This window comes from Bidens hawaiensis, unplaced genomic scaffold (genome assembly GCF_021521415.1).
Source record: "Bidens hawaiensis isolate Kalapana, Puna unplaced genomic scaffold, B.hawaiensis_p1.1 tig00015877_1, whole genome shotgun sequence".
Lineage (NCBI taxonomy): Eukaryota > Viridiplantae > Streptophyta > Magnoliopsida > Asterales > Asteraceae > Bidens > Bidens hawaiensis.
Genome location: NW_027492422.1, coordinates 447,969 through 520,057, shown reverse-complemented (window position 1 = coordinate 520,057; position 72,089 = coordinate 447,969). Strand labels below are relative to the sequence as shown.

General features: G+C 38.1%; 2 protein-coding genes and 1 non-coding gene across 4 annotated transcripts; 1 reads left to right on the top strand and 2 right to left on the bottom strand.

Moving 5' to 3' along the window:
- Positions 1 to 21,489: 21,489 nt before the first annotated feature.
- Positions 21,490 to 21,572, bottom strand: TRNAL-UAA (transfer RNA leucine (anticodon UAA)). Its single transcript has one exon. It is a non-coding gene; the product is annotated as a tRNA-Leu (tRNA).
- A 140-nt stretch (positions 21,573 to 21,712) lies between these two features.
- Positions 21,713 to 24,737, top strand: LOC143549978 (splicing factor U2af small subunit B-like). Of its 2 annotated transcripts, none has more exons than XM_077040737.1 (6): positions 21,713 to 21,985; positions 22,533 to 22,619; positions 22,707 to 22,788; positions 22,933 to 23,059; positions 23,460 to 23,934; positions 24,345 to 24,737. In XM_077040737.1, the coding sequence occupies exons 1-5, from the start codon at positions 21,749 to 21,751 to the stop codon at positions 23,914 to 23,916; spliced, it is 990 nt and encodes a 329-aa protein (XP_076896852.1). In that variant the 5' UTR covers positions 21,713 to 21,748; the 3' UTR covers positions 23,917 to 23,934; positions 24,345 to 24,737. The 2 variants fall into 2 exon arrangements, with proteins under 2 accessions (XP_076896852.1, XP_076896851.1); XM_077040736.1 differs by having other exon boundaries at positions 24,342 to 24,737.
- A 12,600-nt stretch (positions 24,738 to 37,337) lies between these two features.
- On the bottom strand, positions 37,338 to 47,230 carry LOC143549976 (serine/threonine-protein kinase CTR1-like). Its single transcript, XM_077040735.1, has 15 exons — positions 46,652 to 47,230; positions 45,973 to 46,274; positions 45,453 to 45,597; positions 45,098 to 45,201; positions 43,723 to 43,931; positions 42,913 to 43,269; positions 42,182 to 42,222; positions 41,986 to 42,054; positions 41,792 to 41,892; positions 41,388 to 41,472; positions 40,562 to 40,660; positions 38,547 to 38,615; positions 38,341 to 38,472; positions 37,615 to 37,709; positions 37,338 to 37,504 (listed from the first exon to the last, which is right to left on the bottom strand). The coding sequence occupies exons 1-15, from the start codon at positions 47,228 to 47,230 to the stop codon at positions 37,396 to 37,398; spliced, it is 2,496 nt and encodes an 831-aa protein (XP_076896850.1). The 3' UTR covers positions 37,338 to 37,395.
- Positions 47,231 to 72,089: the final 24,859 nt, after the last annotated feature.

Below are 72,089 nucleotides of genomic sequence, written 5' to 3'. Positions count from 1 at the left end.
TCCATTTCAACAAAATAAAAAGATAAAAAATAAGTTGAAGTTGCATAAAATCTTAACCCTCAATTCGGATAATCCCGTATTATCGCACGGAGAAAGTCCAAGATTTTATACGAAACACCAAGAAAATAAAGCAGAATACTCAAATATTAACCCTCAGGTCGGATAATCTTATCGCGCAGGAGAGGATCCAATATTTGAATAAAAATAAAGAAAAAATAAAGTTGAATTTCTTTTGCAAAGATAAAATAAAAACAAAGCAAAATTTTCTTCAAAAAAATGAAAGCATGCACACACACAGTAATCATTTTGACTTTTGACTTTTCTATAAATCAGATATAGTATCAATCTTTCAAGATGTAATTCCACTAAGTTCGGCATTCATTATCTTTATATCTTATCAGTTCCTATATAGTCTGTCAAGCCTATCTTCGCATATCATATTGCTAGCTTTACGGTAATTTTTAATCTAGTTTATCCATGTACTAGATCAATCCCGTCAATGTACTATCATTTTCCCTTTTTGCTTCAAAACTCATTTTGAGGAGCATTTTTCATTGTTTTTGAAATTTTTCAATATTTGTATGTTTTTGGAGTTTTTAATTTTTTTCTGCACAAACTGAAAACACAATAGTTTTGAATTTTATATTTTTCTCCCCCTGAAAACAACAAAAATCGAAACAAAACAAGAAATAAAATGATTTAACCAAGCTTTTGAATCTCTTTTAAAGTTTTTAAACCATTTATACCCAATAAATATTGAAAACGTGTTTTGTCAAACGCTTTGGTATAAAGGCCAGCCTTTTGAAAATCCGTATGAATTTTATTAATTGCGATTAATTTCTTTTCAAAACAATCACGTATGAAGTGATAACGGATTTCAATATGTTTGGTTTTCGAATGGTGAACCAGATTTTTGGTGATTGAGATTGTAGCAGAATTATCAATATAAATGGGAGTAGTAAGAAACTTCAAACCGTAATCCCGCAAGTGTTGCTGGATCCAGAGAACCTGTGAACAGCAACCCGAGGCCGCCACATACTCCGCTTCGGCTGTTGAAGTTGAGACCGTTGTCTGCTTCTTACACTGCCAGGAAACATGCCGGTTTCCTAGGACATCCCGCTGATGTAGACTTGAAGTTGATTTTGCATCCTCCGTAGTCCGAATCAGTAAAAGCGGTGAGATCGAACTTATCGTCTTTGGGGTACCATAACCCGATGTCTGGATTTCCCCTCAGATAACGTAAGATGCGCTTTACTGCCGCCAGGTGAGTCACTCGGGGACTCGATTGGTACCTAGCACACAAACAAACAACAAACATAATATCAGGTCGCGATGTAGTCAAATACATGAGAGAACCAATCATAGCACGATATAGGGTTGGATCAACGATATCATCCAATTTATCCGGTGATAAATTGTGACCCACGGGAAGAGGTGTTGAGGGAATTTTGCCGTCGGATATCTTGAATCGGCTCAAGACATCGTTCACATCTTTTGTCTGATGGATAAAGATCCCGGTGTCAGACTGGTGAACTTGCAAACCCAAAAAGAAACTCATCTCTCCCATCGAACTCATCTCAAACTTTGTCTGCATCGTCTTCTCAAAATCTTTACATCAGTTGTCATTTGTTGAACCGAAAATAATATCATCCACGTAGATTTGGACGAGGAGCAGATCATCATCCATGTTCTTATAGAATAATGTACAATCCACAATCCCTCTCTTGAACCCACTTTCAATCAGATGGTCAGCCAACGTGCTGTACTAGGCTCTCGGGGCCTGATGTAAACCATAAAGGGTCTTGTTTAATCGATAAACACGATCGGGAAAGTCTGGATCCTCGAAACCTGGAGGCTGCTTCACGTATACTTTTTCATGAATAGCTCCGTTTAAAAACGCCGATTTCACATCCATTTGATAAACCTTAAAATTCTTATAGGCTGCATAGGCAAGAAAGATACGTATAGCCTCCAGTCGTGCTACCGGAGCATATACTTCAGTGTAGTCTATGCCTTCTTGTTGATTATATCCAAGTACGACCAATCGTGCCTTGTTTCTCACGATTACCCCGCGGTCGTCCTTTTTGCACTTAAAGACCCATTTAGTTGGAATCGCCTTCTTTACGCGATCGAGTTTATCTATTAAGTCCCATACACCCAGTCGTATGAACTGTTGCAGCTCCTCCTGCATAGCTTCAACCCAAGACGGTTCGTTGAGTGCCATTGCGACACTTGTCGGTTCTATATGTGATAGGAAGCAGGTGTATTGTGCGATACTGAGGATACCCGAAGAGTGCAAATCTGCATAAGCACAAACTATCGAATCCTCGGTAGGAGATACATTACGATCAACTTGATCATCACATACACTGGCCAATTGGTGTCTTGTGCGAACCCCATCGTTCACATCACCAATTATTTGTTCCTGTGGATGCGTTGTATGAATCCTTAAGGTAGGATTTGCAGGAACAAATACGTTATCACCCAAATTGGTGATATTTTCCTCCGCTGTGTCTAAAGAGACAGTCGGTGAATCATCACTGATTAGAATTGGCTCGTTAGTCTCTGGAGCTTCATCTACCATTACATACGATGAATCCACAAAATCAGCATCATCGGAAGATTCAGAAACTTTATTTGTCTTTTCTGATACGTTAGGTGAGTCATTTACATCAACTAAAGAACACCTTGGATTCGGAAGACATTGTTCCTCCAAATAAGATCTAATGAGATCTTCAGGGACTTCTTCAGCTATTGAAGTAAACGAATTAAATAATTCATCGTAATCGAACATCCAGTCGGGACTAGTACCAGTTGGTGGAGTAGTATAACTTTGGCAATCAACGTGATACCATTCTTCCACACAACCTGAAGAAATATTGAATATCCGCTTCTTAGGAGAGTTGTATCCCAAGAAATAACCCTCAAAAGCTTTCTCATCGAACTTTCCAACATCTCTCTTCAAAACAGTACACGGACACCCGAATGGCTCCAAATACATTAAGTTCGGCTTACGATTATTCAGAAGCTCGTAACTCATCCTTTTGAGCTTCTTTACAGTTAGTACGCGATTCAGTGTGTAGCATGCGGTATTCACAGCTTCGTTCCAGAATTGAACAGGTAGCTTAGAATCAGCGAGCATCGTTCTTGCAGCTTCAATCAACGTACGATTCTTTCTTTCAGATAAACCATTCTGTTGAGGAACATAAGGTGCACTGAATTCCCGATGAATTCCTTTCTGAATGCAAAAGAAATCCAATACATTATTCCTGAATTCAGTTCCGTTGTCACTACGAATTCGTCTCACTTTCAGTTTGTAAAGTGATTCGATCTTTGTGATAAGATTCTGAATTAAGACAGGAGTGTGATCCTTTGATCCCATAAATAACACCCATGAGTAATGTGAGAAATCATCCGTTACTACTAAACAGTAAAAATCTCCAGCAATACTGGCATGGTTCACCGAACCGAAGAGATCCATATGAAGTCGTTCCAGAGGAGTAACAATCGTGTTTAGTGACTTGCTTGGATGTGATTTCTTCTTTTGTTTCCCCTTCTTTCACGTGACGCAGTGATCATTGAACTTGAAATTATTGAGGGACACACCATCCACTAAATCGTTTGACATAAGAAAGTTCATCTTCGTAAGTGAATGTTTCCCATGCGTCGATGCCAAAGAATAGAATCCTTTTCAGTAGCTTTTGATACGAAGCAAGTAGCTGAGGGTGAAACCGGTACATCATAACTCATGTCAAGTATATAAATATCATTTGATCGAGGTGATCGCATGACAACCATGTCTTCAAGAATCATGTATCCCAGTTGAAGGATGACACATTCCTTGTCGGTGAAAATAGTGGTAAATTTCTTATCACAAATCTGTGACACGCTCAACAGATTATGATCCACCTTTTCACAAGAATTAACTTTTTCAAACGTCACTTTCCCGTTTGAAACTTCTCCCTCCTTCGTAATCATTCCACCATGGTTACCAGCAAATGCAACATAACCCCCTTGAATATCTTTGACGTTATTCAGAAGATCCAGGTTGCCGGTGATATGCCGAGAACATCCACTATCCAATATCCATTTGTAATTAGACACGGACCTAGATGTACTCTGCATAAACAAGTAAAATGATTAGTTCAAAAAGGCAGCCCAAGCCTCAGTCTTGGGCTCTCCCTTTGATACTTTCGGAGAATATGATAACTTAACACTTGTATTCGGTACTTGAGAATAAGTGACAAGTTTCTTGTTTTTCTTCTTTAAGTATCCATCACATATTCTACCCGAATCAGTGTTTTAACAAATAGGTTGAGCACGGTCAACACATTTGTTTGATACATTAAATGATTCAATCCTAACAATTTCCTAGGACTGACTTCAGAATACATTATGACACTTTCATCAACTTGTTCTTCTTTTGTTCTGAAATTCATATCAGTGTTACTATTTAATGACACTTTGATCTCATTAACCTTTGCTTTACAATTTTTAGAAACGTGTCCCGATTCTCCACATTTAAAACATAAACACGAGTCTAAAGTCTTATGTAGTGATCTACTTGTTTGACTTTCAAGTACGGGTTGAGATTTAGAATCTTCAAAAGACACTTTCTTAGTACCAGCAGATGTAAATCCCTTTTTATTTTGGAAAAATTATAGGTTGGTAGAATTGGATGAATTCTCTATCCTAGATGATTTGACAAATTTTATGGGTTTAATTGTGGTGCTTTTTGTCTTTTCTTGAACATGTTTATACTTGCTTTTGTTAAATTGTTGTTCAAGTTCAGTAACTTTTGAAGTATCATCTTGAAAGACATTTTCTATCATTTCCGGATTTAGAAGATTCAAAGGAACTTCTTTATTCGAAAAAACTTTTGAAAGACCTTTTAATTTAAAAATCTTTCCACTTGAAGATTTCGGTATAGGATTAATAAATCTCATCAACTCCTCATCAGACACCGAAGGCTTTTCTGATTGAGATACATTAGATGTTACCTTAGAAATTACCTTAGGAATTTCTGAAGTGTTTGATGAAACACCCGAAGGCTTTGAACTACTTGTTCAAAATCTTCGGGTTCACACATAATGTGATTGTCAACTGGTATATCTTTGTTTTTGACAATCTCATCTGGTTCAGACAACTCCTCGATTGAACCATCCAAGTCATTTTTGGTAAAAACATTTTTACTTTCGATATGAATCGGTTCACGAGTAGTTTCAATTGTATCAACATTTTCAGATTTAACAGTAGGCATATATGAACATTTTTCTACATCGGGAATGCTACTGTAATCATGCTTAAAAGGAGGTGGAATTTCGACATATCCCAAACCTTGTTTTCTATTTTTCTTATGTGAATGGTTAACTTTGATTATTTCATTTAAAAGAAATGAAGAATCTCTTAATTTTCCAAGCTTATTTTTAAGTTCCATTACTTCATTTTCGAGATTGGAAATACAGGTTCGGAGTCGAAGAATTTCCTTAAAATGTTGATCAACTTCGATGATCTTACACTGAACCTTAGCTTTAAGATCATGATTGCTTTCAGACAATTTTTGAATTTTAAGAGTTGATTGCTCTAATAATTTTGTTTTCTGTTTGTAGCATTCATTGATCATAAAGTGATCTTTTGTGAGAGTATTGTTCTGATTTAATGTTGTTTCAAGTTTGACTTTTAATACAACACACTCAGCACAATCAATTACTTCAAATGAAGGTTCAGATACATTAGTTTGAGGTTGAAAACATACCTCATCAATCTTAGCCATGCATGCATAAGATTCAACTTGATCAGGGATTGATTCAGTTTGAGAAGACAGGCTTTTATCAGTATCTGTCTCAGAATCAGATGAATCAGTTCCCTCAGATACATTATCACTGCTAGCATCTTCGAATTTATCTACTGGTTCAACAATTGCCATATTTGCTTGATTTCCCAACAGACGTTGAGACCAATCAACAACTTCATTAACCACCAGAGCTTGAGTGGCAGGAGACTTATCTTGTTCACCACCAGATACAGTCGTTTTACTCTTATCCCCTCCAGATGAATTCTTCCCTAAAGATCTTTCTGAATTGCGTGGCCCAGAATATTATTTTCTTGGCTTATCACATTCTTTGGCAAAATGACTAAAGTCCCCGCAATTGTAACATTTCACCTTCAGTTTATCAAATCCGATCCTTTTATTCAAAGCAGGAAGATCTTTCCCAGTACGCTGCATGAATCTCTTTACCTTTCTAACGATCATAGCCGTGTTCCACTTGAGATCCATTAATTCAAGATCATCCGGGTCAATTTGATCATAATCTTCATCTGTTAATTCACTTGTGGCAATCTTGCTTCCAGCAAGCTGTTCATATGAAGTTATGAAAGCACACAAGAATGCAAACTGTTGTTCAGCCTCTTGCAGATTTACTTTAGGCAAGCATGATGATGGAGCACTTGTGTTTGCATTAGCTCCATTTGCCAGAAAGCATACATTAGGAGAACATTTTACATTATTAATTTCTTCTTGAGATTGAGCAAAGAAAGCATTGATTGGTACAGAACTTGAAGAATGATTTGCTGGCAAGGCACCCCCATAGAGTGAAGGGTTTTGAGTTGAAGATTGTTGATTTTGATTTTCTTTCAACGAGTTTTGACATTTAATATCAAATTCCCTTTCTTCAATCTTGTTGATGAATTGCACAACTGTGAGCTCGGTGTTTCGAAGGAAACCGTTTTCTGTCAATACAAACAAAAAAGTTGAATATGAAGGAGGTAAAGCATTCTTCAATGTATCAATCTTATCTGTTTCAGTTGGCTCAAGATTGACACTTGACATCTCCACAATCAAATGACTAAATCGGTTAATCATCTCTTCAACTATCTCGTTTTTCATCAAAATAAAATTTCTAAATTGAAATTTTACGAAAGTCTTCTTACTCTCAAGTGTGTTCCCCAAACTTCTTGTTTTCAAAGTTGTGAACAAAGAAGCACAAATCTTAATTGTACTGTATTGATGAATAATTTGTTCCGGTAATGCCATAGTGAGAGTTGAGTAGGCTTTAGTTTCACTTTCAAAATCTTTCAATTCTTGAGTTTCATAATCTTTGAATTCCTTTGGTGTCCATCCCATGTTGTCACTGCCTACCAAAGGTGCCGCATACACGTCGTCTAGAAAACGCACATTATTGGATGCACGGATCCCAAGTGAGCACGGAACCTCGGTTCCCAGCGAGCAAAGTCTGACAATTTCAACAATTTGGGACATTTGTTGTGACTTCCAATTTCATTATCCATGGTTAGCATCTGTTGCAGTAATACGTTCTGAGAGGCTAATGCATAGTAAGACATGTTTTGCAAAGCCATGATGAAACACTGGTTAAACTTCAAGGATTAAACTTGTAAAACTGTAAACTTAGACTTACTGTTCACACGAATGTGATCACAGTAACGAATGAGATGATTAACGAATGAACAGATATTCGGTAATACCTTACACGAATGAACTGAGTAACAAATGGATGATTAACGAAAGACTTAGATTCGTTAAATGAGAGTTACTTTAACGAATGAGTGATATTCATTAACGAGTTTTCACGAATAAAAGGCTTAACAAAAGGATCAACAATATTCGTTTAACGAATGAGTTTGGCGACTCTGTTTGAACGAATGTGATTTGACTAGCGAATGGCTAACGAATTGTTTTTAGCGAATGGGCAGTTAGGTTTAATGAATGAGCAGTTTGGTTTAATGAATGAGCAGTTTTATCTTAACGAATCAGTCTTCATCGTGACGAATGAGTATTCAAATGTTCATCAAGTCTAAAATCCAGTTCAAGCTTCAAATCCGTCCAAATCAAACTTAAATCACTTTCAACCTAGATCAAAACGTTCCTTAACCAAATCCGAACCTCACTGAACTAGTCCGAACTCACAAACAACCATCAAACCATTCAACTAAACTCTCTGTATTTACCAAACCACTCCGAACTCAAAACATACTATCAATACCTCAATTAAACCTCAATTTAATATCTAATCAATCACAAACCTCCATTACTCAGTGACTTATACCTTAATAATGATTCAATTACACTTAGAACAGTTCAATTATCTGTGAAATACCAATCTCTGTTTCAATTAGAATCGTTAAGCTTCAAATTCGATCAATTCTTCATGATATTAATCCAATACATGACGAATTAAACGAATTAATCAACGAAAAACAATGAAGATCAGATCCGGTAGCTCTGATACCACTTGAGAGAGCTTATTATGGATCTAGATCTTGTGATTACATCGATGCTAATGTTGACTAAGTATACGGTTATGCTCGAGATATGTTAGTGTGTGTGATGTGTAGGTTGAGAGAACAATCGGCAGAGTAACGAGAGGATTCAAGGAATAATCAGAACTGTTACTATTAGAATAGATTACATGGGTATATATAGGAAGATGACCCCATTCGTTAAACTAAACTTAACGAATAGGTCATTTGTTACAAATACCTTAACGAATAAACATGTTTATTCGTTAATACTTTAAGTGATAGCGAATGTCCCTCATTCGTTAAACAGGGTTAACAAATGAGCTTACAATTAGACGAATGTGTTACATTCGTTACTCCGTAACGAATGTAACTTACAATAGAGCGAATGGCCTTTTTACCATAATTACATTATAACCCCTATAATTTAAACTATACATTAATAACCCTGATAAAGATCGAGACGTACAAAACATGTATTAACACTTTTATTAAAGTTATTATTTTAATCTTTTTTAATATCATATCGTATTATTTACAAATAATATTTGCTATACACACATTCAAGTTGTATTATTATTATTATTATTAAATTTCAAGTTTCTTTTATAAACAGATTATCATGAACCACTTAATCCATTTCAAATATTTTTATAATTTAACACTCGTTATATCATCAATATCACAAAAAAAAACTTTATGTCATCAAATAAACTTAGAAATTTCCAAACACATAACTATAGTCCATATAATAAATATTTATTACGTTACATGTAGATTGACGAGTACAAGCTAGAGTTTTCTTTTAGAAAAACAGTTATCTACCAAGAAGGTGAGTTTTCATGATAAATCTCCCTTTTAAATTATTTCTTTTTGGGGTGGATACATGCTATAAATGCTTATCAAGTTTGAATATTTTTGAAGTGTATCTTGTTGAAAGTAAACACATGCTAACCATTAAGTTTCTTAACTCGGGGCATATATACGTATAGTTGTCGGGATCGTTACTATATTTAAAAAGAAATACATTCTTGCGTAGAATATGGTGTAGGAGGTATGGTGTGTTCATTGATGTTGTGAACTAAAAGTATATATATTAGCAAATATTCTTGCGGGAATAAGAATTGATTTATCGGCATGTTATGTTTATACTTTATAAGATGATGCACTTAAAACTTATTATTGTTTTATACTCTCATGAACTCACCAACTTTATGTTGACACAAGTATTTTTGAGAATGTATTTCAGGGAACTAAAAATTGTGGGGAAATAAGAAGTTTCGTGAAGGAATATTATGTATGAATAAAAGTTTCATGGAGTTAACATGTTGTTTAAAATTTTATGTTTGTATTAAAGTTTCCTTTTAAAACACTCATGTATAAAAGAATGTTTGTAAGATAAATAAAATTGTCATTTTCGATGTTAAGTTGATATCAATTGGTCACGTTTATAGCCCCCGTCTGGGTGGGGCGTGACGTTATCCATTTCCCATCTTAGGTTTTTCATCATATAGTCCACCTCCGATCCCTCCACATCCTTCCACAACCAAACAACTGGCATGTCTTTCATTTCCAAACCTGCCAACAAACTTTTATAAGTGCCCAGCTTATTTTTTGCTAGAGCAGCCCTAACCGGCCTAGCCCACCCGTCAAATCCATGTAATTTCAGCTCCTTCCTTCATGTAGCACTCCTTTACTGTCACACCCCAACCTAAGGCGGAAATGCCGGGGCGTGATCCGATTGCTCACAGCTCAAAGATACTATCATACATAAAATGTGACAATATCTAATTAATTATTTTATTGGGAATAAATACACACAATATCCAAATAGAACAAACAAATTAAATACATGAATGTAGACTCAAATAATAAATATTTTGTTTATATCCTAAGGTCTTGTCTAAGTCCAACTTCAATCTTCAATACAAAGCATCCTGCATATGCGTAGAAAATGGAGTTTGTCAACGACACATGTTGAGTAAGATGATCACCAATTTTGACACAACAAATAGTTATGTAATAAATAAATAATAAATGATAAATATTCAATACGCGAACAAACACATGTGATAGTAATAAATCAAATCATAACAAACATATATCAACCATAAACGTGCTAGTGTGCCATTAAATCGCTGCCAAGCGAATCGGGCATTGATTACAATGACTGAGATTGTCGGTTTACCTTTGCCAAGCGAATAGGGCTTGGGTTACTACGACGGTCGTATGATCATATTAATGAGAACCCTATACAAGGGGATATGTTGGACCTCTCCGAATGTTGTCAAGTAAACAATTAAACATGTAGCAATTAGCAAATAGCATTCAACTGATATTCACACAATGATTATGTTTGCGAGTTTGTGTATATATATAGGATAGAAATATGAGTAAGTATGCATATGTCCCCAAAACATTTAAAAACAGTGTATAAAAAGGGGAATGATCAAACTCACCTGATCGAATAAGCCAAACGGGAATGAAACGGCAAGAAAGCGATAATCACACTCTTCGGGAATAACCGACAAGAATCCTAATTACAACAATTACGGGAATAAATATGAATCCAACAACGAACCTTAAACTAGATAGAGACTCGAGAATTGATGATCGAGTGTATTCTTGCGAAAGTTAAATATTACTTAGACTTATTATCAATTTTATTACTTTTATTTATCAGTTTTATAATAAATAACATATCTTTAATAAACTTTATAATTCTAAACAAAATACTTAAATAACTAAGTATTTGCCATTTTCCATAGGTTATATAAAAAGATTAGTTTTAAATAATTATTTTAAAACAAAAATACATTTAATGTATTTATATATATTTTCACCATTAGAAGAGATTTCTTTTTAAATAAATATTGTAAATAACAAAGGATAATTAATAAATAAAAATATTCATTTAAAATATGATCTTTTATAAAATACCTAAACTCATGCTTTCAATATATATTTTAGATCAAACCTTATTAAAAATCAATTTTTTTATACTTAATACATATTCTTACATACATTCATATAGAGTTTTTAACAAAGATTCGGAAAACAACTAAATGTTGGAGTTGTAACAATATCAAGTAAATAGTGTATTTAAAATATTGTAATATAGGTTAAATCATTAAGAAAAATAAAGAGTTATTAACAAAAATCTGACCAAAAATCAGGCTGGGTGGGACTCGAACCCACGCCCCCAGCCCCAACAGTTTTAACACGCACACCCCTAGCCACTGGGCTAGGGGGTTTAGTTAGTTATTAGCTCGAACAGAATACTTATAAACAACAACCAGATTACAACCAAGAACCCTAGATCATCAATCGATCAATCCGTTAAACGTTTGATAAATTAATGTTAGGGCTATTGTGCAACACATCAAGACAAACTTATACATATAAATTACTACCTAATTCGATGCTTAAACACGAGTCTAATTGATTCCACAGCCTTAGCCAAAGATGATGACGAACGAAGTATGAACAGATGATCCGATTAACCAAATGGTTTTAGTTGGCGCTGGTTCTAGCGGTGTGCAGACGCGAGGAATTGAGTTATGATTCATCTTAAGTTATATAATTGATTTAGGTTAAGTCGGTTTATCAAAATATATCAATACACGTTATATTTGACCTTGTTTCCTAATTAATTTAGTCGGTTAGGCCGATAATAATAAGAAAAATTAGAAACATGATTCAATTCCTAGTTTAGAACGACAATTGTGGCTCAAGCAAGCTAAACGGGTCACGGTTACGGGTAAACGGATCTTGAACCATTGGTTAATGGGTAAGGGACTAAGGAGTAATAAAAATAATATGCAGAAATTTCGGTTTAGTCCTTGGAGGTTGGAGGTGGAAACAATAGAGGATTTAAGTTTATATTTGAGTTAAAAGTGTACATTTTCCAAAGTTAAATATATATTAAATAAATATAATAAACAAATAAAAAATTATATAGTAATTACTCGATAAACGTGATACTTTTCAGTGTTAAAATTTTTCGAATATAAAATGGATCGGGTCACAGGTATAAATTAGTACGTGGAAAAACCGAGTTGTTACATTTACGATCATGTATTTTTTTCGCTCCCTCCCGAATAGTAAGGGGAGCGTATCTTTTAAAGGTTTGTCACCAACCCATGAATCATTTTCTGTTATATGGAAAAATTATATATTATATGTTCCAATTTTTATGAAATGCTTATCAGTACATGTATATATATATATATAGGATTTGGTTTATTTCAGAAGTGTTTCTTAGAGCGAGAAGTGCGAGAAGAAATTATAACCAATCACATAATTTTTTTTAATTTCTTATTATTTAAATAAAATGGTATGTTAGTAAAATATAAAATGTTTTGTTTTGTAACTCATACTCATTAATGGTTTAATTAAGTTACTAACAAATGATAACTTACTATTTATTTATTTATTTCATCTAAAATTTGAACAATTAAAATCCATTTGATCTAAAATTATTTTATTATAACACATGGCTAATTAATTTTTTTTATTTGATATCTAATGTGAAGTGTTTTTTTTATTATTTTTTGTTTGATTTTAATCAACTAATGTAGTGTAGACTTATCTTATGTAATTTAGATAAAGTTACGTAATCTAGTGTATGCACACTTTTCAAATTTTGTATAGTCATAGTTAATGTAGTGTAGACATATCATATATGGTCTTGGAAAAACTAATGTAATGTAAGCTTACTTTCAAATGTTGTGTAGTCATAACTAATGTTGTGTGGATATATCAAAAGTAGTGTAGGCAAAACTAATATACGGTAGGCACACTTTCAAGTGTTATATAGTCATAACTAATGTGGTGTAGAAGTATCATATGTAGTGTAGGCACACTTTCAAGTGTTGTATAGTCATAACTAATGTAGTGTAAATATATATAGTGTTGTGTAGGCAAAACTAATGTAGTGTAGTGTAGTGTAGGCACACTTTCATATGTTATGTAGTCATAACTAATGCATTTTGGACATATTTCATGTAGTGTAGGGACACTTTCAAATGTTGTGTTGTCATAACTAATGTCGTGTAGAAATATCTAATATTATGTAGGTAAAACTAATATCGTGTAGTCACTTGAGACAAGCTGGAGTATGTTTTTATGTATCATGTGTATGTATTAAACTAGTATTAATCATCTTATGAGCATTAATTATGCTAGAAAAAATAACCGACGAATTCATTAATGCGTGGCTTAATTAGGCCAACATCATAAAAGACATGCATGCCCTTTTTAATTAAAAATATGTCATAAATATGTGTCTTTATTTACGATAATGTCATTTCTATTGTTGACCATTGATTAAACACAATCAATGGTCTAGATTCATTTCTCGCACTTCTCGCTATAATATCACTTCTCGCATGATCCATCCCCTATATATATATATATATAAAAGAAAATTATGATTTGCAAATCCCTATACTTTTTGGGTGGGTCCATTTGCAACCCTTCATCAATTGAGCTACTTTTTTTTCATCCACGACAAGCGTATTTTCGTCTTTTTTGCATTTATAGAGGTTCAAGTGGATGTTAACTAATCCACTCAATGTCCTCTCCCCAATCCACCGATCGAGAGTTTTCTTCATCGTCGTCTCCCTAAACAGTAGGGATCACCAAGTCTCATTCCAAAAGAAGTGATCACCTTCTTCACTAGTTGCACCAAGTTTCTAGTTTTACAATTCTTCAATGTGTTCACTATGTTAATATAGAGAACTCTCTCAAAACACTATGTCAAGATATTGTGTTCTCTCAACCAAAATTAACGTTAAATCAAGATAGAGTTTCTCAACCAAATAACAATATTGTGTAAAAATATGGTGTTCCCTCTCAAACCATCAACAAAATGATGAGCCGTCACTTGTCAAATCACTAGAACAACCTCTAATGGCCCTTCAAATACACAAGTAAGATGTAGGTTGGTAGCTTGAAAAACTCTTCTTTTTTACTTTGACTTTAGTCTATTCTTTTTAGACTTTGAAGACTAAATTATTCTTTGAATATAGAAAAGTTTATCTGTCAGAGTATTTATAAATGTTGTAAAGCAAAGTGCTGAAAACTTGAGAATGCGCATAAGTCTTCTATTTATAGCCAAACATGTGTTATTGCTAAAGTGGTCTCAGATGACCTGACAATCGATCCCGTGGTTGATCCAATCAATTGTGGACGGCAAGTCCACTTCACATTGGCTTTGTGAATGCAAAAGTTATATGAAGTATTTATCTTGTTTTTTTCCTTCAAATACAGGATTTTCACATGCGAAATAGTGCCCCTTCCACTTCCAACTTATCCTAGCAACTAAACCAAAGTATTTCACTTAACATGTTAAGCATACTTTGGTTTATCCATCCAAAGTTCCTAACCATTCCATTATTATGCTTGACTACGGCCGAGTCTTCAAGATGAGATTGGATGAAAGACATTCCCAAAGTGGAATGATTCTTTCAATTATTATTTAAAATTTAAATAATAAATATTTAAACAATTTTGTTTAAATATGTAACTTAGTTTTCGAATATACTAAAAAGGGTGTTGTATTTTCATGAAGAAAAAAGGGGTATTAGACATGTTGCATCTAGGGTATATATTTTATTCTTGATTTCCACAAGCCTTAAAATACCTTATTTATACTCAACACCCACAAAGATCTATTGCATTAACCGATAGCGAATTATGCTACAGTCACGACCGATGCCATTGAATTCGTGTCTCAATCGCAAACAAAACTCATGCCGACTGAATCTCCATTATGTCCCCACCGCAATGCACGGACTCACCCACTAGTAGTTATAAAAGGGGAATGATACACCACATGACCACAACCTTTCCAACTTCTTCTCCACAATCACCTTCATCCTCACCACCTTCGGCAATCTTCACCGTCACCATCAAGTGTAGCACCCCTGATTTAAGCGGAATACGCCTAGGTGCAATGTACAGATCACTCGTAAGCTCGTAACACTATTAATAGTTACAGTATATTTATTTTATTTCATAATTTCGAAAATAGACAAATAGTTTGATAATGAGACAAACAACATTACATCTAAATGAAACAAATATTATTCATTGATATAAATCCTAAGGTATAACTAGTTTTCTTGTCCTGACACTTCATCGTATCAACCTGCAGCACGTTTAAAATAATATATTTTATCAACAACAGATGTTGGGAGTTTTCATAAGTTTTTGCGTATATAAATATATATATATATATATATATATATATAATGCACAATTCAACGATCGTGTAATAAATATTCAAACATAACGTAAATGAAATCAATAGTGTCATCCTCCCGTTCATTTAGCCAAAGCCGTAGAAGTCGGGGAAATGAGAACCACATTACGTAAACAACCGAAGTTGTAACGTTAGACAGCGCAGGTACGTCCCGTCGGACCCTCCCACTATGTGTATGCGTTTGCGGTTGCGTAACTTCTATCATAAAAACAGTAAACACATTGCACATAATTCACGTGTAATCATAAACAAGATGCGAGAATAATATTAACACGAACGATATGTGTGAATCGGTTTGTAAACGATTTCATAACTAATAAGATAAAAATTTGTGACATGCTACATCCCAAAAATATCAAAAGCGTTAAAAAGGGGTTATGAAAAACTCACATGTTAAATAAGCAAGAATGAGTAAATAAGCGAAGATGTCTTTAAGCTAGTGAACCGACAGGGTTCGGTTCAATAAGAGACTCTAAATAAATAGATAACTATGATCAAAATAAGGTTGAGGAAAGATAAGAAATAAATGACCGACATGTTCAGTTTATAATTCTTAAAAGAAAAGTTTGTTAAAAATATATTTTTGTTCTATTTTTATAAGTTAAATGAAATAGGTTAGTTATTTGATTTTTAATCAATTTATTTTAGTTTTAGAAAAAATAAATAAAAATAAAGGTTATAATAATTATTAGTTAATTTTAATGATTTCGGTTCGTTTCCGAGCAGAATATATTTAATAAAACAAGTTTAACGAGTGGTTCATGTTTTTGATCGGACATGAACTCGGTTTTGATTCGTGTTTGTGTCTAACATGCTTGAAATGATAAGATGGCGTGACATGTTGGAAAATCTTAGTCTTATTTATTTTGCAAAAGTTAGTTTTTAACATAAATTTTCTTTTAACCGAACATTAAAGTGTCGACGAGCGATAGTGAAAACACAACCACGATTGTTAATTTAGAGTAACAACATGATGATGATCACATGATATCTTATACATAAATAAGACAATAATTACCCGATGATGGATATCAAATAAGAAAGAAGAACTTGAAACTTGGATTTTTATCACCATTTGAAAAGCAAGAACACAATTGAAAGTGTAAAGTGTTTGCGGTAAATAATTTGTAAAAGTATGAGAGCCTTTATATAGGCTTCAAATCATTAATAACAAGGTTGAAGTGATTAATTGCATAACCTAGTCATAAGGCTAGTCTTAAGCAATATTAATCACCAAATTAATGAATTTTGACCCAATTTGGTGAAGGAGGAATTTAATTATCAATAAAAAAATAGTCTAGGTTCATCCAAGACTTGCAAAAGCAAGTCAAAGGGCGGGAATTTAGAGAGGATGAGAAGAAGGCGGTTGACCCGCCTTGAAGAACACCAATAATTATAAACAATTAAATAACACAATCAAATACTCAATAAATGAGGAGATTTTATTAATAATTGATGTTCCGAAAAGTATCAAAATTTAAAGGAAAATTGGATTTTAATAATCCCAACCTTTGTGTTATTGGCCGATAATAATCCCAACTTAGTTTTTTCCCACCAATGGTCCCATATTTAAAAATGTTCGCTCTCAATGATCCACTGTTAAAAAAAACTTAGCGGCGTTAAGTTTTTTCCGAATTTCAAGCTGATTTTTTAGGGTTTTAATTGGAAGGAGGATACGAGTCGATTAACGTAAAACTTAGCTCGAAATGATTCTTCAAATGGCTTGATTAGTGCTCCAAATCAGGTATTTGAACTTCAAATTAACAAAAATTAAGTTGTTTTAAGTATCGTTTCGAGCTAATTTTTATGTTAATCGAGTCGTATCCTCCTTCAAATCAAAAGCCCTAAAAATCAGCTTGAAATTCAGAAATAACTTAACGACGTTAGGTTCTTTTTAACGAGGGACCATTGAGAGCCAACTTTTTTAAATTTGGGACTACTGGTGGGAATAAACTAAGTTGAGATTATTATCAGCCAATAACAGAAAGTTGGGATTATTAAAATCCAATTTTTCAAATTTAAAAATGGGTCGGGTTTTTGGATTTTTAAAAATGACGAATGTCACATCAAGCACAATGACCACCACCATCAAGCTCCACCAACCATTTATTTAAAACAAGAAAGAAAAAAGAACAGGAAATTAACTTTCGGTGTAATCGGGATAGCCAAAGCCATTCGGGATGATTTTTGGTTGGGGTCGAGCCGCCCCAGGTCGGTGTTCCTAGCAGGGTTAAGCCCACCTCGGTTGTAACATCCTAAAATTTTAATGTTGAATAAAGAAAGTTATGTTTAGTGATTTCGCGTTATTGATTAATTAATATCGTGTAAGGAGCGGATCATGGACTTAGATTAATTGAGATGGGTTAAATGAGAATGGGCCTTAGGTCCATGGGCTTAAGGGATATAAATATCCCCTAAACCCTAAAACATCACTCATTCCATCTTATTCTCTAACACTCCAAAACACACCCACACCACACACACCGCCGGCGGCCGAGGGAGAGGAACGAGCGTGATCCGAGAGAGAGTGAGCGATTAGTTGTGATTAAACAAGTTAAACGAGATCCAAACAAGCACAAAAAGGTATGATTCTTGATCTTTGAAGTTTAAAGATCCAAGCTTTATAGTGTTTATAAACGACCGAAAACGGTTGGGGAACGTAGTGGATGATGTTGAACCATAACAAGGGTGTTAAAATCGCCAAAATGCTTGATGAAAACCAAACCCGCGGCTGAACTGGGCAACTTCGCCTGCGACTGGGCAACTTCGCCTTCAAAGCGATAACTTCGCCTTCAAAGCGATAACTTCGCCTGAGGCCAAGTTCGCCTAATTGATAACTTCGCTTACGGCCAAGTTCGCCTAACTGGTAACTTCGCCTGAGGCCAAGTTCGCCTAATTGATAACTTCGCTTACGGCCAAGTTCGCCTAACTGGTAACTTCGCCTGAGGCCAAGTTCGCCTAATTGATAACTTCGCTTACGGCCAAGTTCGCCTAACTGATAACTTCGCCTAAAGCTAAGTTCGCTTAAGGTTTAACTTCGCTTAAAGCTAAGCTCGACCCCAGCCAGGGGCTCTGCCCCTTGGACCCTGCTAGGGGCTGCCGCCCCTAGACCCCGCTACTAGGGGCGCTGCCCCCGGACCCCCGTTCGTTGTGGGTAGTAATTAATACTAGAAAGATGATATGAGTAGTGATAGTTAATTAATATGTATACTTGTTATACAGTCGGCCGTGCACAACTGAAGAAAGGGATTACGATTAACGGTGAACGTAACCGTGTTCAGGTGAGTTCTAGCCCCATTTATGTGTTATGCTTTCGGGGCTGTGTGCATACTCGATATGTTTGTTAATACGATTATCCTAAGAGATAAGTGTATGCCTTATGTGAATGATGTGATATGTATGAATGATTGCTTGATGGTACGTGAACGATCTTCGGATATTGCACGTATTGTCAGGTTGTAACGCTATGTATAAGGTAAGTATGATATGTATGCTTATGTGTATGAACGTAATAAAGTTAATAAAAGAAGGAAATGATGGTTGTATGGTTACGAAAAGGGTACCGAGCCCTAATAATACTCGAGGTATGATGTATGGTTGTATGGTAACGAAGAAGGAATCGAACCCTACTAATATTCGAGAACTAGGGAACCGAACCCTACTAATATTCGAGGAAAGAGGGACCAGACCCTTATAATATATGTGATGTTAGGGACCAGACCCTTATAATATTTGTGATGTTAGGGACCAGACCCTTATAATATCTGTGATGTTAGGGACCAGACCCTTATAATATCTGTGAGGTTATAGGGCGAAAGGCTCTTTAAAACGTAGGATTATGTATGTAAAGAAAATATGAATGAAAGTATGAAAGTATGAATGAAAGTATGAATGAAGGTATGAATGAAAGTATGAAAGTATGATTGAAAGAATATAAGTTTATGTGTATTGTATAGTGTATGATTAACTAGAACTCACTCAGCGTAGCTGACTTTTAGTATGCACGCAGGTGAGTAGGATGAGGCAGCTCGCTTGAGGAGACACGTGGCACTGAATAAGAGGCTGACATCGGAAGACTCAAGACGTTTAAGTTAAATGTTTCGATTATTTGGAAAGACAAAATGATGTTTTAAGACAAGACGTGTTTTGTTATGAAATGTTTTATGAAAGTTTTTATATTCCGCGAAAGTTTTAATGAACTCTGATTTGTACGAACTGTGTTTATGAGTAAATCCGACGCTAAAGTAGGGCTACCGGGTTCGGGGCCTTACATCGGTGACACATATTGATGGTCCAAAACGCGAGAAGATGCTTGTCTTTTCTTTTTATTCACTTGGCATTTCCAACTTTTTCATTCTCGTTTTGTATTTTCCGACTTCTTTTTAGGCTTGTGAAGATGATGTTGTGCTTATTTGTTTTGAACTACGCGAGTTGATACGTTCGATTGAATGCTCAACACTGAACGAACATATACTGCATTAACCCAGTTTAGCCTACACATATGTAGTGCTTAGTTGAGCAGTTTATATATAGCATTAGTAGTTGTAATACTAGTTATTGCAATGCCTTAGGTGAAACACTAAATGTGCAACACAAGGGGAAGCTGGAAAATCAATACCATCTATAACACTGCATTCTCGGGTTTAAAATACAAGGAAAAGAAATAATAAGATTGGATAAGGGAAGAAAGGAAAAGAAATTATATACTTAAAAGACATTCTCGAGTTAAAATAAAAGAAAAGAAAGTGTTAATTACATTTTTGAGTTAGATAGGAAGGAAAAGATAGGAAAAAAATTGTAACTTTACAATTATGCCCTCATTCTTGAGTTAGATAGGAAGGAAAAGATGGGTAAATTAGTAATATATAAATTTTCCTTCACAATCCGGCCATATTTGGCAGGAAAGTTTTGGAGGAAAAAATGCCTAATTTTTCTTTCCGTTCTCTTTCTTTTCTTTTAATAAAAAAACTCAAAAATGAAACAAGAAAAATTTTTCTATCTTTTTTTTTCCAAACCCCTAAATAAAAAACTCAAGAATGCAGTGTAAGTCTAATAATTGTTAATATAATGTAAAAACATTTAATGTTGTTTGTCAAATGTTGTCTTTCATTTATTAACTCAAGATTTTGTATTTGTAATGGTCATTAATAGGATAATAAATCCTAGATTATATTATTATGATTGTTATTTGTTAACATAAATTTGTGACCGTATTTCCTGCAATGATTTATTCATTGTATATGGTTTTTAAACTAGGGTGTTACAAGTTGATATAAAAGCCTTGGCTTATAAGATTCAAGGATAGTTGAACATGTTTGGACTTAAACTGTTAAACGTCGTGTTCTGGGTCTTGAATTATAAGAAATTCATGTTTTATTAAAAGTTTTAAACGAGTTATGTTGCAGTAAATGTTGTTTAGTTGTAGTAACTTATCAACGCGAATAACAAATGTTGTTTGAAGGCATGTAACCAATCCAAAGCTTATTCATGTGTTTGTATAGGTGTGCTGTTAATGACATGATTAAATGTTTATAAGTTGTAGCTTGTAAGTGTTGATAATATGTTAGTTAAATTGAAGTGTCGGTGTCATGCCAATTGATTATGAACGTGGATAGCACAATATCATAATTTACGTTTCAATAAGAAATATAAAGAGACGAGCTACACCAATTTGAAATTCGAAGATTTCGCTCTCATAATGTGGTTTTTTACTTAATGTTGTTTTAGTTACTTGTATATATATTTTATAGTTATGATTTTTCCTAATGTTGAAATTATAAAAACACATCAAAACCCAAAGATTGAGTTTATGGCTACCAAACCCAAAGAGTTTGTTTACATTGTTTTTAAGTTATTTTTCGGAACTCTTTTTTATGTTAAATATCAAAAAGTCAAAATATGATTGCTTTAATAAAATAAAAAAAGAAACACATCAGAAAGAAGAAAGAAAAAATAAAAGGAAGAAGTGCTGGCTATGGGGTTCGAACCCATGCGCACTTGTGTGCAGAAGATCTTAAGTCTTCCCCCTTAACCACTCGGGCAAACCAGCGAATTGACAACTCCTTAACATAAACAAATTATATTTTTCAACACACACACATATTTCATCGATATATATTATTATTTTGTTTTATTTGACTGACGCCCAATATTCAGTCCGTCTATAAACCCTAACCCTAGCTCATCCAATCCAATCCAATCCAATCCAATCCAATCAAACTCACGATGGCTGAGCATCTGGCTTCGATCTTCGGGACGGAGAAGGACCGAGTGAACTGTCCGTTCTATTTCAAGATCGGAGCTTGCCGCCACGGCGACCGGTGCTCTCGGCTTCACACGAAGCCCAGCATCAGCCCCACGCTGCTGCTGTCCAACATGTACCAGAGACCTGATTCCATCACTCCTGGTGTTGATCCCCAGGGCCAGCCACTCGATCCTCGCAAAATCCAGGATCACTTTGAGGTGCTTGTTGATCTGTTCATTATTTGTGTCTTTTCTTATGCATGATATTAACTGTTGTTCAATATAAGTTAAGCTTATGAAGATATTTGGGTAATTTATAGTTGTGTACTGCCATTAGTTTTGCTGTATCCGCAGTTGTGATTTAATAGATGAATATTTGATAGTTTTGCATTTAAGGATTAATAATTTCATTCGCGCTCTTTTAATAAATTTTTAGTATGTCGTAAGTTTCATAATATTATATGTTTACCGTTTTAAAGAAACAAAAGGTATCATATTTACCTATTACTTGGTATACGAATATATGCAATGTCTGTAACAGCATGTTTGATTGAAGATATAAAACAAAAAAAGCAGTGATACTTGTATGAAGAGGCTGTTTTTAAGTAGCTGGATTTATGAAATTTTATGATGTAATGGTTAAATATGGTATTTTGAAAGGATAGATATGATATTAAGAAATTTTCAACTTATAAAAAGATGTGAAAATTTCCATTAATCTTAAGTATTTGCTTCCACTCACCTTTGCTTAAATGTGTAATTGCAGGATTTTTATGAAGATTTGTTTGAAGAGCTGAGCAAGTACGGGGAGATTGAAAGCTTAAACATTTGTGATAACTTGGCTGACCACATGGTAAGCTGTTGCTTAACTTAGAAGTGGCTAATTTCATTTTGCCGGTTCAAATTTTTTGTTGTATTAACTTTGTTTTTATGAGCACAGGTGGGGAATGTGTATGTTCAGTTTAGGGAAGAAGAGCATGCTGCAGCTGCTCTTCAGAATCTGACTGGCAGGTTTTATGCAGGTACCACATTTTTTTCTTAGTTAAAAACCAGTTCACTTATGTATATTGTCATATATAGACGCGCACCCTATGGTAACATGATGTTAAATGTATAAGTTAAAGTTATCATGTTGTGCTAACTTTAAGAGTAATCTATATTCTTAGGTCGACCCATCATTGTGGACTTCTCTCCAGTGACTGATTTCCGTGAAGCTACATGTAGGCAGTATGAAGAAAACGTATGCAATCGTGGTGGTTACTGCAACTTCATGCATTTAAAAAAGATTGGCAGGTCGGTTATGTTTGTATCTCTAATGGATCAAATGCTATAAACTAAAAGATTCAACTAAAAAGTAATAGGGTCGAAAGATATTTAAAATGCATTAACATGAATAATGTCTTCTGAACCACTTTACTAAAAAAAGGTTTAGATTTTTATTTAAGGGGCTCATTGGGTTTTAGCTGACTGGACTGGAACTGAATTTACAAATAATTAAACAGAGAACCTTAACCAAATCGGACACTTGGGTCTATAGAGTTTCAAGCTTGAAAAAATAAAAAAAAGGTATTGAAAAAACCAGTGCGGTTTTGGTTTTGGAAGGGTGTGCACAAAACCCATACCCAATGAGCCCTTAGCAACGTTTTTTCTATATTTATATTGTGACATCATAAATTGCTGTTCTTGCGTATAGAGAGTTGAGGAGGCAATTATTTGGGAGAAGCCGTAGAAGAAGCCGAAGCAGGAGCCATAGCCCCCAAAGGCACCGCAGTTATGAAGAGCGCGGTGGCCGAGGTTCAGGAAGACGAGGCGATTATCCAGATCACGACCGCCACCATCATGACAGTGACAGGGACCGTGGCAGTAGGAGGCCCAGAAGCAGCCGGAGCCCACCAAGAAGAGGGGGACGAAGCAGAAGCCCAGGTGGAAAAAGAAACCGAAGCCCGGTTAGAGAGGGAAGTGCTGAGAGGCGTGCAAAGATTGAGCAATGGAACCGAGAACGGGAGCAAGCTGACTCCCGCCCCAAAGCAGCCAATGATGATGATAATAACAATAATAATTATAATAATGGAGCTGCTGCTGGTTCACCGAATGGAGATCAGTATTATGACCCGCGCCAGCCACGTGACGAGGGCGAATATGATCACTGATCAAAGCTGCATCTTCTGGTTTGTTTCTTTTCTCTTTATATCCTATCGCTGCATCATTTTTAGGGTTGGTTGTAAAATTGGTCAAAGTGGGTTTGGGCCAACCGGTTGGCTTGTAAATGAGCCGAGCGCGAGCCAAGGTTGGCTTGGCTTTTTGCTCACTCGTTTAAAGTAAAGCCCAAGTTAAACTAATTTGTAACTTAAAGCTGTTTGCGTTTTTTAATGAAAAAAATGAAAGGTGCTGAAGATTTTCTTAATATCAAATATTCTTGTTTTATTGTTTAAGTAAAGCTTTTAATGTATTTAAATAGTATATATAAATTATGAATTCTGTAGAGTATAAATTCTCATACACGAGTTGAATCTGCTCGTCTTGTTTGTAAACCGACTTGGAAGAAATTGCTTACAGCCCGCTTTCCGCTGTGCAGGAGTACAGGGTACAGGAAATGTCTATATTCTCCCTTCACTCTTCTTCCCCCTTTTAAGGAAATTGAAAAAATATTACAGGGAAGAAGGGAACAAAGGATCACTAGCTGCATATCACGCGAACCATAGGGTTAATTGCATAATAAGTAACCAACTTTGGTCAAACTTTGACAGTTTTTTAAAAAGAAACCAAATTTGGTTAAAATTTCGTCAAACTTACTTTCCCATTTGTTTTAAAGTTTTCAGAAAATGCATTTTATCATAAGTATAGGTTGTCCCAGGGCTTGTGCAGGCATGACTTTTCCAGAATATATACATAATGTTTCATAAATAGCAGATGGGAGGAGTTGCAATTCATCGGTACAATATATGCTATATAAATGTGGATATTTAATATATATTACATATAAAGAAAGAAACGCGATCTTACATAATTTACTAGTTTTGCAGGTTCAGGTATCCCTGCTTCAAGGATCCGGTCTTAATTATTGTAGCTTATGGTTATTTGAGTTAATTGCCCGTTTGCCCCCTGTGGTTTGTCAAACTAGCACGTTTGCCCCCAGTGGTTCCGAAATAGCACCATTGCCCCCTGAGGTTGTTTTTTTAGTACCCGGGTGCCCCCAAACATGAACGTCCGTTAGTTTTCACCGTTTGGTGTCAGAAAGTTAGGGTATTTTCGTCTTTTAACATTGAAATGATGGAACGTCACAGTCAGTTTCACTTATACACATATTTCCCTTCGATTCTTCAACCCTACATTCTTCGATTTCTTCACAACTCGCACCGGTGATTTAGGGTTTTGATCGGACGAGAAACAACGTTTGAAACCAGACTTGTAGAGGTTTGTGAAAACTAAATGCTTACCGGATCTGGACAAGAGTAGAACCGACGGCCAGGGTTGTTATCGGTCCACGATGTTCGGACAACGGATACTTTTCCACACTTGCACATCGCCATTGAAGGACCTGCAACTAGAAGCCGGAGACCTGCAAGTAAAAAATGGAGGGGAAGGGCAGCCGTTAGTTTTGAGGGAGATTTAGGTGAGGGGTTGTTTTTATAATAGGGATAACATAAATAGACCAATTTACCCCCACCAGAATGGCACGTGACCGTGACTTGACGTCCCTATTTAACGGCCTTTCTGCAAAAGGGGCAAACGTGCTAAAAAAACATAATACAAGGGCCACCCAGGTACTAAAAAAACAACCTCAGGGGGCAATGGTGCTATTTCGGAACCACTGGGGGCAAACGTGCTAGTTTGACAAACCACAGGGGGCAAACGGGCAATTAACTCTGGTTATTTTTGTATACAGGTTTACTTCACTTGTCTTCAGGGAGATTGTTTGACTGCAGATTACAAACGTTTGCGCAGGGAAGGAATTGATCTGAAGATTACAAATGTGTGGTTGAGGTTCCCTTTTCGTGTGTTGAACTTAAAAGATTCATATTCTATTTTATGCTTTCTTGGATGTTAGTTTCTATTGTGGGAATAGTGAACGCACTTTGTATCGACTAAATGTTTTGTTCACGTTGTTTGTATGGAAGTTGAAAGATTTACCAGCTTTTTTGGTCATTGCTTTTGGCTTTTTTTAAAGCTATTGGGCCATGTGGTTAAAGATGAATGTATGTGGTTTGATTACCGTGGGCACAGCGTCGGTCTAGTTGGCTTGGTTGGTCTAGTTGGCTTGGTTTGTCTTCATGACGCTTGCTTAATTTTTTAATTATTTGTTTGATACTGAGTTTGAATACCGTTCAAAAATTTCAATTTTGCTTTCTTTAAAGAATTTAATTACGACGAAACTGAACTTACCTTTTTTTAAGAAATATGTATGAATTCTTTAAAATATCCATTTTACTTTACTGAATAGGCGCTTTGATATCAGTTATTTAGTTTCATATGGTGTAACATAAATTTGTCCCTACATAATCCGGACCTTGAGGTCCTTGAATATTGTTTCGGGTCATATTGTTGTCTGCCATGATTCTTCAGAAGAACAAAGGGTTGTATAATTTGTCGCCTACACACGCATAGCACCAATGAAGAAGAAAATACCATCATGGGATGGATTTAATTGCCCTCTTTTACAAGACCATCTATTGAACAATCTCTAAGCTTTGAACTTGATCATCTGGATTGTAAACCGGTACCAATCAACAATACAGAAGTTGCTAGCCTCATCAAAGAAAGTGGAGTCTCCTTATGACCACCCTTGGGCATGAAAATGTATACTTGATTTTTCTAGGAAAGACTGCTACAAGGCCAGGTAAAAATGCAATTGAGAATAATGAATGATGTGCCCCTCATATTACCTCATAATCGTGTATTTATACTAGCAAGGTAGGGTTTGGATGTCACTATCAAAAGGCTATTACAGCTATAAATTAGTCCCCACATAGGCATAACCATAGTGAAGGGTTTTGATACCATTGCAACAAATTATTTTAAATAATTCTTTTAACATGTTGCGGTGTAACCATAAATTTGGCCCCACATAATCCGGACACGTGAGGTCGTTGAGTATGGATTTGGGCCATCTTTTCAGTAGCTAGCTTAAATACTCAACAAGAGAGATTTGTTGTTCCTAAACACTCTTCGAGGTTGGAAATTTGGTTTAGAAAACTCGCTTTGATTGTCAAGCCTATTTCCTTTGGCTTTCTTCCTTTTGTGTCAAATGTGGCTATCTAATAGACTAAACCAGGTTTCATGAACTTTTGTTAGGCATGATGTCAAATGTAGCTTTTTGAGTCATTAAACTTTGGGAAAATTCCCAAAATAAGTATTTATGAAAACAAATTTATAGTTTTAGCCAGAAATAGGAATTATAAACTAGTCGTGACGAGTAGTTTGTAGAACCAATTAAAACTTGCCGCGTGTCCTTAAACTAACCGTAATGAGCACGTTCATGAATCAATTACTCGTCACGACTAAATTGTTGGAATACCGTATGCCCGAGACACATAATTAGGTTAATGTGGCTAGTTGTGTTTGATCCAAGTCGGGTCATACCCAATAACGAGTTAGACACACACCAATAATGTATTTGTTAAGATAAGATCTATGAGACAAATACAGAACACGATACATTCAGAAAATCGGGTTTCTGAATACCTACTTGAAAGTGTTAAATAAATTAATTGGTTAATTTATTTATTCAAATAATTATTATTGGAATGATTATTTAACTATGTGTTCTTTTATAAAATGGTTTATGAAAGATGGGGTGTTTATATATTTTATAAAGTATAAAATAAATAAAAAATATATATATATATATATATTTTGGGGCCGGTTTTGGGTGGGCCTCACACCCCAAAGTTTTGGTCAAGTTTTGTCATGGATTTGATAGAGGTTAAGTATTGGTTACTTGACTTAAAAACCTAACACCATATATGATTTGATTGGAAGATTTTACATAGATCAAGATACTTTCAAGTAACAAAAACACACACAACTCTTTCCTTTTCTTTGTTCTTGTTTTTCGGCCAAGATCAAAAGAAGAGGCTCGGGTCTCGGTTATTCGTGTTCAAGCTCCCTAACATAGCTCGGTGTGTGTTGGAGGCTCGGGGTATATTCCGTTTGAGGATTTTCCCTTTGAAAGTCTAGCATCAACATCATCATCTTCTTCAACATCAACTACACTCTTAAAAGGTTAAGAATGTAAGTGTTTATAGTTTTGATAGTTTAGTTTTTCCGTATCATTTGATCCTTGCTTCGGGTTTCTAATAAATAGATTATTGGTAATCTTATGACATGAATAAACTAGGTTGTTCATGAACATATCTTATATAAACTTGTAATATATACATATATAAACACATGGATACATATATTTAGTTTGTAAATATCACGCTTCCGCCTTAATTGTGACTAGTTAAATGGTTAACTAAGTATAAAATATCCATAGAAACCCAACAAATGGCATCAAGAGCCGGGATACGGGAAACTAAGCTTCGGGTTTTCGGTTTTATATTTTTCCCCTTGAAAGATTTTATACAAAAATTAACATGCATGATTTTTGTATTTAATCTTGTTATAATTTTTTGGCTTTGTTCAAAAAAAAATATATATATATATATATAAAACCGAGTAAATGGGCCGAAGCCCAATTCGGGTGAAATTGGGCCGAAGCCCACTTGTTTTGGTTAATGGGCTAACCGAAAAAAAAAAGGGGAGAAAGTGCAATGGGCCGAAGCCCATTTTTGGTTAAATGGGCCGAAGCCCATGAGACTTTCTATTGGGCCGAAGCCCATGTGTTTTGCACATGTGGGCCGAAGCCCATAATCAAATTATTGGGTTTGTCTAGGCCCGATAAGGTCAAGGGGTTTTGGAACGGGTTCCTAAGACATAACGGGTTATGTTTGTTAAAACTAGACCGAGCCGTAGACCAAATGGATGTTTGTTGTGATTGTTATTAATTATTCAAAGTTTCGGTTTGTAATAATTAATTAGGGGCAGTTTTGTAATTATTTATTCATATGGGTATGTAATAAATAGTTTATTTGTAATATCTTTATTTTATAGAAAAAATGTATTAGGACATTTGTTTTGTAAATTTAAAGAAGATTGCAAAATTGGAAGTTTGGGCCTTATTGGGCCGGGTATGGTGATAATGGGTCTCACAAGCCCATTAAGGGGATTCAAGCCCAAAAGGACCTAAGCCCACCCATTGAGCCCAAATTGGAAGCTTATGGAAACTAAGGCCCAAGTTCAAGCCCAATGGATTACAACGGGGTTGAAGAAGATGCTTGACGCATTTGGATGCGGGATCAAGTGGGAGCTACAACATCCATGTGTCGTGTGTCCCTTAGGATCGGACCTAAGACACACACTTGTTTCGGCTAACAAGTGTGGTCTAACTTAGTGGCTCGTGTCTAGTATAATTGTGTATGCTTGTTAATGATTGTTTGATTATGTGGTTGCTAGATATTAGGATATCAACTTCGTCACATAGAATTAATTAACAAAGCATAAAACGGGTTCTAATAATTATCGGTAATTACGTGACACGTAGTTTAATAAAATGGATTTATTAACTAGCCGTCTCACGCCCATAATAAAATGGTTTTATTATAAATTAGAATTTTGAAAATGGTTTCAAAATAATCATGTTACTAAATGCATGTTAGAACATGATTTAAAGTTTTACAACTAGAATTATTAAAACTAAAAATCCCTTTTAAAATTAAGGATAACAAGTTAAACACCATCCTTTTGTATAACGCTTAACATATTAGTAAGCTCTTAGTGGGAAAAAGGTCACCTAACCGCGTAGAGTAAATTAATATGTTGAGGTAATATTGGCATATAAATGGGAAAAAGGTCACCTAACCGTTTGTATGTTAATATTACAAGTTGATACAAGTAGGACGACTTAAATTGGAACCATGTGAAGAGGGTCACCCAAGCATGGGGTCTAATAGGTGTTGATGGGATAAACATGCCGACACGAAATATGATTTCGAACCGGTCCCATAAACTCTGGAAGTTGCAAAAGGGTTTGCAATTGTTATGAATAACTACCTTGATAAACCGACAATGGGAAAAAGGTCACCTAACCGGAGTCGGGTTCATCGTTGGATTCTAGATTTTAATTATTAATTATATTTGGTATATATATAAAAGGGTATTAATAATTAAAATAAGTAAAACACTAAAATGAACTTAATTAAAATTCTGCAGATGGCCGCACACGTCGACGACAACATAATCCCTAACGTCCAAAACGTATCTCTCCGATCTATTCTCGCTAAAGACCGTCTTAACCACAATAACTTTTCGGATTGGTTCCGAAATTTAAGGATTGTTCTAAAACAAGAAAAATTATATCATGTTTTGGAAACACCTATCCCCAATGAACCGGAAGAGGGAAGTGAGGTCGAATATATGAATTGGGTCCAACACACGGAAGATTCCATTCAAGTGTCATGCCTCATGTTGGCGACTATGGTTCCCGAAATCCAAAAGGATTTCGAAAACCATAATGCGTACGACATGATTACTCAACTTAAGGAAATGTTCCTTAAGCAATCAAGAGTTGAAAGGTTCGAAACGGTTCGAGCCTTGCATGCATGTAGAATGGATGATAATCAACCAGTTTCAACTTATGTACTTAAGATGAAAAGTTACATTGATCGCCTCGCCAAGCTCAACTGTCCCATCTCAAAAGAGTTAGCAACGGATTTGATCCTTAACTCTCTGTCGAAAAGGTTCGACACTTTCGTGTTAAATTATAACATGAATGGGTGGGACAAAAACATTGGAGAACTTCACTCAATGCTTAAAACAGCCGAGGCGAGCATGGGTAAAAGGGTTTTACCCGTGTTTGCGATCAATGAAGGTAAATCCAAGAATCGATCTCAACCCAATTCTAAGGCTAAGGTAGCAAAAAGAAAGGGTCCTCCTATGCATCTTAAGGGTAAGGGCAAATCACCGGTTATGGCAAAGAAACAAAAGGTTGTGGAACCGAGGGGTCATAAGGATGATCCTTGTTTTGGTTGTGGGGAGACCGGACATTGGAAACGCAATTGCCCGGTCTACCTAAAAGAGCTAAGAGACAAGAGGAATGCGGGGCATGCCTCGGGTAATGTCTTTATGATTAATATTGAGCTAAATCTTATTTCTTCTAACACATGGGTATTGGATACCGGATGTGGAACTCATATTTGCAATTGGTTGCAGGGGTTCAAAAGGAATGAAGACTTAAAGAAGGGCGAAGTGAGTCTTTTCATGGGCAACGGTGCAAGGGTGCACGTGGTCGCTAGAGGAGACTTCACTTTATCGCTTCCAAGTGGTTTGGAAGTTGTTTTGAGAAATGTTTTGTATGCTCCTAGTTTGACTAGGAACATTATTTCCGTGCACCTTCTTAGACAATGTAACTTTGACTTTAAATTTGTAAAATCAGAAATGCATGTATCATCTAATGGTATCTTTTATTTTAAAGCTGTACCAAACAACGGTATTTATGAATTGGTTCATGACAATACCTCAAATAGCTCATTATATCAAACTTCCACTAAAAGACTCAAAAAGGATTTGAGTGATTCCTACATTTGGCATTGTCGTCTTGGACACATAAACAAGAATCGTGTAAATACTCTCCAAAAGAATGGTCTTTTGAAAACAAATGAGTTAGGTTCGTTTGATGAGTGTGAATCTTGTATTCAAGGCAAGATGACCAAAGAACCTTTTAAAGGTTCAAATGAAAGGGCTAAGGACTTGTTAGGTATCATACATACGGATGTATGCGGACCTCTCAAGCCCACTAGTAGGAATAGTGAAAGGTACTTCATTACCTTTACCGACGATTTTAGTCGATATGGGTATGTGTATCTAATGAAACACAAACATGAAGCCTTTGAAATGTTCAAGGAATTTCAAAATGAAGTACAAAATCAGCTCGACCGAACAATCAAGGTACTCCGCTCCGATAGAGGAGGCGAATACCTAAGTGATGCTTTTCAAAGTCATCTTAGAGATTGTGGAATTGTTTCACAGCTCACTCCTCCTGGTACTCCTCAACATAACGGAGTATCCGAGAGGAGGAATCGAACACTGTTGGACATGGTTCGATCAATGATGGCACGAAGCTCACTACCACCATCATTTTGGGGATATGCGCTACTTACAGCGGCTCGTATTTTGAATATGGCCCCGACCAAAAAGGTGGATCGAATACCCTATGAAGTGTGGCATGGAAAGGTTCCATCCTTTTCATATTTAAGGGTATGGGGATGCATAGTTTATGTTAAACGTGACACCCCAAATAAGCTTGAGGCTCGATCCATCAGGTGTATCTTCATAGGATACCCAAAGGATGATATAGGATATATATTCTATGATCCTAGTGAACAAAAAGTGTTTATTTCACGCAAAGGATACTTCTTAGAAACTAGGTTCCTTATGGAAGGACCTAGTGAAAAAAGAGTGGAACTTGAAGAGGTTCAAGAATCACTGGATGATACACAGTTGGTCGATACTAGTTTTCAACACGAGGATGTTGAAGGTGATCAAATGGTTGATCATACACACGTTGCTCGCAGATCTAGTAGGATTAGTCAACCTCCCGAGAGATATGGATTTCTCGTGGATGGTTGCTACTTGGTCGATTCGGATGAACCGATCTCCTACAAAGATGCTATGTCACAACCTGATTGTGAAAAATGGCTTGAAGCCATGAGCGCCGAGATGCAATCCATGCACGATAACCAAGTTTGGGAATTGGTTGATCGTCCACTTAACTCCAAACTGGTTGGATGTAAGTGGGTCTTCAAGAAGAAGACCGATATGCATGGAAATCTAGATACTTACAAAGCACGACTTGTAGCAAAAGGTTTCACACAAACTCAAGGGATTGATTATGATGAAACCTTCTCGCCGGTCGCGATGCTTAAATCGATCAGGATATTATTTGCCATTGCAGCCCATTTTAATTATGAGATATGGCAGATGGATGTCAAGACCGCTTTTCTTAATGGATATCTTGAGGAAGATGTCCATATGGTTCAGCCTGAAGGTTTTGTCGATCCATCTAATCCTGACAAAGTATGTAAGTTAAGGAAATCAATCTACGGGTTGAAACAAGCATCACGGATGTGGAATCATCGTTTTAATGAAGAGATCAAAGCGTTTGGTTTCGTCCAAAACGGTGATGAGGCGTGTGTGTATAAATGGGCTAGTGGGAGTATAGTCATGTTCCTTATTTTGTATGTCGATGATATACTTTTATTTGGAAATGATATACCAAGTATGGAAAGCGTTAAAGCGTGGTTAAGTAGTCGTTTCTCAATTAAGGATCTTGGAGAAGCGACATATATCTTGGGAATAAAGGTCTATAGGGATAGACAAAGGAAATTGATCGGACTCAATCAAAGTGCATACATTGATAAAATCCTGAAAAGGTTCAGGATGGAAAACTCTAAGAAAGGTTTGGTACCTATTCCTAGAGGAACCGTGTTAAGCTCATCCCAAAGTCCTAGCTCTAAGGAAGAGCAGGATAGGATGAAGCATGTTCCTTATGCTTCGGCAATAGGATCTATTATGTATGCAATGATGTGCACTAGACCGGACGTCTCGTATGCTTTGAGCATAACGAGTAGATACCAGCACAACCCAGGTGACAGTCATTGGATGGCTGTCAAGAATATATTAAAATACCTTAGAAGGACTAAGGATATGTTTTTAATATATGGGTCTGGTGAGGAGGAACTCGTCGTAAAGGGTTACGTGGATGCGAGTTTCCAAACTGACCGAGATGATTCTCGGTCACAGTCGGGATATGTCTTCATTTTGAATGGAGGCGCTGTCTCTTGGAAGAGTTCGAAGCAGGATGTTGTCGCGTTATCCACTACAGAATCTGAGTACATCGCCGCTTCAATGGCAGCCCAAGAGGCTGCATGGATGAAAAAGTTCATCATGGATCTAGGGATTATCTCTACCATTCAAGAGCCCCTAGAGATATTCTGTGACAATGAGGGTGCTATTGCACAGATCAAGGAGCCTCGTGCTCATCAGAAAACGAGGCACATTGAGCGCAGATTCAACTACATAAGGGATGAAGTTGAAAAGAGAAAGATATGTATTCATAAAGTTCATACCGATCAAAATATTGCGGACCCACTCACGAAGCTCCTCGATAGGCCAAAGCATGAGGGTCATGTTTGTGCATTAGGACTTCGGTATTCTAGTGAGTGGATTTAATCTGTATTTAGTGTTTGTATAAGAACGAATGTAATGGGTATCTCATGAAAATTAATTATGTTTTAATTATTCAATGAGTTATGTTCTATATTTGCATGTTTAATCCATGAATGACTTATGTTGTTCTAAACGTCCGTAGTCGATCATACTTGTGGGAACAAGTATGAAGTTAAGACTATTATGAACCCGGATTGGTTGATATTCATGTGATGAATATAGGGCATAGGTTTGCCACCAAGGTTCATAGATATTTGTGGGATACAAATATTGGACATGATCCGCTCTCAAGGATCACTGCATGGAGTTAGTGCAACTGATCATAAGTAATCCTTGAGTAAAGGCGAGTATCATTGTGTCCTTTGACCTGAGATGCATATTGGATCTGGTTTTTCATCAAGTCTGATATCTTGACTCTCTTCTTTGTTATTTCGGTAACACGATGACGTGTAAGAAAGAGTTCAGATATCATATGAGATGTCAACGAGGATGTATGCAGTCAAGATGGGATTTGTTCCTCTTATGTGTTGAGAGTTTAGATGTCTAAGGCCTGTTAAGTTAAATCATTGAGAGAATGATCACTCTGTGTCTCTTCGATTTGACAGGACATCTAGTAACAAAGGGATGTAATGATAAGACTTACCTATATCATATCAAGTATGGACTTGAAGGGGATGATGTTATTGAATGGCACTTAGTCAAACACACTAGGGGTGGTGACCTGTTGTTAGGCGGTATTCACCATTAGCATTAACTTCTTATGAGTCACGTGCAAGTGGGAGATTGTTGGAATACCGTATGCCCGAGACACATAATTAGGTTAATGTGGCTAGTTGTGTTTGATCCAAGTCGGGTCATACCCAATAACGAGTTAGACACACACCAATAATGTATTTGTTAAGATAAGATCTATGAGACAAATACAGAACACGATACATTCAGAAAATCGGGTTTCTGAATACCTACTTGAAAGTGTTAAATAAATTAATTGGTTAATTTATTTATTCAAATAATTATTATTGGAATGATTATTTAACTATGTGTTCTTTTATAAAATGGTTTATGAAAGATGGGTGTTTATATATTTTATAAAGTATAAAATAAATAAAAAAAATATATATATATATATATATATATATATATATATATATTTTGGGGCCGGTTTTGGGTGGGCCCCACACCCCAAAGTTTTGGTCAAGTTTTGTCATGGATTTGGTAGAGGTTGAGCATTGGTTACTTGACTTAAAAACCTAACACCATATATGATTTGATTGGAAGATTTTACATAGATCAAGATACTTTCAAGTAACAAAAACACACACAACTCTTTCCTTTTCTTTGTTCTTGTTTTTCGGCCAAGATCAAAAGAAGAGGCTCGGGTCTCGGTTATTCGTGTTCAAGCTCCCTAACATAGCTCGGTGTGTGTTGGAGGCTCGGGGTATATTCCGTTTGAGGATTTTCCCTTTGAAAGTCTAGCATCAACATCATCATCTTCTTCAACATCAACTACACTCTTAAAAGGTTAAGAATGTAAGTGTTTATAGTTTTGATAGTTTAGTTTTTCCGTATCATTTGATCCTTGCTTCGGGTTTCTAATAAATAGATTATTGGTAATCTTATGACATGAATAAACTAGGTTGTTCATGAACATATCTTATATAAACTTGTAATATATACATATATAAACACATGGATACATATGTTTAGTTTGTAAATATCACGCTTCCGCCTTAATTGTGACTAGTTAAATGGTTAACTAAGTATAAAATATCCATAGAAACCCAACATAAATAAGTTTCATGTCTCGTAATCAACACTCACGAGTAATTCATAAGTCCTTTAGTCGCGACGACTAGTTTACCCGGTTTACATTCCCCACACTAGTAGTTTATTAGTAGTTAACTCATCGCGACTGGTTTAACCTTATATCTACTCGTCGCGACTAAATGACTTATAAATTACTTGTGGGTGTTGATTACGAGGCATGAAACTTATTTAATCGTGACGAGTAAATGATTAGTGAATGTGCTCGTTACGGTTAGTTTAAGGAAACGTGGCAAGTTCTAATTGGTTTCTACAAATACTCGTCACGACTAGTTTATAATATCTATTTCTGGAATTTTTTACAAATGGAAACTAAAACTAGAAATTTGTTGTCATAAATGCCTATTTTAGGAATTTTCCCTTAAAACTAAATATTTACCTTCGACCCTAAGAAACTTGAGTAGCTTTTTGAGTCATTAAACTTAATATTTACCCTTCCAACCTTAAGAAGTTTCTCTCTTTACTATTTAAACCAAATAACGATCAGATGAGATAAATAACATTGACACGTTTCAACGATAAACGTCAAATGTAGTGAATGTAAATTAAATAGTGATCAAACATAGTGATACATAATCAAAACATGAACATATATAGCCTGTAAGACACCTTGTGAACCTGGGGTGTTTGGGATCGCTTATTTAGACAACTTATAACTAACTTTTTAAAAGTAATAAGATGTTTGAAGTTGTCTTTTCTATGAGGGAGAAAAGTTAACAAGACACTTTTGTGACCTGTTACTTTCATGAGTTTAAATAAGGAATCCCAAACACCCAACTTGTAATAACCCATTATTATTCGAAACCTAACATGTAGTACAACACAACAATTTCATGCAAATATTTTTGTAAATTTGATGAAATCACAAAAGTAATGGGGTTAGGCATTTTTTTTTTGAAAGATGAATTATTGGACATTCTCAAATACATATTAATGACATGTAATGGTATTCCTATAAGAAATTTCGGCATCTATAATAAACAAACAGAAACATATATATACAGCAACCGGCCTGCAAGAGATAACATAAAAAGACAAGTCAGTATTAAAGTTATAACAATGGGTTGATTCGGGTTTAGTTATCCATAACCAGTCAAATGGGGCAAATCTGAATTTTTGACTGAGATTCAAATGGCGGAATGTGGAATGTGATCATAAAAATTTTATTCCAATGCTTAAAAGTAACATCACCATCTTTTAATAAATTAAAGTACTACTAAAGTAACATAGTTTTTATAATCATATTTAGCATATGAATCTCAGAAAAAAAATGGATCAAAAATGTTTGCGGGTCAACACTTTGATGACCAAATGCACAAATGACATTAGCAACGGGTTTTGTTGTGTGTTTATCAAGATGGGACCACTTTCCATCCCGTGACTAACAAAGTTCGATGCCCACATGTGCATCCAGTCAGCAAATGTTAAATAAAGTTAAAAGACAAAAATGACTTAATAGTGTTACGCTGATGATTCCTACTTTGTCAATTGTTTGTCCATATATAAGTTACGAAACATTGGATGCGCATTTCACATCTTCATAAGAGTAAAGAAACGTCTGTTTGACTCGTCTGTGGAGTTGCAGGTTTGGTCAACGGTCTCAAGGCTTCCATGATGGCCGAGAAGGACGGGCGCTTCCATGGCTCACTGCAAAATTAATTTGTAATTAATATGTCTTCAAATATACACCGTCAAAACTCAGTTTTAAAATTCGCCTCATGTGCTTTTGGGTCAAAATTAGTTCCAATTAAACTTACTTTGCCCAACAGGCTTCAATCAATGCGGCGATTTGAGGGTTTACATCTGGAGGAATTTCCAGCCTTTTGCATTTAAACCCTACAGCTGCTACAACCTAAAAAATAGATATATTATGTAAAGGCAGTTTTATATATATCCCTCCAATTTGGATAATATCATATATACCTATGCAAAACTAAAATATCATATAGTTAAAAAATCAGATATACCCAATTCATTTTATTTTAATTTATAACCATTCTACCTTTACTTTTCAAAAGCTTTAAAATTTCATAAATGGACACCTTTTAACTTCAAAAAAAAATTTACCCGTTTTTAACTTACACTTTTTTACCCATAAACAATAGTTTCTCAAAATAATAGATTGCTTATCGTTCGATTGTCATGCAATATACCTGGTTCGATTATCTAATTCGAACATACAGATTGCATTGTTCTGATTATCTTCAATAAAGAGAACAAAAGAGAGACGATAGTTCGCTCCGCTTGCTTATCGTCGATGTGGATCAAAATCCAAATAAAAAAAAAATAAGGTTTAAGCAAAAATAATGAAAATAGGTAGAATGGTCATTAAGTAAAAATTCATTAAAGTTGGATATATATGATATTTTACTTTTGGTTGGGTATATATGGAAATTTACAAGTTTGTAAGGATACGTATGAAACTCCTGTTATAAATAATCCATAAGTAAATAAAAGTATGCATAAATAATGGTGGTACAAACCTGTGCAGGATTTAGATTACCCCAAGGTTGCTGCAAAGTGGCAAGTTCCCACAAAATGACCCCAAAGCTGTACACATCTGATTTCTCGTTTGAAGGTTCATCACGAAGAACTTCTGGCGCCATCCACTCAGGCTGTTTAAAAAAACATAATACCAGGTTAAACATGCTTGAAAATTATGGCAGTTGAATGATAATAAGAAACTCACTGTTCCTGCTGCGGTCTTGGATGAAAGAAATGTATTTGCTTTTAACCTAGAAAGCCCAAAATCACACACCTGAAAAACAAAATAAATAAGATATGATGGAGATAATGAATTGCTTCTGGAGATATAGATGTAACATGCATGTCTCAATTGCAACGATGCATTCTGCTTCTTTGCAAATCTTCCAGCCATAAAGATAAATTATTCACATGATTTACTGTGTTTTCTCTCAATTCCGATTGTCCGATTGATTGCTTACTGCATTGCGGTAATCTACTGGGTCTCCGTTGATTTCAATCTTCAATCCATCTTTGAAATTGGAACAATGAAATGCAAGTTTTCGAGATAAAAAAGGTGTTGAACATCAGTGGTGTTCAAACATACGTCATAACAGTGCTAGGTTTTTGTTTCTGAAAGAACGGCCACAAACGAAATCAGGGAAAGTGGTTTCTCACATTTATGAAAGTTGTGGAAGAAGCCTTTTGGATGCTCTTGGATTTTGCTCATTGGGGTGTAAGGTTAGCATAATTAGTCTCCTTCATTAATTACTCTTAATTATTAATATAATATTCATATATTCATTAAAGTAAATAATGAAGAAGATTAATTATGCTAATCATCCAAGCCATTGAACAAAATTGTAGAGTATCTAGAAGTTGTGGCCATGGTCATTTGTTCAACACTTAAATGATCTCGAAAACCGCCACCACATCATGTTCATTTTCACCGTTTCAGTTTCAAATTTGAATTGAAAACAATGGAGGCCTTTATTATGGCATTGCAAGTGCAATCGATAAGAATTGAAACACACAGTAATTTACATGAATAACTTGATGGCCATTATGCATCACTGAAGCAATTGAGGCAAGGTGTGTAAATGAGTCAAGCCACTCACGAGCTACTCGAGATTGGCTTGCTAAAAGCTCAAATCACGCCAAGCTTAAACATGCTCGAGCCCGAGCTTCACTTATCGAGCTTGAGTAGGCTCGTGGGCTTAGTTAGCCCATTATTTATAAAGTTCCTATTTAATATATCAGTGGTGTTCAAACATACGAGCCAAGCCACTCATGAGCAATTGAGGCAAGGTGTGTAAACGAGCCAAGCCACTCATGAGCTACTCTCAGATCGGCTTGCTAAAAGCTCAAATCAAGCCAAGCTTAAACAAGCTCGAGCCGAAGCTTCACTTATCGAGCTCGAGTAGGCTCGTGGGCTTAATGAGCCCATTATTTATAAAGTTCTTATTTAATATATCAACTTGTATTTACACCATACTTATTACTATATATAAAATTAAGACAAAAAATAGCCAAACAATAATATTATGTTATATATTATATAAATATTATAATTATAAACATACAAAAATACTTATATATAAATAAATTCCCAAACTCGAGCCTGAAAACTACACACGAGCCTCGCTCGAGCTGTAGAAATAGAGCTCTAAACAAGCCAAGCCGAGCTCAAGCTTAAGCATTGGGCCAGCTCGTTTACATACGACCTGAATATTTTTTTTATTGAATACAAGAAGTAATACTAAACAAAAATACAAAATCAACTTGCTTTCAAGAAGCGATCAACCCTCCAAGTGTAGGTCAACTACACCCTAACTGAATATGGCGAGTCATGTTCTTTACTTAGAACTAATTCAATATTGCATCAAGTAGATTAAAATTTTATTATGTTAACCTAAATGTTCTCAAAAAGGGCATCTTTCTCCAAAAGTTGGAAACTTAGAAATTGATTAGTGTCTTTATTTGCAAACTCAGAATCAAGAAAACTAAGTGTTCACTTATTGTGTGTGTGTTTTGTTTCAACCATTTGCAATTCCCAGTTTGACTTTTATTTATACTATAACAATAATAATAAAAAAAAAAGGAACTACCTAAGCTACTACTATTAGATTCCAAGTCACCTTATTCAGTGATAAATTAAAGCAGTGTAACACAACACTATCTAGAAACAGTATATTATAGAAAACAACAGCCATAGGTGTGCTTAACAATTCTCCATTTTACCTTCACAGTGTATTTCCTGTCTACTAAAAGATTGGGAGATTTCAAATCCCTGTGAACAATAGGAGGGTTGCGTCGGTGGAGGTAATTCATCCCTTTTGCCTGCATCAGAAAACAAGCAATCATTACTAATATATTAATTCATGACGGTGATAACACACACACACAAATATATATATATACAAGGGAGGGTTTATAAGAAAACCACAAACTTACGAGAAAACTAATACCAACATTTCTTTTAATTTTAAGATTAGAAATGTAAAATATGATTAAAAAAAAGAATGTAGCCCACGAAGTTACATATATGTAACATATGTATCTCATGCAAGGTACATATATGTAACTTCATGAGCTACATATATTTTTTTATCTTTTTGACAAGTCTTAACCTCATAATTAAAATAAATGAAAGCAAATATTAAGAAGAAAAACTGAGTGGTTGGTAGTAGTTTTCTTGTATCTTTTTAGTTCTCTAAACATACACACACTTACACATACACATATATATATATATATATATTACTGTGTGTGCGCATGTGGATATATACAAAATGTTCTGTTTTAAATGCATCAACAGGGAATGCCCTGTGAAACAACAGATAACAAAACCAATCTAATTATTCTTCTGGTCTTCAACTGATTAAAAGCCCTTTTTTGGTTCCGAAAACTGGATTTTATTTCAGGCTTATTTAATTCATTATGTCACAATGACATCATGCATAATTCAATAATCAATGTGTTAATTGTTAAAGTGACTTTTTTTCATTTAGGAAAAACAAAAACATGTTTGAGAACACCTATTGTAGAAAAGTCTTGAGGTATATACCACATCATAAGCCATACTCAGTCGTCGTCTCTCATCCAAGGTCTCTTTCGCACCCGATTTGTGCAACAGCCTATACAAGCTACCTCTGCAGTTCAAAACATATAATACAAAATTAGTCCTCTCTAACGAACAATGACTTTTAAATCCCATGTAGGCCTGTAAACGAACTGAACGACCGAATGTTCAGTAAGCCATTCGTGAACTGTTCGGCTGGATGTTCGTTTATTTAATAAACAAACCAAGATGAGCAATAGCTTTTGTTCATTTAGAATTTTAGACAACTGGATGAGCATGAGCACATGTCTCTTTTGTTAAACAAACAAACACGAACATACCCCGTTTGTGTATGTTCAGTTTGTTTACAATGAGTGTTTACAGGAAAATTAAACTGTAGAAGCCTAAACCTTGATAAATATTCAGTGACTATCGACAGGTTAGGGGGCTGAGTGACAGCACCCATAAAAAGAACAATATTTGGATGTCGTAGGCGTCTCATTATTGCGACCTGACAGAAATAGAGGAGAAACAAAAGTTACTAAATAGCACATGCATACAAAATAAATAATTACATATCGACTAAAATAGCATTAGGACTTACCTCCTGCAGGAATTCATTCAACCTCTCTGGATGAAAATCTTGTTCTAAAAGAATTTTAACCGCAACATCCTGAAAGTTGTGGAGTTTGTAAGCTTTGAAATGAAAATTGTAACCACACATACATTCTTATACTATTACCAAGAGCTACAAAACTGATACAGAGAATAAGTACAATGAACAAGGGCGTATTACTTACAGAGCCATTCCAATCAGCGCGATGAACAACACCAAAAGAACCTGCAAATACATGGCAACTTGTCTTAGAAAAACAGAACCAGGCAAGTATCGACTATATACTGGTGTAAATGAGCTGAGCCAAGCCCGGGCTTGGCTCATTTGACTCAGAGAGCTGAAGCTCGGCTCATTTCAAGCTCTTTTTCTAAAGCTCGAGCGTGGCTCATGTTTAGTTTTTTCAAGCTCGAGCTCAGCTCGGTTTGGGCTCGCTTCGTTTACTATATATTAGTTAATTTGTGTACATTTTTAATTACAACTTTTATATACAACATAATATATGCTATTTAGTTATCTTTTATGAAACTTTTATATATAACTATCATCATCATCATCATCATCATCATTATTATTAATATTATTATTATTATATAACCATATATTTAATATATTAAATAAACACTATAGATATAATAGGCTCGTTTTGCCTCGCGTGCCAACTCGAGCTCTATAAGTGAAGCTCAAGCGCGGGCTCATTTACTAAACAAGCTTCTTTAAGACTTGAGCTTGTTTAAGATATACTCGATTAAAGCTTTTGACGAGCCAATCTCGAGTAGATCACAAGCCACCTTGGCTCATTTACATCTATAGTACTTAGGTTTGGCTTTTTGTAACATTTGGTTCCAACTTAAGATGATTTACCCTTCCAAAAAAACATGATAAAAATGATATCACAACCAAAAGAAAAGAGGTTACCTGCTCCAATTTTCTCTTTTAGTTCCAGATCACTCCAAGGAATATCCAGATCTTCAAAATCAAGGGTCAAATCTTCATTCTGCTTACGTGGTTGGCCCCCATCAAACCTTTGATAACTAGCCGCCTCCATTCTCATATTTGATAAGACGTGTGATCGGGAGTCTTTAACCATATTCTGAGCATATGCCTTGGGAAGCTGTAGATTTCTATCATGGCCTCTGGCGCGGGCACCTTTAGAAGGAGGTAGCCGTGAACCATCATTGCTGTTGCTCGGACTACGTGCAACAATATTCATATCAACATGATTTTTATCAGACTGTTTATTAGAATAAATGGCATCCCCACTATCTCCATCACCTGCATTTACACCATCACCAAGATTTTGATTTTTGAAATAGCATAATGACCTTTCATTCAAAATGTAACACCAACCTAAAATGAACCACAAATGAAATAAACTAACCATAATTATAAATACACCAGATTTTATTTATTAGCTAAAAGAAAAAAAATTATAACTTAACAAATAGTGTAACCCAAATATTTCAACACAAATGTATGATAACCAATAAATACTATTTAATAAAAAAATTTAGGGACAAATTCATTAATTTGGGCCAACTTTTTTTCATCCCAAAAATTTCTAGCCAAAATGGCCGGCTGAAAAAACGAAACCAAACCGAATCCAAAACTAAAAAACTGAAATTTCAATTTTTGATTCGGTTCAAGCCCAAAACCAATCCAAACCAACCTACACGCCACCCTACTAAAAATCGGCACACAACATTTATTATCGTAAGAGTAGCTTACCACTGGATGGAGTTTCAAATACAAGATTCAAAGAGTCGCACTCAGTAAAGTACTGTTTAGCGAGTGACCTAAAATCAACCACAGGTTCAACTTGTCTAAAACGTGGAAAACGCAGCAGGGAAGAAATTGAGATCGTAGCTGGGCCATTTAGTAGAGAATCAGGCTCAGAGAGGCTCCCGGGGTTCCCGACTAAATCAACAAGAAGTTCCCTGCATAAGATTTAGGGTTTGTGAAAATGAGACAAATTATGCGTCTATTCTTGATGGAAATACCTCCACATAAAATACAAAAGAAGACTAAGAGAACGGTAACTAAATACATCCTAGCGAAATAAACTAAATCAATATATGTACTCCAAACACGTATCTATACTGTTTTATATATTCTAACATGACTTCATCTGCTTAGATTTAACAGAAAATGTATACGCAAAGTGCACAAAAAGAAAAGAATAAGAGATGCGTTCTTTCAGACACACTAGATAGCTAACCAGATGTAGGGTGGTTCAAAAAGCGCATGTCTTGCTTGAAGTTCACTCGAAAAAAGCTTGTTCGTAAACAGCTCGGTTTGTAAACAAGCCGAGCCTGAGCCAGGGTTGGCTCGCTCAATAACTGCTTGTTTAAATTAAATCCCAAAATTTAATATATGATAAAAATAATACTAACATGTAAAATATTGGAAAAAAAACAAAAATGATAGATATAATATTTTGAATCTGCATTTTGATCTTTAAAGTAATTAAAACAAAAATACTACATATAATGTTATAGATTTTCTAATTTATAAATTATGAATTATGTGTATGTTATAAAAATACCTTTTTTTGTCTTTTTGTTATCAGTATATGTAAAAACAGTTTAAAATTTATAAAAACAAAACTAGCGAGCCTGTTTGACGAGCGACGAGCTGGCTTTAGCAGTTGAACTTTTTACAAACCTAGCTCGATCTCAGGCTTAAAATAAATGAGTCAAGTCAATCCAGCTCGTTTAAGTCTGAGCACGAGCCTGGGTCCTACTTGGCTTGGCTCAGCTCCTTTACAGTCCTAACCAGATGAAACACTGTGTTAAATAGGTTGACACAGAGAGAGAGAGAGAGAGAGAGAGAGAGAGAGAGGGAACAGGGGATTTTAAATAAGAAAAGGCCACACTCATGCCAACACATTTATGCTCAGCGACTCTTTTCTAAAGAAATATTGTCATACAGTAATAGAAGTGTGTGCCGGCAGTTTACAATAGAAAACAGTAAAACCACTAATGTTTCTTAAAGTTGATAAAGCAACAAGCTTGCAAGCCCCCAATCATAAAGTTGTAGTTAGATTCTAAAACAGTAAACGGCAATTTAGGGTTTAAGCATGCTTGAAGTAATCAACACTTACTTGTCTACACCAAAGCGGACAAGGCAAGATGAAGCATCATCTCGTTTACAATATTTGCAACCCTTGGCTATTCGGCATGGTAGGTCAATTGTGTCCGCTAAAATCTGATGCAGATTATTATTAAAAGAGCATGTAAGATAAACATTGAAAATAGTCACATCCGCATCTTGTGGACCACATTTAGTTACATTCAAGCACAGATAGAAACACATTGAAGAAATATATTACATAGAAGAAGTAATTAATATGCTAAATGCCTTAAAAATAAAGGATCAAATAATCAAATATGATGTTGCAATGTCTTTAGGCCCGCACGTTGCAATGTATTTTAAAACAAAATGAATTTACTTTGTACCTTAAATAGAAAAGCCCGATGTCTGCAAAGGCCAACAGATAGGTTGCCCAATGGAAGTACAACAGATCCTAGACAATCTTTAAGATCCTCACTGCACTCCTTCCACATTGAAACCAAACCATCTTCTCCGGATAAAGTTGCACCCCTTTTGAAGACAAAGATATCAGATCATAAATTATATGTATATGCATGTATGCATGCATGTGTGTGTTTGTATAGGGAGAGGGAGAGGGAGAGGACAAAATGCTTAATTGTCTTTACGAAGTAATTAGTGTGTCAAAACGACTGCAAAAATTATATTATTTTAATATAATCCAGCTTTTTGAACAAAATACTTAGTTTTATGCATTGAAAACACACTCCGGTGACTTACGGCCAATTTCCTTTCAAAATAATTGCATCATTTTACCCCGCTAGACACAACATAACTCAAATCCACCCATTCATCAGTAGCAATTTCAACTTCTAGATGCATACATTTCTCAAAGTTCATCTTTCATATAATAAGTTAAATTCTCACCCCATTCGATTGCATACAAGCTTTGCAAGTTGGTCCACAACATCCAATCTTGTTATGCTATTACAAGAAATACTATGTATCCGGTTTTGCAGCTCTCTGAGGCTCGGATCGCTGCGTCTGTCAATCAAAATCGCTTCAACTGAAAACTCACTACCGGTGTCAATGGACTTCAACAACTCAAGTGATGGAATTCGTCCACTCTCTTGTGGATCACAACACATCAACCATATGTACGGATCCATCCCGCTTATCAAGTAGAATCCATCGGGGACTTTGTCATAGTATGACAAACATCCATTTGCCTAATAACAAAATAGCAGCAACTCTTAAGACTTGTGAATTCTGATATATCAAGTTTAAGTGCACACACAACTCTAGACTCTAAAATCTTAGGGGCTGTTTGGCAACATCTGCACCAGCAAGTGCTGAATCAGTAAGAGGTCTTAATGGTTAAGAGACTCTTACCGGTCAGTGCTAGTAAGTGTTGTGCTGACATATTGAGAGTTATGAACACATGTGAAGGGGCAAGTGGTAAAATGTTCATTCAACATCAGTGTTTGTTATTGAATAACTAGTTCAGTGTAATAATATCTTAAGTAATAAGATGTAAATCTGTTAATTAACATCCATGCCTACAATCAAATGAGTAATTTCAAACACATAAAACACAAACTCATACCCAAAACCGATGCGATAAAGCTTCCGCCGATACGGTAACAGATCCAGACGACCTAGATCCAGAGGCCTCATCCGTGACAGTATCCAACAAATTCGGATCATCAACACACGTAGCCTCCGACGAAAGCCTCAACGCCAACGCCAGCTGCAACTGATAGCTCTCCTCCGTCTGTTGCGCCCAGCTCTTCGATGAATAAGATCCGCCGCCACCGGCCGCCTTCAATCCACCGCCGTCATCCAGCACCGGCGTGTAGGCCTCGGGATCACCGCCGGAGCTAATCACCGCCGCAGACAACGACGGAACGAAGTAATCGCCGGAAATAGAGCTCTCGGCGTGGCTGCTGCCGCTGGATTGGCGCTGCAAACCGGACGGAAACTGTGATTGGCGGTTCGGATGCGTGCGTTGATCCGTGAAGTTCATTAGGTCCCAGTCGTATACAGATCTGTCAGTTCGCTTCTTGTCGCCGAAGTCGTGGCCGGTGGAGAACATGGAGGAGGAGGATGGAGGTTGTGGTTGTTGGTCGTCGGGGTGGTGCTGAGTCAGCAAGGTGTAATTGGTACGCCTGCCGGGCATTGCCATCCAAAGTTTTAAGGGTGTGATTTGATTAATTTTGGCTTTGGCTTGGGTTGGGGTCACGAACCCTACAAACCACCAATTCAGTCACACTCGTAGTCACAGGATAATAAATAAATAAATACGTGTATCCAAAAGCCCCCGGGTTTTACCGTACTAATATGTACACGGAGGATTCGTCTATGTTTCAAAGTGAACCACTTTGAATTACTATTTTCGGGTATGTCATTTTAAATTACTTTTTTCTTTTCGGATCAAAATCAGAATTAGCAAATTCCTTCAAGCTATTCGTTGACTTGTGATAACATTCTATTCTATCATAGTTTTAGTTCTACAATGTTTACAAGTCTGATGAGTGTATAGTTCATTTATAGCAGTCCACTATAGTATATATAGATTCTTCACTGTAATGAACCTTATGGTAGTCGGACATCGGGCCCTGGAGTTCCAATTATAGCCATGCATTTTTGTAGCCCGTTTAAGGGACTGTCTGGTTTTGGTGAGACCCATACCCGATCATGAGAAACCTCCATTTACACTGCATTCTCGGGTTTAAAATACAAGGAAAAGAAATGATAAGATTTGATAAGGGAAGAAAGGAAAAGAAATTATATACTTAAAAGACATTCTTGAGTTAAAATAAAAGAAAAGAAAAAAAAATGTTAATTACATTCTTGAATTAGATATGAAGAAAAATATAGGGGAAAAAATTGTAACTTTACAATTATGTCCTCGTTCTTTAGTTAGATAGGAAGGAAAAGATGAGTAAATTAGTAATATATAAACTTTCAATTCACAACCAGGCCATATTTGGCTTGAAAAGTTTTGAAAGAATAAAGGTTTAACTTTTCTTTCCACTCTCTTTCTTAAAAAATAATAAAAAAAAAACTCAATAATGAAACAAGAAAAATTTTCTTATTTTTTTTTTTCAAACCCTTAAATAAAAAAACTCAAGAATGCAGTGTTACAAATAAAACAATCTGATGGCTTGATAGAATGTAGAGAGCAACCAGAGAGCTTTTAAAGGTTTAGGTTATGTTTGTTTTTGCTTATAATGTGCAAGGGGCCTATGTCTGCGGGCGCACAGACATAAGCTCCTGAAGACTGTTTTGTTTTTTGAAAAAAAGAAGGTCTGAAAAGTCCTTTTATCATCTTAAAAAATAAGCAATTTCCAACATCTTCGCATCTCATTCTCATTCTCATTCTCTCTACACTTCATCTTCAAGCCATAAAAATATTCACCATCTTCAAGCCATAAAAACATTCACCACTGCATGTCAACACCGCCAAAAAACATACACCGTTGCACCGTCACCGGACACCGCCCGTCACTGGACACCGCCGCACCATCACCGGATCTCCGCCCGTCACTAGACACCACCGATTAAAACAAACATACTCACGGTAGCGCCACCGTCACTGGATCTCCGCCGTAAAAACATACAGCGCTGCCGTCACCGGACACCGTCCGTCACATGACTGAATGTTCCAACGATTTTCGTCATTACATGGAAGGAAACTTTGCAAATACCCCCCCCCCCCACATCCCAGATTAAAACAAATCAAACCCAGATTCTGATAGGTTCCTCGAGAACAAATTATTGGAATGCATATTGATATGAGTGATGTATTGAAGCAAAATAAAATTGAAGGATAAGTGAATTATTATTATTTGAAGAGGTATGTACCCGCCTCAACACCGAGCAAGGCGGGTCAACCCACAAGATATAGACAAGAGGCTTGAAATCAAGACATTACGAAGGCACAAAGCCAAAACCTATGCGCATGGCGCATATCACATATGCTCAGGCATCATATGCCCAGGCACCACACATGCTCAGGCATCATATGCCCAGGCACCACACATGCTCAGGCATCATATGCCCAGGCACCACAGATGCTCAGGCATCACATATGCTCACGCATATCACATATGCGCGTGGCGCATCCGCGCGTGGCGCATATCACATGCTCGTGCATATCACATCTGCGCATGAAACATCTGCGCGTGAGAATAAAGAAAAGACCTCGCGCATCCTCAGGATAGGCGCGTATCACACATGCACATAATCAACCTCATCCTTATCCAAATCAGGATTAGGGCAACCTTGATTGTGCACGTCAGACAACCTTCCAGAAGGTATCTTTTTAAGGAATAAAGAATATGCTGATGTTGACAGCTGCCAAATGAAAAGGTGGACAACTCAGCATAACCCATGTGCTACCACGTGATTATAACCAATGAGAAAGCACCAGGTGTCCCAGAGGACACGTGGCGCAGAGCAATTGGAGGAGGCCAACAAGGCTGAGCCCAATCAGTGTAAAAACCCTAGCACTATAAATACAGCATCAACTCCACAAGGAGAGACATTCAAACACACACAATCACAGCAAATTACAGAGTATTCAGCTATTAAGCACTACTCTCCAGATTTCCTTACTCTGATATTATTATCTTCTCCCACAAATACTTATTCTCACACCGGAGGGTTACCCCAAAGAGGACCCCTCTGTCCCTTTCTGAGGGGTAAGTTGACGGTGCTGTTCATTTTATAGGTGGAAAAACACAGATCCAAGAAAACCATCGGTGAAATAGTATAATCACACCCGAGGAAAGTAGATCGCCTACCAGTGAGTCGATCCACGTCTCTTCATTGGCGCCATCCGTGGGACAACGGCAATCAGATCTCATCAGATCTATAAAAAAACAAAAAAATTTCACCATGGTTTCTGGCGTTCATAACGTTGATCAAGTTCTGGAGGATATTGAACGTGAGGATGTTAATGAGGGACAACAGTTTCTGAGGGTGCCGCGTGATTCTACGCGCACCACCAGTAACCGTCCCTTCATCACAACTCCTCACGGCCAGACTGAAACTCCTCCAGACGATCTCACGTTACAAAATCTTGCCGGCGCGAAACAAAAAGGACCAATGGGTCCAGAAGATGAAACAAATGATCCTAAAGAATGGCTCATAAACGAGCAGCGGCGTCTAATGGACAAGTACAATGAGATGGTCAAACAGAAAAAGCTAGCCGACTTAACACAAAGGCAAGCGTTTGATAAGCAAACTGTTCATGGAACAAAAAGGCCGCGCGCGCCGGAAGAAGGACATTCTGTTCACACTGCACACACTGAGTTCAGTGATGAAGAAGTGCACAGCATGAGGAGGACGCGAGATACTCATGCAGGAGGCTCACAGCTCCGCGCGCCTGTGAACATGGCGCCTGGAGCCAGAGCCGATCTGGATCTGCACATACCGTACAGCCCACCAGTTAGAGGGCAAGTGGACGTAACCACACAGTACAGACCAGCCATCTTGGTGAAACATTCAAAGTTCACTGAGCGCATCGCTAAGGCTCCCATCCAGCACAAAACCAAGATGCCAAGTGGTTTGGGCAAATATGACGGCACAACAGATCCAGACGATTTCTTGCAAGGTTTTTACAACACGGGAAACCTAGAGAGCTGGACGATGCCAACATGGTGTCACATGTTTGCTCGCTGCCTCACGGGCGCGGCGCGTGTCTGGTTCGAGAGCTTGCCGACGGGGCAAATCGATGGGTTCGAGGAACTATTGGAAAAATTCCAAGCCCACTTCGTACAGCAGCGCAGACACACGCGCGACCCTGATGACATCATGCACTGCGTGCGCAGGAATGATGAAACGATTGAAGACTACATCACTCGTTTCAATCAGGAGTCTCTGCAATCGGAGGTATCACTGAGCAACTATTGCGCGTGGCCTTTATACAAGGCGCGCGCAGTGATCAACTCCGCCGAGCTCTCGTAAGCAGAGATGGCATGCCCACCACGTGGGCCAAGTTAATGGAAGCATCGCGAGTTTTCGCGAGAAATGAAAAACAAATTGCCCAAGATAGGGCAAGAGAAAGAGCGCATCAAGCTGAGTCACCGCGCAGCAAAGAAAAAAGGGGCAAACAGAACTCTGTATGGTCCAGGTTGCAACCAACCAGTTTTTCTTCCGCAGAAAAACAGGCGCAACCAAGCTCACCCCAGCCCCAAAAAGATGTTCGTAATCGCGGGGAGGGTGACAAGAGGGAGGGCGGCAGAGATCCTAACAGACCTCTGCCAAGAATATGGACTCCCCTCACTAAAACGCCTTCACAGGTGTTAAGCACTGAGAACGTCCAATTCAAAAGCCCCAAGCCACTACACTACAATGGACCATCAGACAGTGGCAAGTACTGTGAGTTTCACAAGTCCACAGGACACAACACTGATGCATGCCACCACTTGAAGGATGCAATTGAAAAGGATGTGAAATCAGGCAAGCTGGCTCACCTGGTGAAAAACTCAAGGCCAGAAAATGAACAACCAGAAGGAGCCTCTGCCAGCAAAAGGTACAAAAGAATCTGTGTAGCCGAGGGGGGAAATCAAGGGCAAAGATCAAGAAAAAGAAGCGCGCAAATCCAAGGAGATTGGCGCGAGCAACAAGTCATCCTCCCAAGAATCAGGGGAGGCCCTTCCATCAGCAGTCCTCTTGTTATCACTACACACATTGCTCATTACGAAGTGTCAAAAGTCCTGGTGGACACTGGCAGTGAATCAGACATAATGTATGAGCAATGTTTCAGGAAACTGGATCCGGCAGACCAAGCAAGGCTTGAAATTGTGAATGCACCGATCTCTGGTGTTTCCAATGAAATCATTCATCCCCTAGGTCAAATACAATTTGAACTAACCATGGGGGATGAGAAACACAAGCGAGCCTTAGTTGTCAACTTCTTGGTCTTGCCCACCACTTCTTGCCACAATATGATCTTGGGTAGAGGAACGATTGCCCAATTTAACGCCATACCGTCGCCAGCGCACGGCGCGTTGGGGTTCCCAACACCAACAGGTGTAACTTTTGTATACCGGGATCATTTGTGTGCAGTGACAAGTACTCCGCGGGAGGGGAGAATGAAACTTCCAATGGCAGACAACGCGCCAGAGGAATGGATTCTCAACCCAAAATTCCCGGAGCAGAAAATCACAATTGGCACAACGATATCAGACGACACGAGGTTGAGAATGAAAAGATTGCTCACAGCATATATGTCGGTCTTCGCGTTGCAGCACTCTGATATGACTGGGGTTCCGCGAGACCTGGCGCAGCATTCTCTCAACACCTTCAAGTCTGTAGAGCCAATTGCTCAAAAGAAGAGAGTCATGGGGGATGAGAAAGCGAGGGCCATGAATGAGCAGGTTGAGGATTTACTGCGCGCAAACATCATCCGCCTGATACGATACCAGACGTGGGTAGCCAATCCTGTGATGGTAAAGAAAAGTAACGGGTCGTGGAGGATGTGCATTGACTTCAAGGACCTCAACAAAGCGTGCCCAAAAGATTGTTACCCCCTCCCAAACATCGATGCAAAGGTGGACTCCGTGGCGCCATTCAAACTCAAATGTTTCCTGGATGCCTACAAGGGCTATCACCAGATTCAAATGGCACCACAAGACGAGGACAAGACCGCATTTAGAACCGACAAGGGTGTTTTTTGCTACACAAAAATGCCCTTTGGTTTGAAGAATGCGGGCGCCACCTACCAAAGACTTATGGATGCCGTTTTCAGCGAGCAAATCGGAAGAAACCTAGAAGTCTATGTGGATGATTTGGTGATCAAGAGCAGGGAGGAAAAGCAAATGCTCAAAGACATCGAGGAAACCCTTGGGCGCCTAAAGGAAGTTAACATGAAGCTCAATCCGAGCAAATGCACTTTCGGCGTACTAGAGGGAAAATTTCTAGGTGTAATGGTCACCAAGGATGGTTTCAAGGTGAACCCTGAGAAGGTGGAGGCCATCCTTGACATGCCCTCGCCATCCACCATGAAAGAGGTCCAGAAGCTGAATGGTAGATTGGTTTCAATCAACAGGTTCCTAGCGAACCATGCAAGCAAATCTACCCCATTTGTCAATACATTGAGAAACTGCTTAAAGAAAAGCCAGTTCAAATGGACTCCTGAGGCCGAGCAAGCTTTCAGTGAGATTAAAGAATGTTTGATAAATCTGCCCGCGCTCACAGCTCCACTTCCTGGTGAAACTTTGACATTGTACCTATCAGCAGGAGAGCGCGCCATCGGCGCAGTATTATTGGTGGATCGCAAGGGAATCCAAACGCCAATATACTATGTGAGTCGGGTGCTGACAGATCCTGAGACACGCTACTCCATCATGGAAAAGTTAGTTTTGTCACTAACACACGCGTCGTGCAAGCTTCATAGATATTTCAATGGTCATCCTATTGAAGTTCTGACTGGTTACAACATCCAGCAAGTCTTGCGGCGCCCTGCGCTCTCAGGAAGGCTGACAAAGTGGGCGCTGGAATTAGGAGAGCACACGATCTCCTATAAGCCCCGTCCAGCAATAAAGGGACAAGTCTTGGCTGATTTCATTGCAGAAGTCCCCGAAGGAAAAATTGAAGAGGCTCAGCGCGAGGTAGACCCTCCGCGAGCCAATGAGGAAGAAAATGTTTGGAGATTGTTCACTGACGGAGCTTCAAACAATGAAGGGTCCGGCGCAGGCCTCAAACTGGTGGATCCAGAGAATCATGAATATACTTACGCCATCAGGTTGGACTTCAAGAGCACCAACAATGAGGCTGAGTATGAAGCCCTGCTGGCTGGCCTGCGCATCGCGCACAAATTCGGGGTTAAAAAGCTAGAGGCCCATGTTGATTCATACTTGGTAGCAGCACAGGTCAATGGCCTTTATGATGCCAAGGAGAACACCATGCCTCTGTATCTAGAGCAGGCGAAAAAGCTCATCGAGCAATTTGACTGCTTCAGAATCATTCACATTCCGCGCAGTGAAAACAAATCTGCAGACGCGCTGAGTAAGATGGCATCAACCAGTTTTGATCACTTTGGCAAAGATGTCAGGGTAGAAGTAATGAGCAACCCGTCGGTGGTAGCGAAGTCTGTCCTGGTAACTCATACAACCCCTTCATCATGGATAACTCCAATAATGGAATTCTTGAAGGAGGGAAAGGTACCAGATGATCGCGCGCAAGCGAGGAAGATAAGACACAAGGCGCAGAACTATGAACTGCTTGATGGTACATTATATCGACGCTCTTATCTTGGGCCGCTCATGAAATGCCTAGATGTTGAGGAAGCAAGCTATGTGATCAGAGAGATACACGAAGGAATCTGTGGAATTCATGCTGGCCCGCGCATGGTGGTTGCCAAGGCAATGAGCGCAGGCTACTATTGGCCAGGCATGTACTTGGACGCCTTAAAAGAGATCCAAAAATGCAAAGCATGTCAGAGCTATGCGCCAAACACCATGCGGCCAAAGAACAACTTGATTCCGGTGACCTCCGCATGGCCTTTCCATAAATGGGCAATCGATATTGTGGGTCCCCTACCGCAAGCGCCTGGGCGAGTAAAATTTTTGGTAGTGGCAGTAGACTATTTCACAAAATGGGTTGAAGCCAAGCCACTAGCAAAAATCACAGCCGAAGTGATGAAGCAGTTTATCTGGAGCCACATCATATGCTGTTTTGGCTTGCCCATGGAAATTGTGAGCGATAATGGCAAGCAATTCACTGACAAGAAGATATCCAGCTGGCTCAAGGAATTGCGCATCAACCAAATTTTCACTTCAGTTTATCACCCTCAGGGGAATGGACAAGTGGAACGCGCGAACCAAAGTTTGTTAAATGGGCTGAAGAAAAGGTTGGAGGGAGAATCCCATTCTTGGGTTGAAGAGCTACCTAATGTTCTGTGGGCACACAGGACATTAAGCAAAACCAGCAATGGCGAATCCCCGTTCAGCCTAACCTATGGAACAGAGGCAATGATTCCAGCAGAAATTGGATGCCCATCCCATAGAGTGCTCATGATGAACAAGATTGATAACGAGCGCGAAAGGAGGTTGGATCTCAACTTACTAGAAGGGCGCAGAGAGGCGGCTATCATCAGTGAAGCCAAGTACAAGAAAAAGCTGGAAAAATATTACAACCAGCGCGTGAAAGAATGCCACTTCAAGAAAAATGATTTTGTCCTTCGAAACAATGAAGCTAGCCGCGCGGTACCCCCGGGAAAAATGTCCCCCAATTGGGAGGGACCTTATCAAGTCTCGGAAGAATTGGGAAAAGGCGCATACGCTTTAAAAGATTTGAATGGAAAGAAGATCCCGCGCGCATGGAACGCGGCACAACTTAGAAAATGTTTCATGTAAAAATGTCAAGTTTGTAATCAAGGCTTTTTAAGCCATTATGAATAATGATACGCGCTATCTTCTCTTAATGTGGATTCTATTATCTTTTTGCATACATGTTTCACACTTCCCTTTGTTAGTTTTGAGCAATATGACAACATTGTATTGACATCAAAACGAAATAAAAACGAAGTAAAACATACATGCGCGAGCTTCAAGCTCAAACGCGTTAACGAGTCTTAACTCTAAAACGTCAGGGCCTTAGCCCAATTCTATTACCTTTTGCATACATGTTTCACACTTCTCTTTATTAATTTTGAGCAATATGACAACATGGTATTGACATCAAAACGAAATAAAACGAAGTAAAACATACATGCGCGAGCTTCAAGCTCAAACGCGTTAATGAGCTTAACTCTAAAACGCCAGGGCCTTAGCCCAATAATGTGAGCCTTAGCTCAAATCACTCACAACATCCATCTTACATGCTGCGCAGCCTGACCATAAAACACCTAAACACAACTAAGGCAAAGCAAAGGCCAAAACATAGTTGTTAAGGTCTCAGGTTGGGGTCGCGCATGAAATTGTAGTGGATATCTGAGTAACACATTGACGCGTAAAGGCTAAAAAACTCATAATTCCATAAACGCGCGATAACGTCGCGCAAAAGAGGAATAATGAAAGCGCCAAGACACGTGTCAACATAATCAAGATATGGAAAAATCACTTACAATATGGCAAGGGTTAAGTATAATAAATTCCTTACAACCTTGTTCTTATTCCAACGTGCAAGCATATCTTATATTCAACAAGCAAACATTCAATATAAAGAGATGAATGGGGAATGCGCAAGATGCGAAGAAGGGAAAAACAGAATTTCATTCCAAAGCATTGAAATTTACAAGTTTACAAGATGAGATACAAACTACAAATAAAAAAAAAAAAAAACATGAAGGGCTTCTCAAGTCTCCACGTTGACATCAGCCTCTTCATCATCCTCATCATCGCCCTTGGCATCTGGCGCAGCCTGCTCCTCGTCATCTCCAAACTGACCATAGTCAAGTTGTTCATCTTGAATGGAGTCTTCTATCACGACAGTGTCAGGAGCGGATCCTTTGGCCACGCCAGAGCCGCTAGCAACGCAAGCATTCGCCGCGCCATCATCGCCGCCGCCAGCCCCTTTGCACTCGTCAAGTAATTTCTTTAGCGCGACGAGATCGGGCTGGTCAGCAAGCGCAGATATCTGCAAATCATAAGCGAAAATATGAGTACAAAAATACTTGGAAAATAAATCAAAGTAATCTCATTAAAGTTAAAATACCTGCGCAAGGATGGGAATGGGAGTATTCATATATTTCTCCCCCATCGCGGCCATGTCCGCGCAGGCAACGTCGCTCTGATAAGGGTACTCGGATGGGTTCTTCTTCAACATGCCATATTCATAGCCATCCGTAAACCCTTCAGCTCGACCCACCAAGCGCGCGGCAGCGTTGCAGTCCATCACAAGGGCCTGAAACTCGTCTGAGTATTTCATCGCGAAAGCGCAACGAGTCATGCCCTGTGAGATGAGCCATTGGCGATCCTGCGCGAGGCCAGCAACAGACGTCTCGAGGGCAGGAACCTGAGAGTTTAATAACTCAACAGTTTCCTTAGTCTTTTTCAGCTTCTCTTTGTCGGACGCTGCTGCCGCCAAGGTTTCTTCTTTTTCCGCCCGCGCAGCATCAAGTGCTTCCTGGCTAGACGCTGCCGTCGCCAAGGCTTCATCTTTATCGGCCTGCGCGGCCGCCAGCTCCCTCTTCAGGCGCGCAACCTCACTCTCCAGTGATGATTTTTCAGTGATAGACTGGACAAGAGCTTGGTCACGCGCCTCCGCCTCCAGCTCCAAGTCGCGCGCTCTGCGCGCGTACTTGGCCGCGTCCGCCTCCGCCGCCTGCAGCTTCTCCCGCTCAGCCTGAAGCTCATGACCGCGCTTCACGAAGGCGCTGTTGGCGCTTGCCCTGTTCTCACTGAGCTCTGCTTGGAGCTTCTCAGCTCTCTCGCGAGCATCAGAAAGATGCCAAGCAGACACCTTAGCCTCTTGCTTGGCTTCCGCAAGAGCATCACGTACTTTTACGTAATCAGAGCGAAGCTCTTGGGAGGCAGCAAAGAAGGCCGACCCAGCAAACATATGATCATTGAGCAAGTCGTCGCGAGCGCGGTCCTCCTGGAACCTCCTTTCAGATGGAGGCACAGCATGAGCCCAGAATTCCGCACACACACCCATGGACTGAAATGTGCTGTCTTCAGTAATATTCCATCTCGGGCGGTAAATGTGATCGGTTTCCTGCAAAAACAAAGTGATTATCTAAGTCATCAAAACATTAAGATGGAAGTCCGCGCAGCGGAGCAACAAAGAACCTATACCTGCGGGGATGAAGCAGAAAAGTCAGCGCCAGCCCCACGAGAAGGCTCCGCCGCGAAACCTCGTGGCACTGCAGGGCTGGCGCGGGCGCCATCGGAGTCTTCAGCATGAACCTCCTCATCCTCCTCTGAAATAGGCCTTTTCTCTTGTGACCTAGAGCCAAAATCGGTCTAACGAGGAGGGCTGTGCGCAGGAGGAGGTGAGGGAGGTCTCGACGCCGCCAGGTCGGCGCGCAAAACGGCCTCCTGCTCCTTAGTAATCCCAATGAGGGGAGATTCATCGCTTGCAGGAGCAGGAGCAGAGCCAACGGCGCTGGCACCGGCGCCAGGAGTGCCGCCAGCAGCTTGTACGCCAGCTACGGCTTCTATGAAAAAATCAACAACAAGAAATGGTTCATGTCTTGATCTAAAAGAAAGTCAGAAGAAAAAGAGCGCAATACGTACCTTGGCGCAACTCCGTTCGCGAAGCAAACATCGCCATGAAGTCCATTCTACCCTTCTTTGAGGGTAAAACAGAGGACTTCGAAGCGACCTCCGGCGCAGCCTCGGCATCTTGTTGCGCTGTCTCCGGCTCTACAAACATTTGAGTGAGCAAAGATTCATTAGTAATTCTATCAGAATCGCGCTCATAGAACCATAAAAGATAAGCAAAGGATAAGCAAAGTATACCTGTCGAAGGCGCAACACCGCTTCCCTTTTCAGCCGCGCGAAGGGAGGAGGTAGCGCCACCATACCTCAAGTGGACAGGAGGTCTGCCCACTTTTTGAGGCAGGGAAGCCAAGGAAACCTTGGTGGTAAACTCCTGGGTTTTCCCAAATCCCCCCGCCTGAGTAGGAGGATCCTGAACAACAGGGGCAACATCTTTCTTCTGTTTCTTACTGGCCCCTGCGCAAGTTTTCCCCTTAGCTTTACGCTTTAGTTGGGGCGCCTCCTCCTCCTCCTCTTCCGCGAGCTCCAGCTCGTAGTTTTCGAGCGCATCTACAATACATGCAACAGAAGTGTTAGCAAAATTTGGTATTATAAAGGAAAATGCATAAGTACAAAGGCTTACCAGGCGCATCGCTGTCGAAGACAAATCCCAGATCAACAGGGATGAACATGTCATCAAAGCGATCGGGGAAACCAACCTCCCCAGCGCCGAGCGCGACGGAGCCACCCTCCATATGCTCATCATATGCGGCGTGGATATACTCCTTGGTGACTGCACAAAACAAGTCAAATGATATCAGCAAAAAGAATTATATTCGCGCAAAAGTAAAGCAATGAGATAAACTTACACAACCCGTCGACTTGGATAACGGGCTCAAGCGCGCTGTTCGCCCACCTCCTGCTCATACCAACCCCCACCAGCGCCTCCTCACAAATGTTCTTGGCGGGGGATGGTTCAGCGGTCAACTTATTAACCCAGGCGCCAGTTGGGTTCTTGAGGACACCCACATCCGCAGGCGCAGAAGTGATCGCGCGCATGGTCATACGGATGGGGATCACGCCAGCCCTGATATAAAAAAACCTCTCAGACCAGTCATGAAGGCTCTTGAATGAAACAGTGGAGCACTTCACCTTCTGACTGCGAGGAATGAAGGAGAACCAAGAATCTTGGATCTTGGGCTTATAAAAAAATTGAAAGCGCCGAGGGGTGGGCTCCTCGCGCTGGGATTTGCACATGAACTCAAAGTGAGTCATGCGCACAAGTCCAAACGGATGGACTTGGGATATATGAATCCCATAGAACTTAAGAAGCGCACCCACAAACCTTGTCATCGGGAGACGAAGGTTGCAGTGGGTGAAAAAATGGCTATAAAGGGATATATAGCCGGTGGGCGGGTCCGCCGCCGTTTGCCCGGCCCCAGGCAACATGCAGCCAAACACAGGGAGAAACCCCTGAGAGGCGATAAGGCTGTCAAGATCAGCCTGCCTCGGTTTGCAGGGGATTTCATTCCACCTCTTCACGGCCTTGGTCCTCCCTACCTCCTCCGATGAGACCTCAGCAGCCTTCTTCCCCTTGCCGGTCTTCTTCAATGTAGACATTACTAACGATTTTCTACGGCAATGGATGGGGGAGATTGTGTTGTCTGAGCTATCAGACATACAACTGTGACAACGAACAAAGGTTGCTTCTGAATAACAGATATTTGGGAAGCAGAACAAAGGTAATCAGAAGACAAAGAAAGAAAAGCTCTGAATAATAAACAAGAAGATGAAGGATAAAAAAACTCTGAGGGCTGGCTTTTATAGGCCCAGGAGAGAGAAAAATTGGTGCTGAACGGACTTCACGCGCCCCCACTCGCAGGTGTAAGCCAACGCGAGCGCGACACGTGTCCCTGACAACTGTGTGAGGGGACACGAAAAGAAATAATACAGCTGTTACCAGAGTTCACGCGCCACCACTCGCAGGAACGGACCAATGCGAGCGCGACACGTGTTCCTGACACTCTGTGAGGGGACACGAAAGGCAACTGTAGCACCTCGAGCACACGAAAGGTCTGACACGTCTCCATCACTGACCCATGTCAGCAACAACCAACCACGTACAGGGACGATTCGTTTTCAACTAAAAGGAAAGAATTTCGCGCAACGATGAATAATAAGAAGAAAAAGACAAAACCCCTACTAAAAGAGCAAACTATTAAGTCTAATATCTATCTTACCTCGCTCGCGCGAGACAAGACACACATTAGACTGGGGGGGCTTGAAGAGGTATGTACCCGCCTCAACACCGAGCAAGGCGGGTCAACCCACAAGATATAGACAAGAGGCTTGAAATCAAGACATTACGAAGGCACAAAGCCAAAACCTATGCGCATGGCGCATATCACATATGCTCAGGCATCATATGCCCAGGCACCACACATGCTCAGGCATCATATGCCCAGGCACCACACATTCTCAGGCATCATATGCCCAGGCACCACAGATGCTCAGGCATCACATATGCTCACGCATATCACATATGAGCGTGGCGCATCCGCGCGTGGCGCATATCACATGCTCGTGCATATCACATCTGCGCATGAAACATCTGCGCGTGAGAATAAAGAGAAGACCTCGCGCATCCTCAGGATAGGCGCGTATCACACATGCACATAATCAACCTCATCCTTATCCAAATCAGGATTAGGGCAACCTTGATTGTGCACGTCAGACAACCTTCCAGAAGGTATCTTTTTAAGGAATAAAGAATATGCTGATGTTGACAGCTGCCAAATGAAAAGGTGGACAACTCAGCATAACCCATGTGCTACCACGTGATTATAACCAATGAGAAAGCACCAGGTGTCCCAGAGGACACGTGGCGCAAAGCAATTGGAGGAGGCCAACAAGGCTGAGCCCAATCAGTGGAAACCCTAGCACTATAAATACAGCATCAACTCCACAAGGAGAGACATTCAAACACACACAATCACAGCAAATTACAGAGTATTCAGCTATTAAGCACTAATCTCCAGATTTTCTTACTCTGATATTATTATCTTCTCTCACAAATACTTATTCTCACACCGGAGGGTTACCCCAAAGAGTACCCCTCTGTCCCTTTCTGAGGGGTAAGTTGACGGTGCTGTTCATTTTGTAGGTGGAAGAACACAGATCCAAGAAAACCATCGGTGAAATAGTATAATCACACCCGAGGAAAGTAGATCGCCTACCAGTGAGTCGATCCACGTCTCTTCATTATTATTATTATTATTATTATTATTATTATTATTATTATTATTATTGATTTAAGAATGAATGAGATTTGCTAAAACAAAAAGAGAAGAAAATATTGGGAGTTTTATATTGAAAGAGAAGAACCCGGTTTTGTTCCAAAGAAAGTAGCCCCTGATAATATTATGTTTATGCAGACGATATCTAGTTTATCAAACAAACAGTATTATATTTTCAGATTACAGACCTTCAGACCACATCTTCAGCTGCAGACATGAAATCAGATGAAATCAGATTGCAGACAGTTTTTGTCTTAAAAAACAAACAGCACCTTAGTGTATAAATATTTAAGATTTTTAATGGAATAATGGACTTTTTAAAATAAAAACAATAGTTTATTATATATATATAAAAAAATATATCATTAAACTTGTGTGATAAAAATGAACTAAAGTTGATCATCTTAATTCATGTAGAGACTTGCACTATATGCAAAAAGTCAAGTACATTTGATGAATAGTAATAAATATGAGAGGAGGATATTTTGGTTTTTAAGAATAGTAATAAATATGAGAGGAGGATATTTTGGTTTTTAATATATATATATATATTAAAAACCAAAATATCCTCCTCTCATATTTATTACTATTCATCAAATGTACTTGACTTTTTGCATATAGTGCAAGTCTCTACATGAATTAAGATGATCAACTTTAGTTCATTTTTATCACACAAGTTTAATGATATATTTTTTGGCCATCTATTTTAATTAATCAGTTTTAGTTCACTAAACTTTTGCCATGCATAGATATGATATCTGGCCTCTCTGCTTTAATTACAAACTTTGGTTTATAAGACTTATGTCACAAAAGTTTCATATATATATATATATATATTGATCTCTCAACTTTAATAATATAACTATTGCTATTACAGTTTAAAGCTTTACTTTTTGGTCCGTCAACTTTGGTACTGAAACTTTTGCCACAATACTTTTAGTACAACAAATCGAACTGATTCCGATTGATTTTTCAATGCGTAACGCCACATTGCACAGTACTTTTTAACATGTAACGTATTTAACCCGTTCCGCCACAACGCGGGACCATAAATACATGTTATAAATAATTTGCCCCATGTTATAATATGTGTGTGTGTATAAAACCACTTTGGCGTCATTCCCGCTTTATTGTGGTGGTGAGGTGGTTAGACTTTTAAATGAGAGTCCAGTGATTCAAATTCAAACCCCCACAGTAGAGGTGCACAAATTGGTTTTTTTTAAAAAACCGGTTCGGTTAATAACCGGACCGGTTTTTCTTGGCCTGGAAAAAAACCGGGTTTTAAATAACCGGACCGGTTTATTAACCGATTTTTTTGGTGCAAAACTCGGACCGGTCTAACCGGTTAGGACCGGTTTAGAAACCGGTTAGAACCGGTTAATAACCGGTTTTTTAATTAACCGGTTTTTTTTTTAAAATAACCGGTTAATAACCGGTTTTTTTCATAATAACCGGTTTTAAAATTAACCGGTTTTAAAATTAACCGGTTTTTTCCATAACCAGTTCAGTAACCGGTTTTTTCTCTAGAACTTATAACCGATATACGAACCGGCGGTTACTAAACCGGTCAAACCGGTTTTTAAATAACCGGTTTTTGTAAAAACCGGTTTTCGGTTTAAACCGTTGAACCGGTTCACCAACCGGTTTTTTTGCCCATCTCTACCCCACAGTATACAAATATTATCTTTTAAAAAAAACCCATGTCTGGCTCTTTCCAGTAACTCAACTATTCATCAAAGTGATAAATTTTGACCATGTATTTTCATACTCAGGACACATCATCATGTCTTCAACCAAGCACGTGTTATCTCATTTGCTATTTACTTTCTTCAGCCGAAGGTTTCTGTGTGCCACTTTTCCACAACCGCTTACTTTCTCATCGTTGTTCGGTGCGTTCGTAGTATGTTGGCGGAGGCGGACCTCCGTTTGTCTTTTTTGCCAGCGTGTTTGGTTATCAAATTTTTGCCCCCCCCCCTTCTGATGGTTTCTTCAATTTTGTGTTTTCTAAACAAAATCGGAGTTAGTAAACGTCAATGCATCTTCGGTATGTAATGTTATATATCTGTTAATTTACAGTGGTCTTAAAGGTGTGGTTTGTGCTCATGTTTTCTTATTTTTGCAGCTCCATCGAGGTAAGTTGTCGGTCTTCTGCGTCTCTGTCGATTCTATTGAAAATGGCGAGTTCTTCTTAATAAGTACTTGATTTTTCTCATGACCATGTTTGTGTTTTGTCTTTTTTGCTTTTCGTCAACAAACATGATTGCATTGATAGTAAATTAGGGTTTTTCTTTTGCCAAGCTCATGGTTGTTACATTTAAATTTCGTAAGTCCATAACAACCACACCCGTCTCACCATATCGTTCCATTTTTCAAAAACACACCAATTATTTTGCCAAAACTCGCCGCGTCATTGCTTACATTTGAAATACAACTACATTTCCTTTTATTGATGAAGTAGCATAACTTTTTGAACCAATTACGTGTTTGTATAAACAGAAGTTCCATATAAATTATCATACGGTTAGTATTGGTTGCAACATCAAAGTTTAAACTAACAACAAATTACAACGAGGTACAATTGCCAAGTAAAAGCAAGTTACTTTTGTAAAATGAAAGATGCATGAAAAAACGAAATATAAATACATTGTTGTCTTAGGTTACACGACTTCTCGGATGAGGATAGACTCATTATTGCCGAGTTATTGTGGTTAAAGAGGCTTATATAAGTCCAAAAGTATCATCATAACCTTAAGCATAAAAACTTATGATCATCAACAAATCACTATCATGGTCGCTTTTTCACCATCATCGAGCCAAAGCAAAACATTCAAAACGACAAAACAGAGAACAGCACAACAGAGGGCGTCACATAATGTAATTCTGTCACCTCCATAAACGGTCAGAGCCGCCGACAACGACAGGGAAAGTATACATGACCTCTCATATGAACCTAGGCTTGTCATCACTAGGTTATCATGTTTATGGAGGCTAAGATAAAAACTATCATTATAGCCTTAAACATACAAAACTTATCATCATCGGCAAATAATCATCATAGTCGCATTCTCACCATCATCTATTCAAAGCAAAAGCTTCAAAGTCAAAAACAGAATACAATATATAGAGGGTGCCACCAGCCCCGACTATAGGGTAATCCAAATGAGGCAAGGACTTTAGGCCTCCATATTTTGAAGGCCCGGCCTTAGGCCCTCAATGTATTTTCTAAGCTGAATATATCTTTGTAAATGTGATATTCATGATTGTGAAAAAAGAAGAGAGAAACTTTTGTAATAAAATACTAAGAATAATTTTTGCATTAGCTCTATTTTTCTAATAGGTGGCGTTGGTTGTTGAAGTGTTAGAGAAGATGACTATTGAAGATGACGGTGATAAGTGATAACTAATAACATTGGTAATTGGAATTTAATTTTTCACCAAAAGCAATTTTGTTTCTTAAAATTGTTTTGTATTTAAAATATTATTAAATTCAATGCATGATGGCATCACCAATTTATTTGTATTATATATTTATAGAAATCTTATCTTATCTTACTCTTCTAATAAATAAAAAAAATAATGCTTAGGTGTTCTAATCATATTATATATATAATTAAAAGGCAAGTAGTGGTTCTCTCACAATAAATAATGTTCACAAACGGAACCAATTAGTGCTAGACATGTGTCCAAAGTCATTTGCTTTTCATGTTGGCAGTTACAATACAAATTCCCAAGGCCGGTGTACAATTGAGAGTAGCATACTTATACAAATTCCCACCCACCACCGTCCTGTTTGTTATCTCTTACCTTCGTCTCTTCTTATTTGGTTAATTCTTCCAGTTTGTGGTTTGGTTTTCATCTCCTGTAGGTGCTACACGATTAGGGTTCCGACTCGGTGACCGTTTTAAGCGGCAAAATCAGGCGGCAACCCCTATAACAGCCTGGTGAAATCTTCCTTTCTTAATCTGTGCATATTGTTCATCGAATCTTCATTTTTGTTTTAGCAATTCTTTGTTACTTAGATAAATGTTGCAAGTTGTTATCAGTCTTGGTTTAATGGGCTTTTAGATTTATTGTTTAGTTACTGTTAATTGTGAATTCATTAAACATCCAACAGTTTGTAAAATAAACGAATCTATAATCATATTTGCAGTTCTTTAAAGGACCCTTGACTACTTGGGTAGCCTAAAGTAGCCATATGGCCTTTTCAAATCAGCGAAGAAGGTCATTTTGGTGGTAGAGGCTTACAAGGCTCTTTGTGATCGAGCCCAGTATCCTTGAACTAGCCTATGTGTCATTTTTTTCTGGAAAAATTGTCCTTTGTTATCTTTGATGACAAGTCAACATTCACTTTATTTAACTTGATTTTTACTCTTACTTATTATGTTTTTATGAAATGAGTTTAGTTTTTATAATTTGTTTATTATTTTATGGCCACAACAACTCATGATTTTCCATCACGGTACTTCAATTTATGCAGCTACGATGACTTGGCAGCACACGCTAACATGATCAACTGCTAACAGAGTAACATGTACTTGAACTTATTGCAAGATAATCAGTACGTTGGATTGTCACTACTCACTAAGCTAACTTGGTATTCCTAACATATTATGCTGCAAGGTTGGACCGAACAATGAATTCAACCATTTTTTATCTGTTGTGCGGGTATTGAAATTCATCTCTGACGCTTTTTTGTGATTATCAGGTCGCTTGAGATTTGCTTTACTTATTTTATTTCCATACACATAATTAGGACTACACAGTAGGTCGTTTACATTCTGTTATGTTGTATTAATTTGTTATAATTAGTTTTGTTTTAGTCCACACATTTAAGAGTGTTCTCTGGTCCTTCGTGTTTGCTTTTGATGTTTGATGGTGTTAGGATCAGACGGGTCACACGAACACAAATCACACACACAGACACACTCTACTCACAATCAAGAACACAAAGATTTAACGTGGTTCGGTCCAACTCTGACCTACGTCCATTGTGGATAACTAGAAATGTTTTATTTCTTTTTTCTTGTGATGCATTCATTTCAATACAGATGAATCTCTTATATAGAGATTGAATAAAATTTTGTCAAACAAAGAAATTAATGCAGCAGAAGAAATGGTCAGCTCATATCTGTCTTCCGCCGCTTATTTTTGACAGGCTGCAAAAACATGGTTGCAGGTTTCACACACACATTTTCTGCTGCTACTTTTGACAAACCACAAGAGTGGCTTCACACTAGTTGCAGGTTTCACACACAACAATCTCCCACTTAAAGCCACGGAACAATCTTCACATGTGCTTCAACTGTGCATCTGTATTTCTGTAAGAACTCTTGATCTTAGCGCATTCCTAGTTACCCGTCCTTCTCTTCAATTATCCTGAAGGCCAGTTGAAGCTATGCAAAGCTTCAACTTCTCTAAGGTGACAACCTTAGTCAACATATCAGATGGATTTTCACTTCCTTTGATCTTCTTCAACTTTAGAGTTCCTTTACTAACTTGCTCTCTAATGAAGTGATATCTCAGCTGTATATGTTTCGTCTTCGAATGGAAGACAAGATTCTTTGCAAGATGAATTACACTTTGATTGTCGCAGAATAGCACATAATCATCTTGTTCTTTGCCAAGTTCGTTGAGAAAATTCTTCAACCATATAAGTTCTTTGCTTGCTTCAGCAACTGCCATATACTCTGCTTCTGTGGTTGAAAGGGCAACACTTTTCTGTAGTTTGGACATCCAACTTACTGCAATGTCTCCCACTGTAAAGACATACCCTGTGGTGCTTTTGAATGACTCTTTACACCCACCAAGGTCTGCATCTGCAAAACCCTTCAGAATAGCATTTTTCTTCTTAAAATGCAATGCCATCTTTGAAGTTCCCTTCAAGTATCTCAGCAACCATTTAACTGCTTCCCAATGTTCTCTTCCCGGATTGGACATAAACCTACTAACAACTCCCACTGCATGAGCAATATCTGGTCTCGTGCATACCATTGCATACATGAGGCTACCAACTGCAGATGCATACGGAACTTTAGCCATTTTTTTCTTGTCTTCATTTGATTTGGGTGACTGATCTTTAGAAAGCTTAAAGTGACTTCCTTAAGGTGTGCTTCTGATCTTGGCATCTTTAAGGCTGAATTTCTCTAACACTTTCTCAATGTACTTTTCCTGAGAGAGTGTCAAAGAGCCGTCTTTATTTCTGAGAATACTCATACCGAGTATTTGGTTTGCAGCTCCGAAGTCTTTCAACTCAAATTCTTCAGACATTTGTTTCTTTAATTTCTTGATTTCTGACAAATCTGAACTTGTAATTAACATATCATCTACATAAAGTAGTAGAATGATATAAGAACCCTTGAACTTCTTAATGTAACAACAAGGATCATTGTTACATCTCTTGTAACCAACTCTTCCCATGAAGTTATCAAACTTCAAGTACCATTGTCTTGACGCTTGTTTCAGACCATACAAACTCTTCTTCAGTTTACACACTAGGTTTCCTTTATCTTTAACCTGAAAACCCTCTGGTTGTGTCATGTAGATGTCTTCTTCTAGGTCACCATGTAGAAAGGCTGTTTTGACATCTAGCTGCAAGCCTTCTGTGGCTACAATACTGAGAACGAGCCGGATGGTAGACATCTTCACTACTGGAGAGAATATTTCATTGAAATCTATTCCCTCTTTCTGTTGAAAACCCTTGACTACTAATCTTGCTTTGTACCGTTTGGTACCATCATTCTTCCTTGACCCTGAAGACCCATTTGTTGTGAAGAGCCTTCTTCCCAGATGGAAGTTTTGTCAAGTGCCAGGTCTTGTTCTTCTCAAGCGACTTCATTTCATTTTTCATTGCTAGCTCCCACTGCAATGAATCTTTCAACCCCATAGCTTCAAAGTAACACTAGGGTTCACCATTATCTGTCAAGAGTATGTAGTTGACTGATGGTGAGTACCTTTCTGGTGGTCTAGTGACTCTAGACGACCTCCTTGGTTGATTTTGAGGTGTTTCTGGAGTTTGAGGAGCAACTTCTTCTTCCTCAGAATCATTACTAGAATCATTCCCTAAGCTCCCACTGTCGCTTGACTCATTCCCATTTTCTGGAATGTCGACTGAAGCTTCTTTTCTTTTTTCACCACTTTCAAACTCAACACTTTCTTTCTGAACTTCTTGTATCTTGGTTTTTTTGTCTTTGTACAATTCGTTTTCATTAAAGACGACATTCTTGCTTCTGATTAATTTTCTGCCTTCATTATCCCAAAGTCTGTAACCCATTTCTTCTGACCCGTAGCCAATGAATGTACACTTCTTGGCCTTTGAGTCCAGCTTATCTCTGTCACTGCTTTCCAACAAGTCATAAGCACTACAACCAAAGACTTTAAGATGTTTAAGACTTACTTTCTTCCATTGCCACATTTCTTCTGGCAGTTTGAAATCTAAGGGAACAGATGGGGAACGGTTAATCCAGTAGGCTGCAGTGTTAACCGCATCTGCCCAGAATGTCTTAGGCATCCCGGCATTCAACCTCATGCTTCTAGCCCTCTCATTTAAAGTTCTATTCATTCTCTCAGCAACACCATTCTGCTGAGGAGTTCCCGGAACTGTCTTGATCATCTTTATCCCTTCCCTGGCACAATAATCTACAAACATCTTGTTTGTGTATTCGCCACCATTATCCAACTTCAGGCACTTTACCTTCAAATTAGTTTCATTTTCAACCGCAGATTTCCATATCTTAAAAGCATCAATACATCAAATTTATGTTTAAGAAAATAGACCCACACCTTGTGCGTTGAATCATCGATGAAGGTTACATAGTATCTTGCGCCTCCTAGAGATGAAACTGATGTTGGTCCATATACATCTGAGTGAAAAAGCTCCAACTTCTGAGCTTTTGGTGTCCTCCCTGTCTTCACAAAAGTAACCCTCTTTTGTTTTTCAAGAACACAAGGTTCACAAAATTCAGTTTCCACTTTCTTCAAGTCTGGAAACTTTCCTTTCAGAGCCAACATCTTCAATCCTTTCTCGCTCATATGTCCGAGTCAGTTGTGCCATAAATTTGATGGACTCGGACCGGTGGTCATTGCATGAACACCTTCAACAGAAACTTTGTCATGTATAGAGTGCCTTTCTTTTTTCCTTTGGCAATCACTAAATTGCCTTTGATCACTTTCCATTGTCCACCCCCAAAGTGAACATTAAACCCTTCATCATCCAATTTTCCAACTGAAATCAACTTTCTCCTCAAGTTAGGAATAACCCTGACATTTTTCAATGTCCATATAGTTCCTAATGAGGTCTTCAAGTCTACATCTCCAATACCTATAATATCAAGCATTTGATTATCTGCCAAACGAAGTTTACCAAAGTTACCCGTTCGTAGATTCTTGACTATATCTAGGCATGATATAGCATGGAAAGAAGCACCCGAATCCATAATTCAAGATTCAACTGAATCTTCAATAGAACAGATGAGAGCATCACCTAATTCTTTCGAGGATACACTGTTTACTCCTTTCTTTGCAGCTGGGTTTGTACATTGGCTTCTAAAGTGACCTTTTTCTTTGCAATTCCAACATTCAATGTCTTTTCTATTCTTTGATTGCCCCCTTTTATGGACTTAGACCTGCCTCGACTACGTCCTCTTTCGTTTCTTCTTCCTCTACTTTCTGTATGCAATAAAGAACTAAAATTTGAAGTTTCACCATTGCTTCTCCGTCTAATATCTTCATTCGCTATCAAGTCACGAATAATCTCGAAAGTGAGTTTGATAGTGCCGGATGCACTACTAACAGCTGTGACTGTGCCTGACCAACTGTCGGGCAACGATGATAAAAGGAGTAGCGCTTGTACTTCATCTTCAAACTTTATTCCAACAGAGGCTAAACGAGAGATAATCGAGTTGAACTCATTTATGTGAGCGGTAACCGACATGCCTTCCTTCATCTTGGTGTTAACCAATTGTCGGATGAGGAATACTTTGTTTGAAGCGGATGGTTTTTCATACATGTTGGACAAAGCTTTCAATACACCATATGTGGTTGTTTCATTGACAATGTTATATGAAACACTCTTTGCCAAAGAAAGCCTAACCACACCCAAAGCTTGTCTATCCAACAACTTCCATTCTTCATCATATATCTCATCCAGTTGTTCACCCAACATAGGCAAATGCAAACTTTTCTGATATAACAAATCTTCAATTTGCATTCTCCAAAATCCATAATCGCTTCCATCAAACTTATCAATCTTAATTTTACCGTCCTCTGCCATTAAAAAATTACCAAATTTCTACTAACCAAATGGGTTCGTAGTGCTGAGTGGTAATTTATACGAGCGAAAGCAATAATCAGAAACAAAAAAATAACTTTTGTTTCAAGCTTTAATTAGCAAGGAACAAGTTATGATGGATAATGAGATCTTGTTCAAACTTGAGGGGCCTTGTGGTAAATATGAAAATTATTTTTTTTTAAACCTTTCTTGTAGTTTCTTCTTAAGCATTCAGCAAAAAAAGAGCAGACAACAAAGAAAGCTTCTTCTGGCGATCTCCCAAGAAAACCAGCGGTTATGGTGGCGTGCACGATTTCCAGCGAGGGGAGTGGGCGATGGGTTCGTCGAAACCCTAAACAGTCACGACGGCGGTGGCGGTGCTAGCAGCGGCGACGGCTGTGCTAGCGGCGGCGACGGCTGTGCTAGCGAGTAGGGCAGCGACGGGCGGTGGAGGTGCTAGCGGCAGCGAAGGCGGCGGCGGTGTTGGCGGTGGTGGTGGTTCAGAACACTGGTTCCGAGTCCCTCATGTACGTATCCTTCTTCTTCACCTTCTCCTCCTACCTGGTTCGTGTGATTCAAAGAGCCTACGCTCTGATACCAGTTGTTAGGATCAGACGGGTCACACGAACACAAATCACACACACACACTCTCTCTGCTCACAATCAAAAACACAAAGATTTAACGTGGTTCAGTCCAACTCTGACCTACGTCCACGGTGGATAACTAGAAATGTTTTATTTCTTTTTTCTTGTGATACATTCGTTTCAATACAGATGAATCTCTTATATAGAGATTGAATAAGATTTTGTCAAACAATGAAATTAATGCAGCAGAAGAAATGGTCAGCTCATATCTGTCTTCCGCCACTTATTTTTGACAGGCTGCAAAACATGGTTGCAGGTTTCACACACATATTTTCTGCTGCTACTTTTGGCAAACCACAAGAGTGGCTTCACACTAGTTGCAGGCTTCACACACAACAGATGGACCATGTGGATTAAGTGATAACAATGGAATATGCCACATAAAGTGGGAACTAGAACCTTCAAAGAACTTCATTAACTGTTTGTTGTCAGGCTCTTACAATAGTTAATCACTAAAAATCATTTTTTTTATATTTAAGTTTTCTATTGAATCGAGATTTGGATTAATCACTAACAGGTGACAAATTTACATGAACTCAGGACAATGTTGCTTCATGGAATTATCAACCTCACATTCAGTGAGAACAAGGGGATTGTAATCAATAAAAGCCTTAAGCGAACACATTCTACAACAAGAGAAAATATGGTAAGTTTTATCATGTCTTTGAATTTATTTATTGCATT

Bases quoted from the DNA above. Each gene is read 5' to 3' on its own strand.
- LOC143549978 (XM_077040737.1), top strand. From the start codon at position 21,749: ATGGCTGAGCATCTGGCTTCGATCTTCGGGACGGAGAAGGACCGAGTG. The intron at 21,986-22,532 runs GTGCTTGTTGAT...GTGTAATTGCAG, and splicing joins AAATCCAGGATCACTTTGAG to GATTTTTATGAAGATTTGTT. The intron at 22,789-22,932 runs GTACCACATTTT...CTATATTCTTAG, and splicing joins GACTGGCAGGTTTTATGCAG to GTCGACCCATCATTGTGGAC.
- LOC143549976 (XM_077040735.1), bottom strand. From the start codon at position 47,230: ATGGCAATGCCCGGCAGGCGTACCAATTACACCTTGCTGACTCAGCAC. The intron at 45,598-45,972 runs GTGAGAATTTAA...TGTCTTCAAAAG, and splicing joins CTTGTATGCAATCGAATGGG to GGGTGCAACTTTATCCGGAG. The intron at 42,055-42,181 runs GTAAGTAATACG...CACAACTTTCAG, and splicing joins GCGCTGATTGGAATGGCTCT to GATGTTGCGGTTAAAATTCT.